At 47.9% G+C, this 72,089-nt stretch overlaps 2 protein-coding genes across 2 annotated transcripts; one reads left to right on the top strand and one right to left on the bottom strand.

Moving 5' to 3' along the window:
* Positions 1 to 19,116: 19,116 nt before the first annotated feature.
* Positions 19,117 to 41,663, bottom strand: LOC141095176 (uncharacterized). The gene is made up of 3 exons (XM_073581055.1): positions 40,464 to 41,663; positions 38,032 to 38,269; positions 19,117 to 19,312 (listed from the first exon to the last, which is right to left on the bottom strand). The coding sequence occupies exons 1-3, from the start codon at positions 41,569 to 41,571 to the stop codon at positions 19,117 to 19,119; spliced, it is 1,542 nt and encodes a 513-aa protein (XP_073437156.1). The 5' UTR covers positions 41,572 to 41,663.
* A 1,248-nt stretch (positions 41,664 to 42,911) lies between these two features.
* LOC141095159 (uncharacterized) lies at positions 42,912 to 47,860 on the top strand. Its single transcript, XM_073581035.1, has 2 exons — positions 42,912 to 44,986; positions 45,087 to 47,860. Exon 2 carries the CDS (start codon positions 45,213 to 45,215, stop codon positions 47,328 to 47,330), a length of 2,118 nt encoding a protein of 705 aa, XP_073437136.1. The 5' UTR covers positions 42,912 to 44,986; positions 45,087 to 45,212; the 3' UTR covers positions 47,331 to 47,860.
* The last annotated feature ends 24,229 nt before the right edge of the window (positions 47,861 to 72,089 follow it).

The raw sequence follows: 72,089 nt of genomic DNA, 5'->3' as shown, positions 1-72,089 counted from the left end.
GGCAGAGGTAGTTCCACCTCCAGCCACTATAGCCTCAGTGGCGCCGGCCTGATCTTCAGGCTCTCGGGGGTTAATCCTGCTGGAGACCAGGTTGGATGGTTAGTCACGCCCACGGTCTTTAAATAGTCATGCTGGCCTATGGGCGTCGCCGATTATAGCTTGTGTTTCATACCAAGTGGTTCCGGTCTGGAGTGGAGGTGTTCAAGAGAGAGAGATTCATATCTGGTGTCGTATGATCCGTCGTTATCCTTTCTCCTTCCCATATTTGTGTTTAGTTGTGCCCTGTTCACATTACTGTTTATTCCTGTGTGTGTGCGGCGCAGTGCAGTTTAAGTTCTCCCTGTCTGTCATTATTTGTGTGGGGGCTTTGGTGGTGACTTCTCACTGGGTGGAGGGTGGAGGGTTAAGTGCAGGGCTGAGCAGGAGATAAGGAAAGGTCGGAGGCTCAGGCATTTGCACCTTCAGCAAAAACCCTGGGTTGAGGGTCAGACAGGGTTTCCCCTAGTAAAGGGACACCACAGGGGCCCCGGGTATTTCAGCCTTAGTTGAACTAAGCCCCCGTGACAGGTAGGAAAGATTAGTAGCACTACTCCAAAACTGAATTTAAAAATAATGCTGTAGTGATGCTTTCAGATTTTCTATCACTAAAACTAAGGGACCTAGCCCATACCCTGCTAAAAACCCCACAGTATTAAAACTCTTCCACCAAATTTTACAACTGGCACAATGTAGTCAGGCAGGTAACGTTCTCCTCGTATTCCTCCAAACAAGACTTGTCCATTAGACTGTCCGATATACAACCTGTGATTCATTGCTCCACTGAACACATTTCCACTGCTCTAGAACCCAGTGGTGGCGGCTTTGCACCACTCCATCTGATACTTGGCATTGTGCTTGTGATGTAAGAATTGCATGCAGCAGCTCAGCCATGGAAACCTATGCCATGAAGCACCTGGCACTGTTTTTTTGCTTATATTAAATAAGCGGTCCATTAGGTCTACAACATCACGTGATTAAAAACTGACCAGCTAATCTTTCTAAGGTCTGTGTCAAACAAGGAAGTCAGGTTTCCGTGTATGACTCATAAGTCACTGCAGAAGTCCCTGGCGGGAGGGAGTAGGGAGCAGCTGGGTCAGGAGGTGAAGAGGGAATAATTTCTGCAGGGAATAGAGACTTCTTGTATCTACATAGAGCAGAGAAAAAAGAAGAATAAGCTGGATAGAAAGGCAAAATGTACAATTGTAAGTGCACAGTGCTGTATAATATGACAACTGCAATATAGTAAAAGTATAAAAACTTTGATGGGAGTGTTTCTGTAGTCAGATGAGGTTTTGAACTCTGCAATTATTGAGTCAGTGGAGTGTCGGTGAGTACGTATGAACCATCGCATCCTATCACAGTACTATTTTCAAATTCAGTGAGAAAGGACCATTCATAAGAGCACAGCCAGAAGGTCCAGCCACAGCATAAATAAAGCTTTGCAAGCCCATGACAGGCCAATGGCTGCATAAGGCCTCTTTCACACATCAGGTTTTCGCCATCAGGCGCGATCCGGCGCTTTTGACAAAAACCGGATCCGGCGAAATGCAATGCCGGATCCGGTTCCCCCCCCATTGACTTGCATTTGCGCCGGATGGCCTTGCGTTTCATCCGGTTTTCGCCGGATCCGGCAATGTGTCGCGATCCGGCGTCTGGAAAAAACGGCTACTGTAACGTTTTTTGTCTCCAGCGAAAAAGCCGGACACGCCGGATCCGGCGCGTCCGGCTTTTTTTCACACAATGAAAGCCTATGAGCGCCGCAATGCGCCTGATCCGGCGAAAGCCGGATCCGGTGGCCGGATGCGGTTTGTTTGGTCTGAGCATGCTCAGTAGCTCTGCCCACAAGACATATATAAAAGCAAGACAGTGGGACCCACAGCCACACCCAACATGCCACCCAAGAAAGCAACCAAGCGCAGGAGACCACTGCAGCACCATCAGCACCACCACCACCCCAAATGGAGCAGCAAATGGAACATGCTGAGGAGGGGAGGCCAGCAGCAGATGAGAAACGGTAATTATCAAATCCCCCATTCCTCCAAACTAGGGCCATGGAATATCAAGATATTGATTGGCCCTTTGTTTCTCTTTATTCAACAGCCGCCCAAGAGATGCAGCAGCAGCAGAAATGGCAGCACTGGCAGCAGCAGCAACAGCAGCAGCAATACCCACAGCCATGGAGTCTGGCCATAAACAGGACAGCACATCTTCTTCTGGGAGCCCTCCCACGCATCGTCAGCGTTTGATGGTAAGTTTTTATTTCCAAAATCCATCATCTCTGTAATATATGTCTATTCATTGCCTTTTATTTCAAAACAGGAATCACAAGATGAAGAGGAGCTCCCAGAAGAAGAAGGAAGGGGTGGACAGACACCTGGAGTGGGCTCACAATTGGTAAGTTTTTGGCATCAAACGCAGAAACACAACATCACACTACACACAACACATAGAAATCAATGCTCTGCAGACCACACACAGCAAACAAATGCCAACATCCAAAGACCTAACATTTTTTGTTTTCTTCTCTAGTCTTCCCAATCTGGTGCTCGGCCAAGAGGTCCTCGCAGTGCCTCTCAGGGTCGTCGGCTACAGCAACGCGGCAGTCACCAGCGTGTAAGTATAAATATTTTTGCTTTGTTTTTTTTGGCTTTTTTATTTCATTTCTTTTGTGGAGGCTAATTATGTTATTTTTGTCTTTTTCTTTAACAGCCTTCACAGCGTGCTCCCGACTCTGACGGTGAGGATGGAGGACTCGATGTGGACCACCTCATCGATCTCGTCAGAGAAAGGGAGCCGCTCTGGAATATGGCTGACCGCCGCCACGCTGACCTGATCGTTACCCGACGACTCTGGGAGGAAATCTGTTCGCTCCTTGTGGACCGCTGGGAGGACCTCGATGCTCGGGCCCAGATTAAAGGGCGTAAGTATATACAGTACCGGTTGCTTGATGTAAACCAGTGTTTCCCGAACTCCAGTCCTCGTGGTCCCCACGGATCATGTGTTCAGGATTTCTATTTACTATGGAAATCCTGAAAACATGACCCCTGGGGACCATGAGGACTGGAGTTTGGGAAACACTGATGTTGTATACTAACCACTCCTTTCTCGTTTCAGGGAACAGAATTGTGAAGCGGTGGCGGTCTGTGAGGGATCGTTTCAAGAAGGAGTTCAATAAAGAGATGTGGGCCCCGAGTGGATCTGGAGGACGCAGGAGCAAGTACAAGTACGCACGAGCCCTGTCGTTCCTCCGGGATACAATGGTCACCAGAAGGTAAATATTACTCACCACATGTGACAAAAAAATGTTTAGATGTAAATTTTTTTTTTCAGCCAGGGCCATACCATGTCACTATTTTAATTGTTTTTTTTTCTCTTTATTCCACAGCACGGTGAGCAGCACTCAGGAGCCTGCACGATTGAACCCTTCTGAGGCGATCCCTGAGGAGACCGGCACCGAGGGACACTTCGACCGCCCCGGTACATCTGCACCTTCCCAGCCTTCCCACACATTCGACCCATCTGTCCCATCCACCAGCACAGGAGCATCGTGGCCGCCTACATTACATGAAGCTGCTGGTGAGGAGATCGCTTTCCCTTTACCCCACCCTTCTGCCCCTGCCACCTCTAGTACACCTGCGGGTACTGGGCGGCAGCGGCAGAGGGGTCAGGAAAAGACTTATGCGCCAGAGTTCTTGCATCTGAATGCATCTTTCCAGAACTGTCTAAAAGTCTTGTCAGAGCAAATCTCCGCAGGCTATCAGCAGATCAACTCCAGCATTCTGGAGGTGAAGACACTTCTGCAAACCATGCATTCAGAAGCAAGATCTTCGCCAAACCACACCTTTTTCAGGTCTGTTGTGGAGCGCATGGAAACGCTCTCTCCTGCCCAGCAGATGCATGTAATGCATTCATGCCACGCTGCTCTCCAGCAAGTTACCTCCCAACCTCCTCCTCCCACCACAGTAGTTCCTCCACCTGCACCCCCTCCAGCCACTTTCCATCCTCCCCCTCCTATTACATCTACACCCCCTCCAGCCACTTTCCATCCTCCCCCTCCTATTACATCTACACCCCCTCCAGCCACTTTCCATCCTCCCCCTCCTATTACATCTACACCCCCTCCAGCCACTTTCCATCCTCCCCCTCCTATTACATACCATCCACCTCCCCAGCACCAGCAACCTCCCCAGCACCAGCAACCTCCCCAGCACCAGCAACCTCCCCAGCACCAGCAACCTCCCCAGCACCAGCAATCTCCCCAGCACCAGCAACCTCCCCAGCACCAGCAACCTCCCCAGTACCTGCAACCTCCCCAGCACCAGCAACCTCCCCAGTACCTGCAAACTCCCCACTTCCAGCAACCTGCCCCATACCAAACTCCTTCCCCATACAACTTGCCATCAACATCATCTGCTCCTACAGTCCCTGCCCAACCCTCCACTCCACCACCCACCACCTCTTCTGCCTCCCACATGTCCACCCATTCTGTAGTTTTTTCCACACCTTCACCTCTAACTGTTCTTTCCCCACCACGATCACAGTCCTCTCTCCACACTCCCAGTGTCGAAGTGTCCCGCAGCCCCTCCAGCAGTATTTCCACCCCACACTACACAGATTTATAATGTGTGTATTTAAATAAAAATGACCAGTTTTATGGTTTCAAAGCTTTATTAAAAAAGTTTATTAAAATTTAAAAAAAGTTTACTAAAAAAAAAACATTTTTCAATAAAAGTTAAATTATTTTACACTGGTTGTCTGTCATTTCTTTCTGCGGCGAAAAAGGTTAGATACAAGGTATTTAAAAGGTAAAATGGTATTCAAAACTAGGTATATAACTGTGTGTAAATTTTAGCTTTTTGCCACAGTTGTGTTCCTGGTTGTGTTTGAAGCAAAGTATTTCACCTAAAAAGTTGTGTTTATTGTTGGTGATTTCCTAACAATGTACACAACTTTTGTTAAAAGGTGAAATACTTTGCATAAAACACAACCAGGTACACACCTGTGGCCTAAAGCTAAAAATAGTAAGACCATGACAAGATAGCCAACTTTGGTTGGCAAAGGTATATACTGTTGGTACACAATTTTGGTTAAGGGCACAAATCTTTCACACTCTGTCATCCTGCCAGTGTACTCTGCCTTGAGGTGACATAAAGTATATTGCAAAATTGTCCCTCATTACTGAAACCGTCACAGAACTTCTAGTGGTAATGTCATGGTAATCTTGCAAGGTGGTTTCTTCAGAGGTGTCCTCAATGGAAATGGGTTCCTTGCAGATAACAAAATTGTGCAGGACCACGCAAGCTTTGATCACCTCGTCCACAGTTTCTGTCTTGAGGTTGATCGCAGTCAATAGGACCCGCCATTTGGCTGTCAGAATACCAAAGGTACATTCAACCATTCTTCTTGCTCTTGTGAGGCGGTAATTAAAAATGCGTTTTGTTCTTGACAATCCTCTGCTACCGTACGGTTTCAAAAGGTGTTCTGACAGCTGGAAGGCTTCATCCCCTACACAGACAAATGGCATAGGTGGACCAGATGTTTGCGGCAGCGGTCTAGGGGGTGGGAACTGGAAGGTGTTTCCATACAGTTTACGCCCCATGGCAGACAGTTTGAAAACTTGAGAGTCATTGGAGCGGCCATAGGCCCCAATATCCACAGCAATAAATTTGTATTCCGCGTCAGCGATGGCCATGAGGACAATTGAAAAATATTTCTTGTAATTGAAATATTCCTATCCCGATCCGGCTGGCTTTACAATGCGGATATGTTTCCCGTCCACAGCGCCCAAGCAGTTCGGAAACTGACATATCTGTAGAAACTTTTCTGAAATTTCAATCCACCTCTCTGTTGTGGGCTCTGGTAAAAACTCTTCAGCTAAGGAGTGCCACAGTGCACGGCATGTGTACTTCACTATTCCAGATATGGTGGAAATCCCAAGTCTGTACTGGAAATGCAGTGACGAAAGGGATTCTCCAGTTGCAAGAAATCTGTGGGGAATTAAAAAACAATAAATTAGTTTTAAATCACAGCATTACATACCAAAACTCAGCTATAACACTTGGAGATACAAACTACCACCAACAAGATTGCAGTGAAAGTGTGCTCTGATGCGAGCATATCCAATAAATGTGGCTTACCTTAAAGTCACCATCAGACGCTCTGCGGGTGAAACAGAGAAGCGGCAATAGGTGTCCGCTTTTCTTATGAGGTGTGCAATGCGCTCCACCAAGTAATCAAAATTCTCCATTTTCATCCTAACATATCCAAAAAATTTCTCCGGGTTTTGTCGAAGGTCCATGCAGAGTGTAGAATAGACCCCACGCGTCATTCTCTTGGCTGTGATGGGGTGGATCCACAAACGTCGTCTACGATGCCTGATGCGCTGCTGTCTCGCTCTCTCCTTCTCCAGAACAATCACCCTCAAACGATTCGCCTCCGCTGTAAAATCCGCCAAATTCTTCAAAATATTTCCAATGACAACATCCATCTTCGCCAGTAACTTGCTCTTCTCTCCAACCTGCACTTTCTCCTCTACAACCTGTCAAAGAAGGGCTGTAGGAACACGCTATATATAGTTTTCCAGTAGCCAATCCCGTTCGGAAGGCCACAAGGGGTGTTTTTAAAAACCGGATCCGGCGTAATCCGTCGAAAAACGGATGAACCGGATGAGACGGATCCGGTTTTGTCTGTCAAGAACAAGACGGATCCGGCAGAAAAACGGATCCGTCACATCCGGTTTTATGAAATATTTGCCGGATCCGGCACGACGCCGGATCGCGCCTGACGCCGAAAACCTGATGTGTGAAAGTAGCCTAATTGTGAAACAATCGTGAGGCAATTGGTCATAGCCCTGGGGGTATTTCATCCATGCAGCCAACCGCACCATCTGCCGCATCCTAAGGCAAACAGCTAGGTGCTTGGTTTTGTATACCCTTGGCAATTAGATTGAATGAAAAACCTGAATTAAGAGGTGAGCCCAATACTTTTGTACACATACAGTGAGAGTATGCAGTAAGAGACCTGTGTACTGACTGCTTGCACCCATCACAGCTACTGAATCATTTAACACTGGTTATGCACAAGGTACACTATGCTGGCGCTGTTTGTGTGAGAGGAAATTTGCTGACAGCATTGCATATGTGATGGGAGCTGCTGAAACTGCTTAAAGGGAATCTGTCAGTAGGATCACCCCTCCTAAGTCTTCTATATGGGCATGTACTGGAGGTAATCGGAAGCTGAATAAAATGATACATTGATATCTGTGATCCAATGTCTTAGCCCAGAGAAATCCATGTTTTTCTTACATGCAAATGAGCTGTTCAGGAATGTGAGTGGGACACTGATCTGCATGATACTCCGACTCCAGAGCGTATTATAAATGAAGGGGAGCTTTGCCAGTGTGAGACACGTAACGACTCAGTCTGCTCTTCTCATCTCCATTTATAATAATCTAAATAGGCAGAGTCCCATACAGATCAGTATCCTGACTCCTGAACAGCTCATTTATACATAAGAAAAACATGGATTTCTCTGGAATAAGACATCAGATCGCAGATATCAAAGTATCATTTAATCCAGCTTCCTATCACCTACATGCCCTGTAAGGTAGCGCCCAGTGTTCATGTTGAGGGACACTCACTCGGCAGTGGATTAAGCACGCCAGGCACGGGTTGTTCACATAAATCAGTCCATCTGGTTTATTGTGCAGCATAAACCATATAGCAGCAACAGTCTTACATCAGACCAAATGAAGATTCAATGTAGAGCTACGCTCTCTTAGCCCTGTGGTCACACAGGCTACGCTTTTTCCAGCAAACAGGCTCTACAGTCTCTCAGTTAATTCCCCCTGTCCAGGGTTACCTCTTAGCTGCTTCTCAGTCCTGACATCTGTCACGCTCACCGCCGGCTCCACACTCGCCGCCCCCGCCGCGTCCTCGGATCCTGCTGCCGCCTCTCCCCGTACTGGGTGCGCCCGCCGCCTCCGGCGTGCTCCCGTGGCGGGCACGCGCTCACCTGCACGCCTGTCCTCCACCCCGCGCTCTGTCCCGGCGTTCGGCCCGGGGCGCATGCGCACCCTGCGCTCCAGGTCCCACTACAGGCCAAGCCAGGCCTTCTCCCCGCCCTCCTGACCCTGCTGACCTGACCCGGTAACTCCTGCCTCTATAAGAGGCAGCCTCTTCCTCCAGCTCACCGCCTGATCGTCACTTCCTCTCTCTGTGACTCTGGCTCCAGCCCGCCTGCCTTTTTCCCTGCTGCTCTTACCCTTTCCTCGTGCTTCCTGTCTAACCGTTCCTTGTGTTCCTCCCAGTGCCCGCCATCTTGTCTCCGTGTTCAGCCTGTGCCCTGCGTCTGACCCGTGTCTTGCCGTTCCAGCCTTGCCTGCCTGTATCCTTCAGCCTCCGTTCCTGGCCTCCAGTCCTGCCGGTTCCAGTCCTGCTCATCCTTCCGCCTGCCCGCTGCACCCTCTACTGTGCACCTCCGTCCTCGGGTACCAGCTGCCGTGGTGAGTAGTTTCCCCTGGGCCTGTCCCAAACGCTCCCTGTATAGGGGGTGGTCCACCTGGTCCGCTCGCCCAGGGGAGGTTCGCTTGCCGCGGTCCAGTGGGTTCACCCTTGGGAATCCTTACAGAACGATCAGGCCATGGACCCCGCTGGTACTTCTACCCCGACCCAAAAGGAACTTCTGTTCCTGCGGGAAAATCAAGCGAGGATCATGTCGTTCCTCAAATCCATGGAGTCTCGTCTCTCGTCACTACAGGCCTCGGATCCAGGGAGTACCACCCAGATCGCCGGCCTCCAACAGGAGCTAGCCCAGCAGCGCGACACTCAGGCTCATATCCTGAATTACATGGCCTCGGTGGACAACCGCCTGCTGGCCCTCCAGACCGCGGCCGCAGCCCCGGCACAGCCTGCGGTTCCGCTCCCCTCCCCTCGGCTGGCTAAACCCCCGCGTTATAGTGGAGACCCCAAGATGTGTAGAGGGTTTTTAAATCAATGCCAGCTACATTTTGAGTTGCTGCCACATCAGTACCCCACTGACCGTGCCAAGGTGGCCTTCATCGTGTCCCACTTAGAAGGAGAGGCTCTAGCGTGGGTTAACCCCCTCTGGGAGAGAGACGATCCCGTGGTCACTCAACTTTCCTTTTTTCTAGACACCTTTCGTAAGGTGTTTGATGAACCCGGTCGCCTTGCCTCCGCTACCGAGGCACTGTTCAATCTGCATCAGGGCACGCTTTCAGTAGGTCAGTACGCCATTCGGTTTCGCACCCTGTCCTCAGAGTTGGGTTGGAACAATGAGGCCTTGGTGGGAGCCTTTTGGCGGGGCCTTTTGGGGCGGATCAAGGACGAGCTGGCGGGGCGGGATACCCCCACCTCCTTGGAGGATTTAATCTCTTTGGCCACCCGCATCGACCTCCGCTTTCAAGAACGTTCCCGAGAGCTCGCTAGGGACAGGAGACCTCTCCGCGCTCCTCCGGCCGCTCGGAGTCCACCTCGAGCCCGCTCGACTCCAGCCTCCACGCCCCCGCTACCGGAACCCATGCAAGTGGATCGCCTCAAACCGGTGGAGGAGCGTCGGAGAGAGAGGGTCGAACAGGGGCTCTGTTTCTACTGTGGGAGTGCGTCCCACTTTCTTCGTGCCTGCCCCACTCGTCCGGGAAACGCCTCCGCCTAGGACAGGTAAGAGAGGTCTTCCTAGGTAATTTTGACTCCTCTCTACCCTTGACTCTATCTGTCCTTTTGCACCTGGATTCTAAACGTTTTTCTGAATGGGCCTATATAGATTCTGGGGCGGCCGGTAACTTCATTCAACTTGAGGCGGTTAGGAGACTTGGAATTCCTGTCAGATCCCTGGAGACCCCTCGGCAGATTGCTTCGGTCGACGGTCAACCCCTGCGGGAGTCCGTTACTCAGGTTACCGAAGAGGTGGAGCTTCAGGTCGGAGCCTTACACCGGGAGAAGATAGTATTCTATGTGCTGCCTTCTTTGTCCCATGCCATCCTTCTGGGACTTCCCTGGCTAAGGACCCACGAGCCTATCCTGGATTGGCGCTCTGGTGACGTTCTGCGATGGGGTCGACTTTGTCAAGATAAGTGCTTACTCCCTGTACAGCCGCCGAAATTTCCACGTCCTACGTCGATGTCTACCGAATTACCCTCCGCCTACTGGGCCTTTTTGGATGTCTTCGACAAGAAGGAAGCAGAGGTCCTGCCCCCGCATCGTCCATATGACTGCCCCATCGATCTGCTCCCCGGTTCTACGCCGCCTCGTGGTCGCATCTACCCGCTGTCTCCCTCCGAGACCCAGGCCATGTCCGAATACGTTCAGGAAAACTTGGCCAAAGGCTTTATTCGTAAGTCTTCCTCTCCTGCAGGCGCTGGGTTCTTTTTTGTCAAGAAGAAGGACGGGTCCCTGCGTCCTTGTATTGATTATAGAGGGCTCAACGTTATCACCATCAAGAATAAATATCCTCTGCCCCTCATCCCGGAGTTATTTGACCGTCTACGGGGTGCACGGATCTTCACTAAATTGGATCTTCGAGGGGCCTACAATCTGGTCCGGATCCGCTCCGGTGACGAATGGAAGACCGCCTTCAACACTCGTGACGGCCATTATGAATACCTCGTTATGCCCTTCGGCCTATGCAATGCCCCCGCAGTGTTCCAAGAATTTGTCAATGACATTTTCCGAGATCTTCTTTACTCCTGCGTGGTGGTTTACTTGGACGACATTCTGGTGTTTTCTCCTGATTTGTCCACACATCGAAAAGACGTGCGTCAAGTTTTACTTCGGTTGAGAACACATCGTCTCTACGCCAAGCTGGAAAAATGCGCCTTCGAACAGTCGTCTCTGCCGTTCTTGGGTTATATAATTTCCGATTCTGGCTTGCGCATGGATCCGGGAAAAGTGTCTGCGGTACTCAACTGGCCGCGTCCTCAGGGAATTAAGGCTATCCAACGGTTCCTGGGTTTCGCCAACTATTACCGGCAGTTTATTCCGCACTTTTCCTCTCTGACTGCTCCCATCTCTGCTCTGATCCGAAAGGGAGCCGATCCTCACCACTGGCCTCCTGAGGCCGAGAACGCCTTCCGAACCTTGAGGCAAGCCTTTGCCACAGCCCCGGTGCTACATCGTCCAGAGGCGAACAAACCATTCACCCTAGAGGTAGACGCTTCTGCCACCGGAGCCGGTGCGGTTCTCTCCCAGAGATCTCCTTCCGGTCGCTTGGTGTCCTGCGGCTTCTTCTCCAAGACTTTCTCCCCTGCGGAGAGAAACTATACCATCGGGGACAGAGAGCTGCTTGCCATTAAGTTAGCCTTGGAAGAGTGGCGGCATCTTCTGGAAGGAGCGGTACACCCACTCCACATCTTCACTGACCACAAGAATCTAGCCTACATTCAATCAGCACAAAGGCTTAATCCCCGGCAGGCCCGATGGTCATTATTCTTTAACCGGTTCGATTTTGAGCTCCATTTCCGTCCGGGTGAAAAGAATCTCAAAGCGGATGCCCTGTCTCGATCCTTTCTGGTCACCGACAACGAGGAGGAGCTTTCACACATTGTGGAGCCAAGCAAGCTCATCGTAGTCGCGCCTGTTAACCTGACTTCCGTGCCCCCCGGCAAGACTTTTGTCCAAGATGATGACAGGAGGCGAGTTCTACATTGGGGTCATGCTGCCAAGTTAGCGGGTCATGCCGGCCTCAAGAAAACATTCTCCCTCATCTCTCGTTTTTATTGGTGGCCTTCTTTGTCTCAGGATGTCCGAAGTTTCATCCTCTCCTGCCCATCGTGTGCCAAGAACAAGGTCCCACGTCAGCCACCCTCCGGTTTTCTGCATCCACTTCCGGTTCCCTCGGCTCCGTGGCAGCATATCGCGATGGATTTTATTACGGATCTACCGCGTTCCTCAGGTCACACGGTCATCCTGGTGGTCGTGGACCGCTTCTCCAAGATGGCCCACTTCATCCCTCTGCCCGGTCTTCCTTCCGCTCCTGACCTGGCGAGAATTTTTATATCTCATGTCTTCCGGATTCATGGCTTCCCCAAGCACATTGTCTCGGACAGAGGGGTTCAGTTTACCTCGCGTTTCTGGAGGGCTCTATGCAAGCTGATGGAGGTAACATTGGACTTTTCCTCCGCTTATCACCCTCAGTCCAACGGTCAAGCGGAACGCACGAACCAGATCCTCGTAGCATACCTCCGACATTTTTCCAACGGCCATCAAGACAATTGGTCCAACTTGCTTCCTTGGGCCGAATTCGCTTTCAACAACCATACCAGCGAATCCTCCGCCAAGTCGCCTTTCTTTACGGTCTACGGTCAACATCCTGGTATGCCTCTGCCGGTACTCCCGACCTCGGGTGTGCCGGCGGCCGATCTTCTGACCGAGGAGTTCTCCAGGGTCTGGCAGGAGACCAAAACCGCACTTAAGCGAGCACGAGACGGGTTCAAGAAGCACGCCGATAAGAAACGCCTAGATTCTCCGCTGTACCACCCTGGGGATAAAGTTTGGCTATCCTCAAAATTTGTTCGTCTCAAAATTCCCTCCTACAAACTGGGTCCCCGCTACATCGGTCCCTTTGAGGTTCTAGCCCGTATCAATGACGTTGCCTACAAGCTGAAACTCCCCGCTTCACTGCGGATTCCTAATTCGTTTCACGTTTCCCTCTTAAAACCGGTCATACTCAACCAGTTTCATGCTTCTACTGGCAGCGCTCCCGCGCCCGTTTCCGCACAGGATGTCTTTGAGGTTAAGGAAATTCTTGCTATGAAACGATCTAGAGGTAAAACTTTCTTTTTAATTGACTGGAAAGGTTTTGGCCCTGAGGAGAGATCCTGGGAACCCCGGGAGAACATTCAAGCTCCCCAGATTTTAGCTAAGTTTCTTTCCGGCCGTGGGAAGAGGGGGCGTAAAAGGGGGGGTACTGTCACGCTCACCGCCGGCTCCACACTCGCCGCCCCCGCCGCGTCCTCGGCTCCTGCTGCCGCCTCTCCCCGCGCTGGGTGCGCCCGCCGCCTCCGGCGTGCTCCCGTGGCGGGCGCGCGCTCACCTGCACGCCTGTCCTCCACCCCGCGCTCTGTCCCGGTGTTCGGTCCGGGGCGCATGCGCACCCTGCGCTCCAGGTCCCACTACAGGCCAAGCCAGGCCTTCTCCCCGCCCTCCTGACCCTGCTGACCTGACCCGGTAACTCCTGCCTCTATAAGAGGCAGCCTCTTCCTCCAGCTCACCGCCTGATCGTCACTTCCTCTCTCTGTGACTCTGGCTCCAGCCCGCCTGCCTTTTTCCCTGCTGCTCTTACCCTTTCCTCGTGCTTCCTGTCTAACCGTTCCTTGTGTTCCTCCCAGTGCCCGCCATCTCGTCTCCGTGTTCAGCCTGTGCCCTGCATCTGACCCGTGTCTTGCTGTTCCAGCCTTGCCTGCCTGTATCCTTCAGCCTCCGTTCCTGGCCTCCAGTCCTGCCGGTTCCAGTCCTGCTCATCCTTCCGCCTGCCCGCTGCACCCTCTACTGTGCACCTCCGTCCTCGGGTACCAGCTGCCGTGGTGAGTAGTTTCCACTGGGCCTGTCCCAAACGCTCCCTGTATAGGGGGTGGTCCACCTGGTCCGCTCGCCCAGGGGAGGTTCGCTTGCCGCGGTCCAGTGGGTTCACCCTTGGGAATCCTTACAACATCCCTTCCCTCCTGGGCCTGTCCAGTACTCACAGGCTATTACACACAGGCCACACACGGTCATCGGTGTCCACATGGGTGCTTCAGGAAGGCAGCACTCATGTGACCTACCCTGGTCATCTTATATGGTCCGTAGCCACACCCACAGCATCACATGGCTATGACCTCATTGCAGGTCCTTTAGATTCACAACCACACACATAGACTTTACCTCAGACATACGCCCCTGGGTGGGTTTGTAGGTGACTGGTTCCACCCATCTCACTAAGCCGCCTGGAAGCTTTCCCTGATACGCTGTAACAAAAACCTCAGCAGTACCTCTGCAGATTAACACACGTTCAAGCTTCCATCCCAGGGCCACCCACCCTGGGATACATAACGGTCATTTACCATCCTGGCGTTCATCCTATCTCCATTACCACAATGGATATACTTGTGTGCATGACCCATACAGTCACCCCTAGCTGTCACAGCTGTCATTGCACCACAGCTCATATAGACAGCTGAGGAGGGGTGATCCTGCTGACAGATTCCCTTTAATCTTCCAAGTATCAATGATAAGTAAACAAGTGCTATGCCTGTATACCGATATTTATATATAAAGTGAAAACACTCATCTGTTTGAGCAGTAATACTAATTTTTCTTTCTCTCTCTCTCTCTTTCTTCCCTTTAGGTGCATTGCAGTTGTTTCTATTGTGCTCTGCCTCTTGTTTTTCCTCTATTACTGCTTTTAATCCGTATTCTGATGTGTTATCTCATCGCGAAACCTGACTGAACATTCCTTTTAGAAGAATGATGATGATCTTTGTAAGAGTTCTTCCAAATTTCACTAATTTACTAATGGTAGCAATAGTAGCTCATTTTTAAAAATTAAAAAAGGAAAAAAAGAACTTAATTGAGAACCATAACTTCAGCTCACGCAGTGTTTAAAATGTAAATATTCAAAAACATCATCACATAGACTTTGGTATTCCCAGCACCACTATTGTTTCTATTGCACCTTACATTTGGATATAACCAGGAAAGAAGCATCTTTTCAAGATCCAAAAATATTCTGCATCCTATGATAGATTTATTCTGTTCTAAAAGCTATAAGTGACGAGAAATTTGTGGACTCCGATGTATCTTTCTGTTTGTCCTTTGTATGGAATGGGGAGAAAAAAAGGTTGATGGACATTTGACTCGTTCTTGCAGCTAGTTTGTATAACAACGCCATAGTGTCCTTTATTTGGTTGGGTGATGAGCGAGGTTCTCTCACTAGCAATTTCAAGTAGACTTGTCGTGAGAAGTCTGTTTCCTCTTCCAACAATTAGGTAGTATAAGAAGAAATCAAGTATACCTGACAATAGTGTAGATTCTTTATTTAGATGGTAGCCACAGAAATCTACTACTATTGCCTAAAGTCTGTATCTGTGCCTGAATTAATCTAGATTATTTGGCCTTGAATGCCGGATGTGAAATTCCATTTTTAAGCAGTCCAAACCCACAGTTTATATTGTTGCATAGCATCTGCTTATGTAGTTATCGACAGATCATTTTACAGTATTCTCAAGACTTCTGACTACTGCTAAACAATCACCCAAGACATCTGCCTACTAATGTGTCCATAAGGATCCCTGTGGGCATCTGCACAAAAGGCAGAAACATTACAAGTATGATTGCCTCTCCACAGCTGCAGCTTGAAGCTCCTCACAGGGGTTATCTTGTATTTTCAAGATCTCTTTATTTTTCTAGTATCTGCACCATGTACAGAATGTGCGCTCTCTCTCACCGGCTAAGATCAGCAGTAAAGAGAGGGAAATAGAGCAGAGCCTTGTAAAATGAATACACAGCTTGCAGAGACTAGCACCGCCCTTGTAAATAACATCACTTGTGAGGGAGGCGCTAGTATTTGCAAGCCAGATATTTGTTTGACAGTGCGCTCTGTTGCTGGCTCATTACTGCTTAACTGAACTGAAAGCGCACACTGTCTTTGTGCACGTTACACAGGGACTAGCCCAGACCCTGAAACGAAGGTCATAGATGACACTTTGTCTTAGGGAGAAGGGTGCAGGGGCTGTGGCAGTGACCGCAGCTTTTGTCCCCTGATGACACTTTGTTTGAGAATCCCAGCATGTACTGGGATTCTGAAACACAGCGTAGTCAAAAATGAAGTAAAGAAAAAAGAAAAGCAGTTAGTGTAGTTAGGGAATTTTATTTCAAGTATATTAGATATTAGTTCAGATTATGGCACTAAATAGATAGGGATTTAGGAGGACCCATATGCCATAGGTCGTGAAGGGGTTAAGATCTACTACATGGTTATGAGACTAAGTTTGGGTCAGGATATCCAAAGTCAGTCTGTGCATTCCAGTCTGTATATAGACTGTGAAATGTGGCAATGAGAACCTTGTCTAATTATTAAATGTTGAAGAACAACACAGCAATTTTTGTTTTTGCATCTGATTGTGAGAAATGAGTAAAAAAGATTATATATTTAGGATTTGAAGCTGCTCTTTGCATGTGATTATCCCTTGTTTGTAAATAGAATGATCAGATTATTTGTGTTTTCTAATATGCTGAGGACTGATTACAGTATTTTACCTCTACCCCATAGTTATTGTGACGGACTCGGCTTCTGCTGAGCCCATTTTCCTTTTAGAGTGGACCCTCTGGGCCGTGGCACCCACCCACCTAGGGCGAGCTGACCTAGTGAGAAACCACCCCCTGTACAGGGAGTGTCAGGGGCAAGACCAAGGGGGTGAGCCACCACGACTGCTGGGACCAGACGGCTGGCTCAGGGGTCACTAGATGAGTGTCTGATGACAAGGACGAGCAGGAAGCAAGACAAGACAAAATGTAAGTGCAAGGTATCATCATTAAGATCTTCAGGATTACACTCAGTGCAAACGTGAAAACAAGCAAAACGTGCAAGGTGCGCGCGTGGGCACGCCAAGGTCCATAGCATAGTATGTGCCAGGAGGCACGCCTAGGTACAGGTAAAGGCACAATGGCATCGGACGCCGGACCACTGGCAATGATCGACATTATCAAGGCATCAGGCTGCGGACATCAGCTCCGGACATCAGGCCGCAGTCATCCAGCTTGCGATCTCTGGCAGCGATCGGCAGGTTCCAGGATCCGGCAGGCAAACCAGGGTTCAGGCAAGGAGGCACGACAGATATCCAGGCATGGACACGCCAAGGTCCAAGGCTAAGTGCGTGTGTAGGGGACATGCCAGGGTTCAAAGCAAGGTGCGTGTGTAGGGGACACGCCAGGGTTCAAAGCGAGGTGTGTGTGTAGGGGACACGCCAGGGTTCACAAAACGAGACAGGGTGCGTGTGTAGAGACACGCCAAAGCACAAGGTAAGACAGAGTGCGTGTGTAGAGACACGCCAAGGCAGAAGGTAACAAAGCAGAGTCCTGCGCGTGCAAAGAGGCATGCCAGGGTCAGGCGAGGCAGAGTCCTGCGCATGCAGAGAGGCACGCCAGGGTCAGGCGAGGCAGAGTCCTGCGCGTGCAGAGAGGCACGCCAGGGTCAGGGTTCCAGGACAGGGTTTGGGCCTGTGCGTGCAAGAGGGCACGACAGGGGACATGGCAAAGCCTGCGCGCACTTTTAAAGAAGCACGGGGAGGTATGCCATGGGCAGGCGAGGCCTGTGCGTGCTATAGAGAGCACGTAGAGCACAGTGCAGAAACAGCGTGAGGTGCAAGGGAGCACAGAGGGAACGGCTGGGGCACTGGCTAGCTGACCACGGGCTGCGGCACTGACAGACGGGCAAGACTCCAGCGAACCCGACTGAGGCATGGCAGGCGACACAGCTGTCACTGACCGACGAGCACGGCTGAGGCACAAGCAGGCGGGCACGGCTAGGGCGGGCATGGCTGAGGCACAAACAGGAGGCTAGGAAGGCCAGGCGCATGCAAAGGGCACACGAAGAAACAGAGCGAGGGAAGACAAGACGAGAAACAAGACAGAGCTTAGGCAGTGTACGGAACCAGGGACGGAAGCATAGGCAGAAACACGGAATCAGGTCAGAGCAAGAACAGAGCTAGCAGCGGAGCGTAGGCCGAAGCCCAGAGCCGGGCCAAAGGAGAACCTTGGGACTAGCCTAGAGACGTGCAAGAGAGCATAATAGGAAAGAGTCTAGCAGCGGAGCTTAGGCCGAAGCCCAGAGCCTTGGGACTAGACATGGAAAAGAGCACAAAAGGAAAAGGAAGGAGGGATGGTGCGTGTGCCAAGGAGCACTACAGAGCACCATAGGAGAGAGCGAGGCAGAGCAAGCAAAGACTGAGACCATAGGGAGGAACAAGGCAGAGCAAGGCACGAAACAAGGCATAGCGAAAACAGGCAAGGCAGAGAATAACAGAAGGACTACAAGTCCAAGCAGGACAAGGACGAACATGGCACAATGGTCAAACATAAGACAAGGCACAGGACAAGAGATGGAGTACGAGCACGGAGTGTGTGCAGAGACGCACGACAGAGCAAAGTGCAAGGGCACAGAATAGAGGGAGCAACCCCACAGACCAAACAGCCATACAGAGAAGCAACACAATACTCAGGCCCTGAGCATAGGAAGGGGCGGTCTGATATAGGGCATAGCACCTCCTCTTCCGGGTCAGGACCAGGGTAGAATTTCCTAGTTCAGATGCTCCAGGATCACAGGGCGCAGTCACATGATCAGGGTTTCAGACATGACGAGATGATCACCGAACCAGACAGTGCAGGATCCTAGGAAGGACACATGATCAGAGTTTCAGACATGATGAGATGATTGCAGAACCAGACAGTGCAGGATCTTAGGAAACGTCACATGATCAATGTTTTAGACATGACGGGATGATTGCAGAACCAGGCAGTGCAGGATCTTAGTAAACGTCACATGATCAAGGTTTCAGACATGACGAGAAGATCACAGAAGGCAAAGCAGAAACGCAGGCATCTTGCAGCACAGCAGATATGAGGTGAGTGCACACTGCTCTAGGGAACATGCAGGATAGCAGACAAGATATGCGCATGCACATCGCTCCAGGAGTTCTTGATACAAAACAGACATGGCAAACATGGCGGATATCACAGACATGGCGAGCATGACAGTTATTATATAGCTTCTTACATATCTGTTTACATTGTATAGTGTTTTTATTACAAATGTAATTTTCTGTGATTTGTACAAATAAGTTAATCTTTTTCTGTGATATTCTGGATTATTATATTTCAACAATATAGTGGTCAATCTATTAACCGTAAATGTTAGCGTTTACAGTACAGAACTCTTACCTGACTTGTTGGGATGCAGAAGAGAAGTTTTTAATGCCTTTCAGAAACTAAAGTAAAAATACGGTATTTATTTTATTTGACTTTATTAAATATGTAAAATGACCTGTATTGACCTCAGTATGTCGGGATCGTCCAATTCCACTAGCATGTCCTATCGAAGTGGTAAAGATCTTCTACAGTAATTAAGTGAAGAGCTTTGTGGTAATTGTGTTTGCTCCTTCTCAAAAAGAACACTAGAATTTGTAGATCGGTGTCCTACATGGAATATTTGGGCCAAGCTGTCGACTTTCTCAGCTTTGCTGCTGTCTGTGTTCCTGGCTTTCAGTAAATAACTAGATGTGTATTTCCTGAAGGAAGTACAGATAGTGCTTTGAAATGGTGCCTGGGCTGCCCCATTAAGATAGACTTGCCTGCTGCCCCTGCAAGACTTTCAACTCAGGATCCGTTTTAACTGTGGGTGCCTCTCAGGAGCCACTTTGGTCTCAGGGTCTGATTTGGTGGGTGGGGCCCCTCAGGATCCAATTCGGTGGCCTGTGCTTTTCAGGGCTTGAATTTGTGGCCGGGATCCCTCAGGGTCCGATTTTGAGGGTGTGGCCCCTCAGGGTCCAATTTTGTGGGTGTGGCCGCTCAGGGTCCAATTTTGTGGGTGTGGCCCCTCAGGGTCCGAGTTTGTGGGTGTGGCCCCTCAGGGTCCGATTTGGTGGGCGGGGCCCCTCAGGGTACAGTTTGGTGGGCGGGGCCACTCTAGGTCCGATTTGTAGGCTGGGGTCAATCAGCCTCCGATTTGGAGCCTGGGGTCACTCAGCTTTCGACTTGGCGCACCGGCCCTTTAAGACTCATTTTGGTGCGCTGACCATGTGGGGTCATGTAAAGTTCGTAGGCATTGGCATAGTAACTGGGTCTGCCCGCGCATATCAATGAGCTTAACTGCCATTTGCATCGCCTCACGACTGCCCAATGTATTCCTATTGCAAAATTTTCCCATTGAAATGCATTGAGGAAAATGTTTTTTCAAACGCAAATTGCGCAAAAACTACAAATCCGAATGGCACGAAAAATACTTAGCACACCACTCGTGGACGCTGGCTTTGAAACGAAGCATCGATGGAGTCTGTGCGTGTAGTGGTTTGGGCCGCATTAATTGCAGAAATCAACTGAATAATAATAATACTAGATTTGTATTTCCTGAAGGAAGTACAGATAGTGGTTTGAAATGGTGCCCGGGCTGCCCCTTTAAGAGAGACTTGCCTGCTGCCCCTGCAAGACTTTCAACTCAGGATCCGTTTTAACTGTGAGTGCCTCTCAGGGGCCACTTTGGCCTCAGGGTCTGATTTGGTGGGTGGGGCCCCTCAGGATCTGATTCCTTGGCCTGGGCTCCTCAGGGCTTGAACTGTTGGCCGGGATCCCTCAGGCTCCTATTTTATGGGTGTGGCCCCTCAGGGTCCAATTTTGTGGGTGTGGCCCCTCAGGGTCCGATTTTGTTGGTGGGGCCACTCAGGGTCCGATTTTGTGAGTGGGGCCCCTCAGGGTCCGATTATGTGGCCGGGACCCCTCAGGGTCTGATTTTGTGGCAGGATCCCCTCAGGGTCCGATTTTGTGGGCGGGGCCTCTCCTGGTCCGATTTGGAGGCCTGGGTGGCTCAGCCTCCGATTTGTAGGCCAGGGTCGATCAGCCTCTGATTTGAAGCCTGGGGTCACTCAGCTTTCGATTTGGCGTGCTGGCCCTTTAAGGCTCATTTTGGTGCGCCAGCCTTTTAAGAATCACTTAGGCGCGTTGGCCGTTTAAGAGCTAGCTTGGCGCACTGGGCTTCTAAATCCACTTTGGCATACATTCTCTCTCAGGGGCATGCGTCATGTGTTGAAGCTAGATTTTCATTTGTGCTGTGGGTTTCTCTTTAAGAGCTGATATTATCTGCCAAAATCTGTGTCCTGGGGTCGTCATGTAAAGTTCGTAGGCGTTGGCATAGTAACTGGGTCTGCCTGCGCATATCAATGAGCTTAACTGTCATTTGAATCGCCTCAGGGCATGTTTACTCTATGGCAAAATTTCCCCATTGAAAAGAATTGAGACAATACATTCCAATGACGGGAAAAAAAAAATTCTAACGCAAATTGCGCAAAAACTACAAATCCGATCGACATAAAAATTACTTAGCACACCTCTTGTGGACGCAAGCTTCGAAACGATACCTCAACGGAGTCTGTGCGTGTAGCGGTTCGGGCCGCATTAATTGCGGAAATCAGCTGAATAAAAAGAATAAGTTAGCAGCGCTCGGATTACAACATTAATACTAGATGTGTATTTCCTGAAGGAAGTACAGATAGTGGTTTGAAATACTGCCTGGGCTGCCCCTTTAAGAGAGACTTGGCTGCTGCCCCTGCAAGACTTTCAACTCAGGATCCGTTTTAAATGTGGGTGCCTCTCAGGGGCCACTTTGGCCTCAGGGTCCAATTTTGTGGGTGGGGCCCCTCAGGGTCTGATTTTGTGGGTGTGGCCTCTCAGGGTCCGATTTTGTGGGTGTGGCCCCTCAGGGTCCGATTTTGTGGGTGGGTCCCCTCAGGGTCTGATTTTATGGGTGGGGCCCCTCAGGGTCCGATTTTGTGGGTGGGGCCCCTCAGGGTCTGATTTTGTGGGTGGGGCCCCTCAGGGTACGATTTTGTGGGTGTGGACTCTGTGTCCGATTTTGTGGGTGTGGCCCCTCAGGGTCCAATTTTGTGGGTGGGGCCCCTCAGGGTCTGATTTTGTGGGTGTGGCCTCTCAGGGTCCGATTTTGTGGGTGTGGCCCCTCAGGGTCCGATTTTGTGGGTGGGTCCCCTCAGGGTCTGATTTTATGGGTGGGGCCCCTCAGGGTCCGATTTTGTGGGTGGGGCCCCTCAGGGTCTGATTTTGTGGGTGGGGCCCCTCAGGGTACGATTTTGTGGGTGTGGACTCTGTGTCCGATTTTGTGGGTGTGGCCCCTCAGGGTCCGATTTTATGGGTGGGTCCCCTCAGGGTCTGTTTTTGTGGGTGGGGCCCCTCAGGGTCTGTTTTTGTGGCCGGGGCCCCTCAGGGTCCGATTTTGTGGCCGGGGCCCCTCAGGGTCTGATTTTATGGCCGGGGCCCCTCAGGGTCTGATTTTGTGGGAGGGGCCCCTCAGGGTCCGATTTTGTGGCCTGGACCCCACAGGGTCCGATTTTGTGGCCGGGGCCCCTCAGGGTCCGATTTTGTGGCCGGGGCCCCTCAGGGTCCGATTTTGTGGGTGAGGCCCCTCAGGGTCCGATTTTGTGGCTGGGGCCCCTCAGGGTCCGATTTTGTTGGTTGGGCCCCTCAGGATCCGATTTTGAGGGTGGGGCCCCTCATGGTCCGATTTTGTGGCCGGGGCCCCACAGGGTCTGAATTTGTGGCCGGGTCTACTCAGGGTCCGATTTTGAGGGCGGGGACCCTCAGGGTCCAATTTTGTGGGCGGGGCCCCTCAGGGTCCGATTTTGTGGTTGGGGCCCCTCAGGGTCTGATTTTGTGGCTGGGGCCCCTCAGGGTCCGATTTTGTTGGTTGGGCCCCTCAGGATCCGATTTTGTGGGTGGGGCCCCACAGGGTCCGATTTTGTGGTTGGGGCCCCTCAGGGTCTGATTTTGTGGCCGGGTCTACTCAAGGTCCGATTTTGAGGGCGGGGACCCTCAGGGTCCAATTTTGTGGGCGGGGGCCCTCAGGGTCCGATTTGGTGGTTGGGGCCCCTCAGGGTCCGATTTTGTGGTTGGGGCCCCTCAGTGTCCGGTTTTGTGGTTGGGGGCCCTCAGGGTCCGATTTTGTGGCCGGGGCCCCTCAGGGTCTGATTTCGTGGTTGGGGCCCCTCAGGGTCCGATTTTGTGGCCAGCGCCCCTCAGTGTCCGATTTCATGGCCGGGGCCCCTCAGGGTCCGATTTCGTGGCCAGGGCCCCTCAGGGTCAGATTTTGTGGCTGGGGCCCCTCAGGGTCCGATTTTGTGGATGGGCCGCTCAGGGTCCGATTTTGTGGCCGGGGACCTTCAGGTTCCGATTTTGTGGCCAGGGCCCCTCAGGGTCTGATTTTGTGGGTAGGGCCCCTCAGGGTCCGATTTTGTGGCTGGGGCCCCTCAGGGTCCGATTTTGTTGGTTTGGCCCCTCAGGATCCGATTTTGAGGGTTGGGCCCCTCAGGATCCGATTTTGAGGGTTGGGCCCCTCAGGATCCGATTTTGAGGGTTGGGCCCCTCAGGATCCGATTTTGAGGGTGGGGCCCCTCAGGATCCGATTTTGTGGCCGGGGCCCCTCAGGGTCCGGTTTTGTGGTTGGGGCCCCTCAGGGTCTGATTTTGTGGCCGGGTCTACTCAGGGTCCGATTTTGAGGGCGGGGCCCCTCAGGGCCCGATTTTGTGGGCGGGGCCTCTCAGGGTCCGATTTGGTGGGCGGGGTCTCTCAGGGTCCAATTTTGTGGCTGGGGCCCCTCAGGGTCCGATTTTGAGGGCGGAGCCTCTCAGGGTTCGATTTTGTGGGCAGGGCCCCTCAGGGTCCAATTTTGTGGATGGGGCCCCTCTGGGTTCGATTTTATGGCCGGGGTCTCTCAGTGTCCGATTTTGTGGCCGGGGCCCCTTAGGGTCCGATTTTGTGGTTGGGGCCCCTCAGGGTCCGATTTTGTGGTTGGGGCCCCTCAGGGTCCAGTTTTGTGGTTGGGGGCCCTCAGGGTCCGATTTTGTGGCCGGGGCCCCTCAGGGTCTGATTTCGTGGTTGGGGCCCCTCAGGGTCCGATTTTGTGGCCAGCGCCCCTCAGTGTCCGATTTAGTGGCCGGGGCCCCTCAGGGTCCGATTTAGTGGCCGGGGCCCCTCAGGGTCCGATTTTGTGGCCGGGGCCCCTCAGGGTCCGATTTTGTGGCTGGGGCCCCTCAGGGTCCGATTTTGTGGCCGGGGCCCCTCAGGTTCCGATTTTGGGGCCGGGGCCCCTCAGGGTCCGATTTTGTGGGTGGGGCCCCTCAGGGTCCGATTTTGTGGTTGGGGCCCCTCAGGGTCTGATTTTGTGGCCGGGTCTACTCAGGGTCCATTTTGGTGGACGGGGCCACTCTATGTCCGATTTGGTGGGCGGGGGCCCTCAGGGTCTGATTTGGTGGGCGGGGCCCCTCGTGGTCTGATTTGGTGGGCGAGGCTCCTCAGGGTCCGATTTGGTAGGCGTGTCCTCTCTCGGTCCGATTTAGTGGGCGGGGCCCCTCAGGGTCCGATTTGGTGGGCGGGGCCCCTCAGGGTTCGATTTGGTGGGCGGGGTTCCTCTGCTTCCGATTTGGTGGGCGGGGCCCTTCATGGTCCGATTTGGTGGGCGGGGTCACTCTGGGTCCGATTTGGTTGACGTAGTTCCTCAGGGTCCGATTTGGTGGGCAGGGCCCCTCTGGGTCCGATTTGGTGGGCAGGGCCCCTCTGGGTCCGATTTGGTGGGCTGTGCCACTCTGGGTCCGTTTTTGGTGGGCGGGGCCACTCTGGGTCCGATTTGGAGGCCAGGGTGGCTCAGCCTCCGATTTGGAGCCTGGGGTCACTCAGCTTTCGATTTGGCGCGTCGGCCCTTTAAGACTCATTTCGGTGCGGTGGCCCTTTAAGAATCACTTTGGCGCTTCGGCCCTTTAAGAGCCAGTTTGGCTCACTGGGCTTCTAAATACACTTTGGCGCACATTCTCTCTCAGGGGCATGTGTCATGTGATGAAGCTAGATTTCAATTTGTGCTGTGGGTTTCGCTTTAAGAGCTGACATTATGTGGCAGAAGCTCTGTTCTGGAGTTGTCATGTGAGGTTCGTAGGCGTTGGCATAGTAACTGGTTCTGCCTGTGCATATCAATGAGCTCAACTGCCATTTCAATCGCCTCAGGGCATGTTTTAAGCTTCCCATTGAAAAGCATTGGAGATAGTGCATTCCAATGACGGGAAAAAAATTTTTCAAACGCAAATTGCGCAAAAACTACAAATCCGATCGACACGAAAAATACTTAGCACACCTCTCATGGATGCTGGCTTCGAAACGACACCTCAACGGAGTCTGTGCGTGTAGCGCTTCGGGCTGTATTAATTGCGGAAATCAACTGAACAATAATAATAATAAGAAGAATAAGTTAGCAGCGTTCGGATTACAATATAGTGGTTTTTTCAAACCACTATAACTAGATGTGTATTTCCTGAAGGAAGTACAGATAGTGGTTTGAAATGCTGCCCAGGCTGCCCCTTTAAGAGAGACTTGCCTGCTGCACCTGCAAGACTTTCAACTCAGGATCCGTTTTAACTGTGGGTGCCTCTCAAGGGCCACTTTGACCTCAGGGTCCGATTTTGTGGGTGGGGCCCTCAGGGCCCGATTTTGTGGGTGGGGCACCTCAGGGTCCGATTTGGTGGGTGGGGCCCCTCAGGGTCCGATTTGGTGGCCGGGGCCCCTCAGGGTCCGATTTGGTGGTTGGGGCCCCTCAGGGTCCAATCTTGTGGCCGGGGCCCCTCAGGGTCCGATTTTGTGGGTGGGGCCCCTCAGGGTCCGATTTTGTGGCCGGGGCCCCTCAGGGTCCGATTTTGTGGCCGGGGCCCCTCAGGGTCCGATTTGGTGGGTGGGGCCCCTCAGGGTCCGATTTGGTGAGCGGTGCCCCTCAGGGTCTGATTTGGTGGGCGGGATCTATCAGAGTCTGATTTGGTGGGCGGGGCCCCTCAGGGTCCAATTTGGTGAGCGGGGACCCTCGGGGTCCGATTTGGTGGGCGGGATCCCTCAGAGTTCAATTTGGTCAGCGTGGACCCTCAGGGTCCGATTTTGTGGTTAGGACCTTTCAGAATCCGATTTAGTGGGTGGGGCCCCTCAGAGTCCGATTTGGTTGGCGGGGCCCCTCAGGGTCCGATTTTGTGGCCGGGTCCCCTCAGGGTCTGGATTTGTGGGTGGGGCCCCTCAGGGTCCGATTTTGTGGCTGGGGCCCCTCAGGGTCTGATTTTGTGGCTGGATCCCCTCAGGGTCTGATTTTGAGGGTGGGGCCCTTCAGGGTCTAATTTGGTGGGCGGGGCCCCTCAGAGTCCGATTTTGTGGTTGGGGCCCCTCAGGGTCCGATTTTGCAGCCGGAGCCTCTCAGGGTCCGATTTTGTGGTTGGGGCCCCTCAGGATCTGATTTTGTGGCCGGGGTCCCTCAGGATCTGATTTTGTGGCCGGGGTCCCTCAGGGTCCGATTTTGTGGCCGGGGCCCCTGAGGGTCCAATTTTGTGGGTGGGGCCCCTCTGGATCCGATTTTGTAGTTGGGGCCCCTCAGGGTTCAATTTTGTAGGTGGGGTCCCTAAGGGTCCGATTTTGTGGCCGGGGCCCCTCAGGGTCCGATTTTGTGGCCGGGGCCCGTCAGGGTCCGACTTTGTGGCCGGGGCCCGTTAGGGTCCGATTTTGTGGTTGGGGCCCCTCAGGGTCCGATTTTGTGGGTAGGGCCCCTCAGGGTCCGATTTTGTGGGTAGGGCCCCTCAGGGTCCGATGTTGTGGCCGGATCCCCTCAGGGTCCGATTTTGTGGGTGGGGCCCCTCAGGGTCCAATTTTGTGGCCGGGGCCCCTCAGGGTCCAATTTTGTGGGTGGGGCCCCTCAGGGTATAATTTGGTGGGCGGGGCCCCTCAGGGTATAATTTGGTGGGCGGGGCCACTCTGGGTCCGATTTGGTGGGCGGGGCCACTCTGGGTCCGATTTGGTGGGCGGGGCCCCTCAGGGTCTGATTTGGTGAGCTGGGCCCCTCAGGGTCTGATTTGGTGGGCGGGGCCCCTCAGGGTCCAATTTGGTTGGCGGGGACCCTTGGGGTCCGATTTGGTGAGTGCGGCCACTCTAGGTCTGATTTGGTGGGAGGGCCACTCTGGGTCCGATTTGGTGGGCGGGGCCCCTCGGGGTCCGATTTGGTGGGCGGGGCCCCTCGGGGTCCGATTTGGTGAGTGCGGCCACTCTAGGTCTGATTTGGTGGGAGGGCCACTCTGGGTCCGATTTGGTGGGCGGGGACCCTCAGAGTTCAATTTGGTCAGCGGGGACCCTCAGGGTCCGATTTTGTGGGTGGGGCCCCTCAGGGTCGGATTTTGTGGTTGGGGCCTTTCAGAATCCGATTTAGTGGGCGGGGCCCCTCAGGGTCCGATTTGGTGGGCGGGGCCCCTCAGGGTCCGATTTGGTGGGCGGGGCCCCTCAGGGTCTGATTTGGTGAGCTGGGCCCCTCAGGGTCTGATTTGGTGGGTGGGATCTATCAGAGTCTGATTTGGTGGGTGGGGCCCCTCAGGGTCCAATTTGGTTGGCGGGGACCCTTGGGGTCCGATTTGGTGGGCGGGATCCCTCTTGGTCCGATTTGGTGGGCGGGGCCCCTCGGGGTCCGATTTGGTGGGCGGGGCCCCTCGGGGCCCGATTTGGTGAGCGGGGCCACTCTAGGTCTGATTTGGTGGGAGGGCCACTCTGGGTCCGATTTGGTGGGCGGGGACCCTCAGAGTTCAATTTGGTCAGCGGGGACCCTCAGGGTCCGATTTTGTGGGTGGGACCCCTCAGGGTCGGATTTTGTGGTTGGGGCCTTTCAGAATCCGATTTAGTGGGCGGGGCCCCTCAGGTTCCGATTTGGTGGGCGGGGCCCCTCAGGGTCCGATTTGGTGGGCGGGGCCCCTCAGGGTCCAATTTGGTGGGCGGGGTCAATCTGGGTCCGATTTGGTGGGCGGGGCTCCTCGGGGTACGATTTGCTGGGCGGGGTCAATCTGGGTCCGATTTGGTGGGCAGGGCTCCTCAGGGTCCGATTTGGTGGGCGGGGCCCCTCAGGGTCCGATTTGATGGGCGGGGCCACTCTGGGTCCGATTTGATGGGCGGGGCCACTCTGGGTCCGATTTGGTGGGCGGGGTCACTCTGGGTCCGATTTGGTGGGCGGGGCTTCTCATGGTCTGATTTGGTGGGCGGGGCTCCTCAGGGTCCGATTTGGTGGGCGGGGCCACTCGGAGTCTGATTTGGTGGGCGGGGCCCCTCAGGATCAGATTTGGTGGGCTGTGCTACTCTGGGTCTGATTTTTTGAGCGGGGCTACACTGGGTCCGATTTGGAGGCCAGGGTGGTTCAGCCTCCGATTTGGAGGCCGGGGTGGTTCAGCCTCCGATTTGGAGGCCGGGGTGGTTCAGCCTCCGATTTGGAGGCCGGGGTGGTTCAGCCTCCGATTTGGAGGCCGAGGTGGTTCAGCCTCCGATTTGGAGGCCGAGGTGGTTCAGCCTCCGATTTGGAGGCCGAGGTGGTTCAGCCTCCGATTTGGAGGCCGAGGTGGTTCAGCCTCCGATTTGGAGGCCGAGGTGGTTCAGCCTCCGATTTGGAGGCCGAGGTGGTTCAGCCTCCGATTTGGAGGCCGAGGTGGCTCAGCCTCCGATTTGGAGGCCGGGGTGGCTCAGCCTCCGATTTGGAGGCCGAGGTGGTTCAGCCTCCGATTTGGAGGCCGGGGTGGCTCAGCCTCCGATTTGGAGGCCGGGGTCACTCAGCTTTCGATTTGGCGCGCCGGCCCTTTAAGACTTATTTCGGTGCGCTGGCCCTTTAAGAATCACTGTGGCACGTCGGCCCTTTAAGAGCCAGGGTGGCTCACTGGGCTTCTAAATCCACTTTGTCGCACATTCTCTCTCAGGGGCATGTGTCATGTGATGAAGCTAGATTTGCATTTGTGCTGTGGGTTTCACTTTAAGAGCTGATATTATGTGGCAGAAGCTCTGTCCTTGGGATGTCATGTGACGTTCGTAGGCGTTGGCATAGTAACTGGGTCTGCCTGCGCATATCAATGAGCTCAACTGCCATTTCAATCGCCTCAGGGCACGTTTTGCCATTACCCATTGAAAAGCATTGGAGACAGTGCATTCCAATGACGGGAAAAAAAATTTTCAAACGCAAATTGCGCAAAAACTACAAATCTGATCGACACAAAAAATACTTAGCACACCTCTCATGGACACTGGCTTCGAAACGACACCTCAACGGAGTCTGTGCGTGTAGCGGTTAGGGCCGCATTAATTGCGAGAAGAAGAAGAAGAAGAAGAAGATCAAGAAGAAGAAGATCATCGGATTACAATAGAGTGGTTTTTTCAAACCACTATAATTAGTCCTGGTCGCTCCAATGTGATCAGACTTCCCCTTGTGTTTTATCTGGCGCATACTGTGCTGACCCCACGTATACTGGTCAATATGGGAACAATAACAGCTACCTGTTTACTAGGTCGTGTTACGTGGAAGACTAATAACTCCTCTACCATTATGTCCCATCTGTCATGAGTTGCAATATTTGTACACTATGTTGTGTTTATTCCCCAAAGTGGAAGGGATGATAGTGACTGAATAACCAATTAAAATCTAGCATAGAGTATAGTGTTTATTGTTGGTTGTCTCTATACTATGTGTAATATGTATGGACAAAATGAGTCTGATAAAGACAAGGCGTTGATGGTCAAGATTGCTTAAAGTGGTGTTTTCATATGGAATTCAGTTAGGGAGGATTTATCAGCTCTACTGATACGTCCAGTTTTAGCTAATATCTTCATTTCCCCATACATAATTCCGAATCATCTTTTTTTAAAACTTTATTTTGTCCCATTACTATGTTATTCCTCCTGGAAATTGATAAATAGGTATTAACATTGTTCATCAGTAGGATGCGTTGCGTAACAGTGTGCAGCACTGCAGGCAGTGATTGGACAGTGTCAGAGTGCCTAATTTCACTTGCAATTTGCAAACGGGATAGGAACAGCCAGTTGACCCTTTATTTTTACATTTCTAAGACAGAAAAAGCCACAATGCAATCTTGAAGAAAACAGGCATATCAGAAGAGATGAAAGGTCTACCTTAAGTGCTCACAAGAAAACTGCATTGAGAAGGTTGTCAACTTGTCAGATTTAAACTGCTGCTGGTTCAACACTCCCTAGCTTCAAAATGCCTTCTAAAATCCTATTTCCTTGGGGCAATGCTGGAAGAGTGCCAGAGATCCTAGATAGCAAAGGGTTCCCTCAGTGGCTCCCTGTTACAGCTGACAAGGGTATCCCAGGGAACCTTCCTTATTACCCCTATATGCCTTAACAAGGTATCAGAAGATTCAGTATAATCTGTTTTAGGGCTCATGTCCAATTGTGATGAAATCTGATGAATTCAATCCGATAAAAAAAATCAGATTGAATTCGGACCAGTGTTAATCTACGATTGTGTGTTCATCTGCGTTTTTTTTTCCAGCTCGGATCGGATCACGATCGGGCTGGAAAAAAAAATTGCAGCATGCTGTGATTGTAATAAGAAAATGGAGCACACCCCACAATAGAAGTCAATGGGTGCGCAAAAAAAAAAATCACAGCACCATGCAAGTGCTGTCCGATTTTTATGCACCGGTGTCCTTTGAAAAGCCGGTGATTCATATGCGTGCTATGAATGAGTCACCGTAGGAGGCAAAAGCAGAAATACAAGCTAAGTCCAGAAAACCAGAGAAGTTGGCAACTATCAGATTGCAAACCCCTGAACCTATCAACACAACTAGCAGTAGCCGTGGGGGGTTCCTACGATGCCCTAGACCCCTCGATCACAGCCAGAGAATTACATAGGCCTAAAGAATGAAAGGGAAAATCTAAACTGCCCCAGAGCAGACCCCAAAGCAATAGGCAGCCCCCAACATATAATGACGGTGAAGCAAGATGAAAATACTAACACAGACAGAAAGATAGACTGAGCAAAGACGGGGCCCAAAACTACCTAGATAGGAAAGGACAGGAAGGCTGCTGTCTGCAATCTGCCAAAACCCTATCAAAGACATAAGCCAACAAGCTGATATGAAAAAGGCCCTGAAGCAGCTAGGCTTCAAAAACTAAATCAGCACTCAGGTATTTTCAGAAGACAGAGCTAAATGAATTCAGCACACCCCAGCAGGGAATGGCAGAAATCCAGAAAAACAAAGCAAAACAAAGTCAAAGCACCAAAGCAAAAGGCCAAGCAGCAAACTTAGCTTTAGAGGAGCAGGAATTCAGACTGGTCTCCAAGGATCCCACAGAGAAATCACCCGCAGGGCAGAAGGGCGTTGGCAGCCTTATATCCAGTCAGTAACTCCACTCAGCCAGTCATCATCATCAGCCTCAGGTGTTTGATAATCAGGCTCACTACCTTTCTTTACCAGAAGAGGGAGTTCCTCGGGCCTCAGTAAAGAAGGGGAAAATGAACTCACAACAGTACCTCCCCCTTGAGGAGGGGTCACCGAACCCTCAACTACGCCACCAGGGCGATCAGGGTGAGCCCGATGAAAGGCACGCACCAATCTTTTGGCATGAATATCAGAGGCAGAGACCCAGGAATTATCCTCCTGACCATAACCCTTCCACTTAACCAAATACTGGAGTCTCCGTCTAGCCAGACGGGAATCCAGTACTTTCTCTACCTCATATTCCATGTTACCTTCAACCAATACAGGGTCTGGAGGTGCCACCCCCAGAACAACAGGTTCAACAAACCTCTTCAACAAAGATTTATGGAACACATTATGGATTTTAAATGTGACAGGAAGAGCCAAACGAAAAGAGACCAGATTAATAATCTCCAAAATCTTGTAAGGTCCAATAAATCTAGGCTTAAACTTAGGAGAAGCCACCTTCATAGCAATATTTTTTGATGATAACCACACCATATCACCAACCTTAAACTGGGGACCAATGGTCCTATGTCGGTTGGAAAACCGCTGGGCCTTTTCCTGGGAGAGAGATAACTTATCCACCACTTGGTCCCAGATCTGGTGCATTCTCTCCACCACAGTGTCAACACCTGGGCAGGCAGAGGGCTCCACCTGCCCTGAAGAAAATCGAGGATGAAACCCAAAGTTACAAAAAAAAGGTGACATCAAAGTGGCACAAATAGCTCTATTATTTAAAGCAAATTCGGCCAAGGGCAAAAATGAAACCCCATCATCCTGATCAGCAGAAACAAAACATCTCAAATATGACTCCAAGGTCTGGTTTGTTCTCTGTCTGTCCATTGGTCTGAGGGTGAAAAGCAGAGGAAAAGGACAACTGAATTCCCAGCCTGGAACAGAAAGTTCTCCAAAATCTAGACACAAACTGGACTCCTCTGTCAGATACAATGTTCTCAGGAATCCCGTGCAAACGAACCACCTGTTGTAAAAACAGGGGCACCAACTCAGAGGAAGACGGCAACTTAGGGAGTGGTACAAGATGAACCATCTTAGAGAACCTATCACAAATCACCCAAATAACAGTCATCCTCTGAGAGACAGGCATATCAGAGATAAAATCCATTGAAATATGGGTCCATGGCCTCTTGGGGACAGGCAAAGGCATCAAGAACCCACTAGAGCGAGAACACGATTTAGACCGGGAGCACGTCCCACAGGACTGCACAAAATTCCTGACATCACGAGACAAGGAGGGCCACCAAAAAAACCGACTCACCAGATCTCTAGTACCAAAAATACCTGGATGACCAGCCAAAGCAGAGCAATGAACTTCAGACATCACTCTCTTCTTCCACTGGTCAGGAACATACAACTTTCCACTGGGACAACGCTCAGGTTTGTCCTCCTGGAACTCTTCCAGAGCACGTCTCAAATCAGGCGAGATGGCTGAAAGAACTACCCCTTCGCCTAAGATGGTAGCAGGCTTGGTCACCACAGGAGAATCAGCAAAGAAGCTCCTAGAGAGGGCGTCTGCCTTGACATTCTTTGTTCCAGGAAGAAAAGAAACCACAAAATCAAAACGTGTAAAAAACAAGGCCCACCTAGCCTGTCTAGGGTTCAAGCGCTTAGCCGACTCTAGGTAAATCAAATTCTTGTGGTCAGTGAGGACCACGACTTGATGCTTAGCTCCCTCCAACCAATGTCTCCACTCCTCAAATGCCCATTTCATGGCCAACAGTTCCCTATTCCCCACATCATAGTTACGTTCAGATGGAGAGAACTTTCGGGAAAAGAAAGCACAGGGATTCATTTTAGATGTTACAGGATCCTTTTGGGACAAAACAGCTCCTGCACCAATCTCAGAAGCATCCACCTCTACCTGGAATGGAAGTGAGACATCAGGTTGCCGCAAAACCGGGGCGGAGGTGAATCTTCCCTTCAGCTCCTGTAAGGAAGAAACAGCCTCCGGAGACCAATTTAACACATCAGCACCCTTCTTAGTCAAATCAGTCAATGGCTTGGCAATACTAGAAAATTTTGCTATAAATTTCCGATAAAAATTAGCAAAACCCAAAAACTTCTGGAGAGCCTTCAAAGAAGTGGGCTGAACCCAATCGTGAATGGCCTGTACCTTGGCCGGGTCCATTTCAATAGTTGACGGGGACAAAATAAATCCCAAAAAAGAAATCCTCTGTACTCCAAAAAGGCATTTAGATCCTTTGACATACAGGGAATTCTCCCTCAAGATCCGGAACACAGTCCGAATATGTTCCACATGAGAATCCCAATCCTTGGAGAAGATCAAAATATCATCCAGATAAATAATCAAAAATTTATCGACAAAATCTCGGAAAATATCGTTCATGAAGCACTGGAAGACAGAAGGGGCATTAGTGAGCCCAAAAGGCATCACCAGGTACTCAAAATGTCCCTCCGGAGTATTAAACGCCGTCTTCCATTCATCCCCATGCTTAATGCGAATAAGATTATACGCCCCCCTGAGGTCAAGCTTGGTAAACCAGCAAGCACCTTTAACTCTGGAGAATAGATCAGAAATCAGGGGTAACGGATACTGATAATTAACAGTAATTTTGTTGAGGGCACGATAATCAATACAAGGTCTTAATGATCCATCCTTTTTGGCTACAAAAAAAACCCCGGCACCTAAGGGTGATGAGGATGGTCTAATATGACCCTTCTCCAACGCCTCCTTAATATAGGATCGCATAGCCTCGTGCTCGGGTACAGATAAATTGAAGAGCCGACCCTTGGGAAATTTACACCCCGGGCTCAGTTCAATTCCACAGTCATAACTCCTATGAGGAGGCAGAGACTCAGACTCATTCTCACTAAATACATCATAAAAGTCCGCCAAATAATCAGGAACATCATGCGACTGAGGAGAGGTGGAAAACACCGGAGCCTCACTAAAGGCACACCGACAACCCCAACTCACCACAGACACAGATTTCCAATCCAAAACTGGATTATGAATCTGTAACCAGGGAAACCCCAGAACAATAGTATCATGCAGATTATGCAACACCAAAAATCTGCAATTTTCTTGATGGTCTGGGGCGACCCGCATTACCACTTGGGTCCAAAACTGGGGTTTATTTTTAGCCAAAGGAGTAGCATCAATCCCCCTCAAAGGGATAGGCATCTGCAGAGGTGTCATCGGAAATCCACAACGTTTAGCAAAATCCAAGTCCATTAGGTTTAGGGCTGCTCCCGAATCCACAAAAACCTTGGCGGAAAATGTGGACAGGGAGCAGATCAGAGTAATAGCCAGAAGAAACTTAGGTTGAACACCCCCAACAGAAAACATGTGTGCAAAGCGTTTCTCTCGTTTAGGACAGACAGAAATAATATGCGAGGCATCTCCACAGAAAAAACACAACTTATTACGCCTTCTGAACTCCTGACGCTGCTCTCTGGAAAAAACTTGCATAGGTTCAGACATTTGTTCAACAGGTGGCAACACCTCTCGTGCAGCTTTGCGTTCGCGCAAACGCCGATCAACCTGAATGGCTAATGACATAGAATCGTCAAGACCAGAGGGAACAGGAAATCCCACCATAGTATCTTTTACGGCTTCTGACAACCCCTTCCGAAAGAGAGCAGCCAAGGCATTATCATTCCAGGTAGTAAGTACTGCCCACTTTCAGAATTTGACAGTACAATTCTGCAGAATCACGACCCTGGCTCAATGCCAGCAGGGTCTTTTCAGCCTGATCAATGGCATTAGGTTCGTCATACAACAACCCCAAAGCTTGAAAGAATGCGTTCACATTAGTCAGAATAGGATCATCTGGTTTCAAAGAAAACGCCCAATCCTGGGGATCGCCACGCAGCAAAGAGATGACAATTTTAACCTGCTGCGCGGAGCTCCCTGACGAGTTAGGCTTCAAGGCAAAAAATAATTTACAATTATCTTTGAAATTAAAAAATTTAGACCGATCCCCAAAAAATACATCAGGTGTAGGAATCTTTGGTTCAGCAGCATGTGAATGAGCAAGGTAGGTGGAAATTCCCCGCACTTCCGCAGCGAGCTGCTCCACACGATCAGACAATTGCTTTATCTCCATTGAGAGAAAAAAAAAAAGAATTCCCCCTACGGCCTCAGAGATATAGAGGAAAAAATATACACACTTTTTTTTTTTTACAATTCTTTCCTGCTATTGAGTACCCTAGGATCTGCGGTATGGCGGTTGATTCTGTTATGAATGAGTCACCGTAGGAGGCAAAAGCAGAAATACAAGCTAAGTCCAGAAAACCAGAGAAGTTGGCAACTATCAGATTGCAGACCCCTGAACCTATCAACACAACTAGCAGTAGCCGTGGGGGGTTCCTACGATGCCCTAGACCCCTCGATCACAGCCGGAGAATTACATAGGCCTAAAGAAAGAAAGGGGAAATCTAAACTGCCCCAGAGCAGCCCCCAAAGCAATAGGCAGCCCCCAACATATAATGACGGTGAAGCAAGATGAAAATACTAACACAGACAGAAAGATAGACTGAGCAAAGACGGGGCCCAAAACTACCTAGATAGGAAAGGACAGGAAGGCTGCTGTCTGCAATCTGCCAAAACCCTATCAAAGACATAAGCCAACAAGCTGATATGAAAAAGGCCCTGAAGCAGCTAGGCTTCAAAAACTAAATCAGCACTCAGGTATTTTCAGAAGACAGAGCTAAATGAATTCAGCACACCCCAGCAGGGAATGGCAGAAATCCAGAAAAACAAAGCAAAACAAAGTCAAAGCACCAAAGCAAAAGGCCGAGCAGCAAACTTAGCTTTAGAGGAGCAGGAATTCAGACTGGTCTCCAAGGATCCCACAGAGAAATCACCCGCAGGGCAGAAGGGCGTTGGCAGCCTTATATCCAGTCAGTAACTCCACTCAGCCAGTCATCATCATCAGCCTCAGGTGTTTGATAATCAGGCTCACTACCTTTCTTTACCAGAAGAGGGAGTTCATCGGGCCTCAGTAATGAAGGGGAAAATGAACTCACAACATATGCGGCTACTGTAAAATCACACTGACAGATTAGAATAGAAAAGACAGAATACATACAGTATATACGCATTTTATATATATATATATATATATATATATATATATATATATATATATATATAAAAATCAATGTGCGTGTGTGTATCACCAACCAATCGCGAAGCATCTTTCATTTCACCAGAGCTGTTCAAAAGAAGCTAAGCTGTGATTGGTTGTTATGACCAACAGTTTTCCTTGCAACCAACCACTAAGCATCTCTCATTTCACCAGAGCTGGTTAAAAGTAGCTGAACTGTGATTGGTTGCTATGCGCAAGTTTTCCCACTTGACAACACCTCAGCAGACGCTGACATGGTGGGTGAAATCTAGCATCCCCAGTAACATAAGATCCAGCCATCATCTGTCCCCCAGAAAGGAGCAGTGAGTACATGACAGAAATGAATCCCCCCTCCCGTGTGGTATCATTAAGTGACACACATGAATGTAGTAAAGTGCACATATTAAATGTCATGTGGATTTAATATTTTCTCACAGACACTTTTATGCATTATTGATGTGTTACTGTGCTCTGATGCTGTGAGTTTTTTTTAAAGTGCTACTTTCCCCATATTTCACCTGAATATTATAACACGTAATGCTTTTCCCATAACAACCCATTAAATATGATACTATACTGCATACAGATGCTGTACATCCTTGAGCAACTCAGCCGGACAAATTACAAGTTGCATATATGATAATGCCCAGTATCAGAGAACGAGACAAGGCGGTGACCATGGTCCAAAAACGCCTTGTGCATGGATTACCACTCCATATGCTAATCTTAAAAAGGAGAAAACGGAGTAAAGGATCCAAAATATATGCAAAAGTACACATTTTATTAGTACTCACATCAAGTGCTGACAAGTATACAAGTTGTCTAAAATAGGGGGGATAAGCCCCAATGATACAACAATCAGGACAGACAAGGACAGGGTAAATAAAATGATACCAGTGCTCGAAATCTACATGGCACAACGTTCAGTCAGCCCATGGGCATTGCACATAACAGACATATGTCTAATGGTAAAAGATAGTCAAATATGGCATACTCAATTAAATGTGTATTGTACATGTCTAGAGCGCCAAAAAAACAACCATCCAGAGGGGTCAATGTGCAAGTCCAATGGACACTGAACATAAATGAATCAATGACATGTGAAAGGATTCTTAAATAGTTAATAACATATGTATCAGCATATCAAAACTGCGCAATTGTGCCAGAGAGAACCCGGGAGACGACCCGCCCAGCGGTCTAAATGACCGAAGTGTGGAAACAAGTAAAGGCAGGCTGCTTACCGGGGAGCAGAGGAGGTGAAGGCCCATGCAACGGACGTACGTTTCGCGCCCGCCACAGGCGCTTTATCAAGGGAGTGTTGACTGAGGTGAACCACCATGTTTTTATGCAGAAAGACCTCCCACTTGAAAGCGGTCACATGGGGCAGGTCTACCAACCAAAGGCAGCGGACAGAGCATGCGCAGTGCAGCTCACTCAAACCAGGAAGTGATCAATAGTATGGTCACAAAAAAAAAAAAAAAAAAAAGGCGGGACAAAACCGCACTCATATGAAAAACTAGATAGCATCGTTACCCTAGACGCCTGCGCAGTGTATTGCGTTGACAAAAATATATATATATATATATATATATATATATATATATATATATATATATATATATATATATATATATAAAAAAAAATAAATAAAAAATAAAAAAAATGTAAAAAAATAAAATAAATAAAAAATAAATAATAAACCAAGGTCACGAAGACAGACCATGGAGGAAATACAGTAAAGATAGTGACATCAATCATAATTGGGGCAAACAATATAAACACATTATATGATAGTGTGTGCTACCAAAAATCCAGAGCACCAGTAAGGATTGTAAAGGCACACAATAAGATTGATGCAACAGTCCAGAGAAACTTTTTTTTTTATATATAGTAATAGATGAGTGACCCGAACACGATGGAGTGTCCGCATTCTCCATAATATCAATATGCCGTGAAACGATGATGAAGGTAGATATTCTTTCCAGATCCAACAGATAATAAACGCAGGCGTGGGTACGGACATCCAGAATAGAGGGGTCCACACCACACAATGGTACCAGTGAGTCCACATGTAGCCAACACAGAAAACACAGGGAAACTAAAAAAAATATAAAAAGACAAAAAGTTAAAATCATACAAACCGAACGTTGATAGGGCCTAAAAAATAAAACAGTGGTGAGTGCAGCGGAGACAGCAGAAGCTACAAAAATGAGGAGAAACTCAGAGATTCGTTAAGTCCTTTGGGGGTCATGGTATCCAGAGCAACGATCCACTTAGCCTCTCTCTGGGCCAACGCCTTTTTGTAATTTCCAGCTCGGATTCCCAAGTGTACACATTCAATACCTCTTACCATGAAGGACCCCGGGTCACAATCATGGGAGGATCTGAAGTGACGTGGGATGGTCTTAAGGGTAGTAGGATCGACCACTGTCTTAGCCGCCCGAATGTCCCTAACATACTCACGAACTCTCACACGTAATTCTCTTGATGTGAGGCCCACATATATCAGTGGGCACCCACATGTCGCGTCGTATATGACATTAGTACTACTGCAGGAAATGTGTTGTTTGATGTGAAAATCTTTTTCACCATCGGAGGACTGAAAGGAGGAGCAGCGAAGGACATTCGGGCAGGCAACACAGTGGCCGCAGGGAAAACACCCCCGAGTTGGACCAGTAGATCCAAAGGGGTTCGTTGTCGTCGCGATGTAATGGCTCTTGACCAAAAAATCCCTCAAGTTTCTACATCTTCTTGAAGTCATCAGAGGACGATCACCGATAACCTGGCCCAAAGATGGCTCCGAGCCAAGAATTGCCCAGTGTTTGGCCAAAATGCTCCTCATGTGTTCCCATTCATGATTGAAGGTAGAGATGAAACGTATTGGGGCAGATCCACCTGACTTAGCAGATCTCCCAGTATTATCACGCCTCGGATAAAGCAAGTCCCTACGGGCAGTAGCCCTGGCTCTACTGTAACCCTTTCGTATACTCCTGTTACTATATCCCCAGTTGCGAAAACGAGTCTGTAGGTCCCTAGCTTGCCTTTCAAAACCATCCTCGGTGGAGCAGATCCGCCTCATCCTGAGGAACTGACCGACAGGAACGGCCCTGATGGTAGAGGTGTTATGTGCGGACTCGGCATGGAGTAAAGAGTTGACAGAAGTGGGCTTCCTGTACACGTCAGTCTGGATCCGGCGTGTATCGTCGATCTCCAGTGTGACGTCCAGGAAGTCAATAGTTTTAAGATCATATTTAAATGTCAATCTAATGTTAAAAGTATTAACATTGAGCCATGCCATGAAGTCCCCGAGCTGCTGCAGCGTCCCGTCCCAAAAAAATAAAACATCATCGATATAGCAGTGCCAGCACAGCACATGGGAAGCGGCCGGCGCGCCCTCGTCGCCAAAGATGGATCTCTCCCAGGCACCCAAGAAGAGATTAGCATACGAGGGCGCACAGGCCGCGCCCATCGCCGTGCCGCACCGCTGAAGATAGAATTGATCTTTGAATACAAAAAAATTGTGGGTAAGGACAAACTGCAGCAGCTCAAGGAGTAGTCCACACATCGGGCCGTCCAGGTCGGACATCCCCAGGAAGAGGCGGACCGCATCCAAACCGAGGGTATGGTCAATACATGTATAAAGGGACTCTACGTCCGCGGTCACCAAAAAGGTATGACCGTCCACAAGGACGCCGTCAACCCGCGTGAGGACGTCCGTTGTGTCTTTAATGTAAGATGGTAATAATTCAACCAGTGGTTTGAGGTAGAAGTCAAGAAATTTACATACTGGGTCACAGAGCCCTTCAATACCAGACACAATCGGACGGCCAGGCGGCTCGACGGCGTCCTTGTGGATCTTAGGCAAGAGATAGAAGGTGGGTGTCTTTGGGGCTCGGACCATCAGCCCCTCAAAGACCGTTTTGGTTATAATACCCCCCTCCAAAGCTCGAACAAGAATACGCTGAAGGGAGAGCGAGGAGGCAGTCGGGTTATATTATAACCTTTCGTAAGTATTACGGTTTCTCAATTGCCTATATGCCTCACGTTCATACATATGTGTAGGCCATACCACGACATTCCCCCCCTTGTCAGCAGGTTTGAAAACCACCCCCGAAAGTGATTGTAATTCGGAGATAGCCTTCCGCTGTCTCCATGTGAGGTTGTCAAATTTACGTCTAGATGGTAATTTTCTGAAATCCTCTGCGACTAGTTTTGTGAAAATGTCGATGGCGGGACTGAGAGACAGGGGGGGAATCTCGTGGATTTCGGCAAAACGTGTGGAGGAAACTTACTCCTACTTGGTGGTGTCTGCTCATCGAGAAGATCCTCCAAAACTCGAAGTGCCTCCATCTCACTCTCCGTCAACGACTCCTGAGAGATATTCTTATGGTGTAGCTTGCGTAATAGTAGCTTTCTGGAGAACAGGTGAAGATCCTTCAGTGCTACAAAAAAGTTAAAAGGATTAGTGGGGGAGAAAGTCAGTCCACGACTCAAAACCTCCAACTGGGGTTGTGTAAGAGCATGTGTTGAGAGGTTAACTACCTGAAGGCCACCAGCTGAGTAATCAGTAAAATTACGTCCGGTGTATGTCTTCTTTCTGGCAGATTGCCGTGTAACCACACGTTTAGTTACGGGGTCAGAGCTGGAGCTGAGGGTACCACCTGGATGAGACAGCTGCACCGATGCCTCGTCGTCAACAGAAACAGTGGATTTAATAGATGTAGATCTAGAACGTGACATACTCCTATGTAACTGTCTGGATCTATCAGGAGGATGGCGCCATCTGTACACATGGGCCGTTAATTTATCCTGTATATCTCGTTTGAGTTTCTTCGTCTTGGTTGCTTGTGTTTCTTGGGCCCATTTTTGGAGGTCAACATCAAGTTCATCGTTAAACTTTTTGAGTGATTCCCCAGTTAAGCCTTTTTGTAAATCCAATTGAATAATTTCGATCTCACTCTCAAGAAGAGTAAGCGTTTTTTTATTTTGTGTTTTCAATAGGTCCAAAAAACCCATAGAACATACATTGGCCAACTCCTCCCACTTGGCTTTGAAATCATCATCCTGAATGGGGAAAGAGGGGAAGACCTGGATACGCAGACCCCTAGGGATAAGATTATTCTGAATATATTTGTCAAGAAATTCATGGTTCCACCATATGCGTGTGCGTTTCCTGAGCAGATCTCTGAATTTCAACATAGCTGCTTGCATATCACCGCTGCAACCACCAGTGTCCCCGCCACTACTGTCCTGGAAAGCATCATTAAGCTGCGCACCCCACATCGTGTCGCGTGCACGAAAATCCATATTTGGGCAGGAAAATTCTGTGAAAAACACAGATACAATCAATACATATATGATAATGCCCAGTATCAGAGAACGAGACAAGGCGGTGACCATGGTCCAAAAACGCCTTGTGCATGGATTACCACTCCATATGCTAATCTTAAAAAGGAGAAAACGGAGTAACGGATCCAAAATATATGCAAAAGTATAAATTTTATTAGTACTCACATCAAGTGCTGACAAGTATACAAGTTGACTAAAATAGGGGGGATAAGCCCCAATGATACAACAATCAGGACAGACAAGGACAGGGTAAATAAAATGATACCAGTGCTCGAAATCTACATGGCACAACGTTCAGTCAGCCCATGGGCATTGCACATAACAGACATATGTCTAATGGTAAAAGATAGTCAAATATGGCATACTCAATTAAATGTGTATTGTACATAGTTGTACATGTGAAAACAAAAAGCAAGAAACACAAATATCCTGAACTAAAAGTAAAAAATATACTGCAAATAATGCATAAAGGTAATAATAATAATAATAATAAGGGTATTTGGTAAACATAATTTTGATCAAAATAATGTACAAGCCATCCCGCCACGTCACGGCAACCCTTGTGGGACAGTCCCTACTCTAGTATTTAAAACCTTTTCACTTGCCAAGTGGCGTGAATGTGAATAAGGGTCGAGCGGCTGAACCACTTGTAACAGCTTAGGCCAGACTGGATGGCTTTCCCAGCTCAGAAAGAGGGCGGTCACACCCATATATGCACTGAATGCACAATGAAATGAATAAAAAACAAATCTGAACTGAGAAAAGTAAGTTAATGTGTATGCACAATGTAAGTGCATATTAACACATGACCATTAACCAGATTAACCGCCCTCTTTCTGAGCTGGGAAAGCCATCCAGTCTGGCCTAAGCTGTTACAAGTGGTTCAGCCGCTCGACCCTTATTCACATTCACGCCACTTGGCAAGTGAAAAGGTTTTAAATACTAGAGTAGGGACTGTCCCACAAGGGTTGCCGTGACGTGGCGGGATGGCTTGTACATTATTTTGATCAAAATTATGTTTACCAAATACCCTTATTATTATTATTATTATTATTATTATTATTACCTTTATGCATTATTTGCAGTATATTTTTTACTTTTAGTTCAGGATATTTGTGTTTTTTGCTTTTTGTTTTCTCTGGTTAATGGTCATGTGTTAATATGCACTTACATTGTGCATACACATTAACTTACTTTTCTCAGTTCAGATTTGTTTTTTTATTCATTTCATTGTGCATTCAGTGCATATATGGGTGTGACCGCCCTCTTTCTGAGCTGGGAAAGCCATCCAGTCTGGCCTAAGCTGTTACAAGTGGTTCAGCCGCTCGACCCTTATTCACATTCACGCCACTTGGCAAGTGAAAAGGTTTTAAATACTAGAGTAGGGACTGTCCCACAAGGGTTGCCGTGACGTGGCGGGATGGCTTGTACATTATTTTGATCAAAATTATGTTTACCAAATACCCTTATTATTATTATTATTATTATTATTATTATTATTATTATTATTACCTTTATGCATTATTTGCAGTATATTTTTTACTTTTAGTTCAGGATATTTGTGTTTTTTGCTTTTTGTTTTCTCTGGTTAATGGTCATGTGTTAATATGCACTTACATTGTGCATACACATTAACTTACTTTTCTCAGTTCAGATTTGTTTTTTATAGTTGTACATGTCTAGAGCGCCAAAAAAAAAAAAAAAAAAACCATCCAGAGGGGTCAGTGTGCAAGTCCAATGGACACTGAACATAAATGAATCAATGACATGTGAAAGGATTCTTAAATAGTTAATAACATATGTATCAGCATATCAAAACTGCGCAATTGTGCCAGAGAGAACCCGGGAGACGACCCGCCCAGCGGTCCAAATGACCGAAGTGTGGAAACAAGTAAAGGCAGGCTGCTTACCGGGGAGCAGAGGAGGTGAAGGCCCATGCAACGGACGTACATTTCGCGCCCGCCACAGGCGCTTTATCAAGGGAGTGTTGACTGAGGTGAACCACCATGTTTTTATGCAGAAAGACCTCCCACTTGAAAGCGGTCACATGGGGCAGGTCTACCAACCAAAGGCAGCGGACAGAGCATGCACAGTGCAGCTCACTCAAACCAGGAAGTGATCAATAGTATGGTCACAAAAAAAAAAAAAAAAAAGGCGGGACAAAACCGCACTCATATGAAAAACTAGATAGCATCGTTACCCTAGATGCCTGCGCAGTGTATTGCGTTGACAAAAAGTGTCAGAGCTCAATGAATGATAAAGATGTAATCAGACCATAATAGCGGCGCATACTCAGTGCAACACCTCAGTCCTCCAGGAAATGGGGCAGGCGTCACGCGTCAGGGAAAACACAGAGGGAAATTAACCCCGTGTATAACCTGAGGCGGGCAGACGCCCAAACCCATATCGGAGCAACGGGTGAGTGCAGGTATGCGCACTAAGGTCACAGCATAAAGAATCAGGAGAAGAAAATTAAAAAAAAAAAAAATATATATATATAAAAAAAAATAAATAAAAAAAATAAAAAAAATTTAAAAAAATAAAAAAAATAAAAAATAAATAATAAACCAAGGTCACGAAGACAGACCATGGAGGAAATACAGTAAAGATGGTGACATCAATCATAATTGGGGCAAACAATATAAACACATTATATGATAGTGTGTGCTACCAAAAATCCAGAGCACCAGTAAGGATTGTAAAGGCACACAATAAGATTGATGCAACAGTCCAGAGAAAATTTTTTTTTTTTTTATATAGTAATAGATGAGTGACCCGAACACGATGGAGTGTCCGCATTCTCCATAATATCAATATGCCGTGAAACGATGATGAAGGTAGATATTCTTTCCAGATCCAACAGATAATAAACGCAGGCGTGGGTACGGACATCCCTAGGGGTCTGCGTATCCAGGTCTTCCCCTCTTTCCCCATTCAGGATGATGATTTCAAAGCCAAGTAGGAGGAGTTGGCCAATGTATGTTCTATGGGTTTTTTGGACCTATTGAAAACACAAAATAAAAAAACGCTTACTCTTCTTGAGAGTGAGATCGAAATTATTCAATTGGATTTACAAAAAGGCTTAACTGGGGAATCACTCAAAAAGTTTAACGATGAACTTGATGTTGACCTCCAAAAATGGGCCCAAGAAACACAAGCAACCAAGACGAAGAAACTCAAACGAGATATACAGGATAAATTAACGGCCCATGTGTACAGATGGCGCCATCCTCCTGATAGATCCAGACAGTTACATAGGAGTATGTCACGTTCTCGATCTAGATCTACATCTATTAAATCCACTGTTTCTGTTGACGACGAGGCATCGGTGCAGCTGTCTCATCCAGGTGGTACCCTCAGCTCCAGCTCTGACCCCGTAACTAAACGTGTGGTTACACGGCAATCTGCCAGAAAGAAGACATACACCGGACGCAATTTTACTGATTACTCAGCTGGTGGCCTTCAGGTAGTTAACCTCTCAACACATGCTCTTACACAACCCCAGTTGGAGGTTTTGAGTCGTGGACTGACTTTCTCCCCCACTAATCCTTTTAACTTTTTTGTAGCACTGAAGGATCTTCACCTGTTCTCCAGAAAGCTACTATTACGCAAGCTACACCATAAGAATATCTCTCAGGAGTCGTTGACGGAGAGTGAGATGGAGGCACTTCGAGTTTTGGAGGATCTTCTCGATGAGCAGACACCACCAAGTAGGAGTAAGTTTCCTCCACACGTTTTGCCGAAATCCACGAGATTCCCCCCTGTCTCTCAGTCCCGCCATCGACATTTTCACAAAACTAGTCGCAGAGGATTTCAGAAAATTACCATCTAGACGTAAATTTGACAACCTCACATGGAGACAGCGGAAGGCTATCTCTGAATTACAATCACTTTCGGGGGTGGTTTTCAAACCTGCTGACAAGGGGGGGAATGTCGTGGTATGGCCTACACATATGTATGAACGTGAGGCACATAGGCAATTGAGAAACCGTAATACTTACGAAAAGTTATCCTATAACCCGACTGCCTCCTTCTCGCTCTCCCTTCAGCGTAATCTTGTTCGAGCTTTGGAGGGGGTTATTATAACCAAAACGGTCTTTGAGGGGCTGATGGTCCGAGCCCCAAAGACACCCACCTTCTATCTCTTGCCTAAGATCCACAAGGACGCCGTCGAGCCGCCTGGCCGTCCGATTGTGTCTGGTATTGAAGGGCTCTGTGACCCAGTATGTAAATTTCTTGACTTCTACCTCAAACCACTGGTTGAATTATTACCATCTTACATTAAAGACACAACGGACGTCCTCACGCGGGTTGACGGCGTCCTTGTGGACGGTCATACCTTTTTGGTGACCGTGGACGTAGAGTCCCTTTATACATGTATTGACCATACCCTCGGTTTGGATGCGGTCCGCCTCTTCCTGGGGATGTCCGACCTGGACGGCCCGATGTGTGGACTACTCCTTGAGCTGCTGCAGTTTGTCCTTACCCACAATTTTTTTGTATTCAAAGATCAATTCTATCTTCAGCGGTGCGGCACGGCGATGGGCGCGGCCTGTGCGCCCTCGTACGCTAATCTCTTCTTGGGTGCCTGGGAGAGATCCATCTTTGGCGACGAGGGCGCGCCGGCCGCTTTCCATGTGCTGTGCTGGCACCGCTATATCGATGATGTTTTATTTTTTTGGGACGGGACGCTGCAGCAGCTCGGGGACTTCATGGCATGGCTCAATGTTAATACTTTTAACATTAGATTGACATTTAAATATGATCTTAAAACTATTGACTTCCTGGACGTCACACTGGAGATCGACGATACACGCCGGATCCAGACTGACGTGTACAGGAAGCCCACTTCTGTCAACTCTTTACTCCATGCCGAGTCCGCACATAACACCTCTACCATCAGGGCCGTTCCTGTCGGTCAGTTCCTCAGGATGAGGCGGATCTGCTCCACCGAGGATGGTTTTGAAAGGCAAGCTAGGGACCTACAGACTCGTTTTCGCAATCGGGGATATAGTAACAGGAGTATACGAAAGGGTTACAGTAGAGCCAGGGCTACTGCCCGTAGGGACTTGCTTTATCCGAGGCGTGATAATACTGGGAGATCTGCTAAGTCAGGTGAATCTGCCCCAATACGTTTCATCTCTACCTTCAATCATGAATGGGAACACATGAGGAGCATTTTGGCCAAACACTGGGCAATTCTTGGCTCGGAGCCATCTTTGGGCCAGGTTATCGGTGATCGTCCTCTGATGACTTCAAGAAGATGTAGAAACTTGAGGGATTTTTTGGTCAAGAGCCATTACATCGTGACGACAACGAACCCCTTTGGATCTACTGGTCCAACTCGGGGGTGTTTTCCCTGCGGCCACTGTGTTGCCTGCCCGAATGTCCTTCGCTGCTCCTCCTTTCAGTCCTCCGATGGTGAAAAAGATTTTCACATCAAACAACACATTTCCTGCAGTAGTACTAATGTCATATACTACGCGACATGTGGGTGCCCACTGATATATGTGGGCCTCACATCAAGAGAAGTACGTGTGAGAGTTCGTGAGCATGTTAGGGACATTCGGGCGGCCAAGACAGTGGTCGATCCTACTACCCTTAAGACCATCCCACGTCACTTCAGATCCTCCCATGATTGTGACCCGGGGTCCTTCATGGTAAGAGGTATTGAATGTGTACACTTGGGAATCCGAGCTGGAAATTACAAAAAGGCGTTGGCCCAGAGAGAGGCTAAGTGGATCGTCGCTCTGGATACCATGACCCCCAAAGGACTTAACGAATCTCTGAGTTTCTCCTCATTTTTGTAGCTTCTGCTGACTCCGCTGCACTCACCACTGTTTTATTTTTTAGGCCCTATCAACGTTCGGTTTGTATGATTTTAACTTTTTGTCTTTTTATATTTTTTTTAGTTTCCCTGTGTTTTCTGTGTTGGCTACATTTGGACTCACTGGTACCATTGTGTGGTGTGGACCCCTCTATTCTGGATGTCCGTACCCACGCCTGCGTTTATTATCTGTTGGATCTGGAAAGAATATCTACCTTCATCATCGTTTCACGGCATATTGATATTATGGAGAATGCGGACACTCCATCGTGTTCGGGTCACTCATCTATTACTATATAAAAAAAAAAAAAAAAGTTTCTCTGGACTGTTGCATCAATCTTATTGTGTGCCTTTACAATCCTTACTGGTGCTCTGGATTTTTGGTAGCACACACTATCATATAATGTGTTTATATTGTTTGCCCCAATTATGATTGATGTCACTATCTTTACTGTATTTCCTCCATGGTCTGTCTTCGTGACCTTGGTTTATTATTTATTTTTTATTTATTTTATTTTTTTTTTTTTTTTTATATATTTTTTTATTTATTTTTTAATTTTCTTCTCCTGATTCTTTATGCTGTGACCTTAGTGCGCATACCTGCGCTCACCCGTTGCTCCGATATGGGTTTGGGCATCTGCCCGCCTCAGGTTATACACGGGGTTAATTTCCCTCTGTGTTTTCCCTGACGCGTGACGCCTGCCCCATTTCCTGGAGGACTGAGGTGTTGCACTGAGTATGCGCCGCTATTATGGTCTGATTACATCTTTATCATTCATTGAGCTCTGACACTTTTTGTCAACGCAATACACTGCGCAGGCGTCTAGGGTAACGATGCTATCTAGTTTTTCATATGAGTGCGGTTTTGTCCCGCCTTTTTTTTTTTTTTTTTTTGTGACCATACTATTGATCACTTCCTGGTTTGAGTGAGCTGCACTGCGCATGCTCTGTCCGCTGCCTTTGGTTGGTAGACCTGCCCCATGTGACCGCTTTCAAGTGGGAGGTCTTTCTGCATAAAAACATGGTGGTTCACCTCAGTCAACACTCCCTTGATAAAGCGCCTGTGGCGGGCGCGAAACGTACGTCCGTTGCATGGGCCTTCACCTCCTCTGCTCCCCGGTAAGCAGCCTGCCTTTACTTGTTTCCACACTTCGGTCATTTGGACCGCTGGGCGGGTCGTCTCCCGGGTTCTCTCTGGCACAATTGCGCAGTTTTGATATGCTGATACATATGTTATTAACTATTTAAGAATCCTTTCACATGTCATTGATTCATTTATGTTCAGTGTCCATTGGACTTGCACATTGACCCCTCTGGATGTTTTTTTTTTTTTTTTGGCGCTCTAGACATGTACAACTATGTACAATACACATTTAATTGAGTATGCCATATTTGACTATCTTTTACCATTAGACATATGTCTGTTATGTGCAATGCCCATGGGGTGACTGAACGTTGTGCCATGTAGATTTCGAGCACTGGTATCATTTTATTTACCCTGTCCTTGTCTGTCCTGATTGTTGTATCATTGGGGCTTATCCCCTCTATTTTAGTCAACTTGTATACTTGTCAGCACTTGATGTGAGTACTAATAAAATTTGTACTTTTGCATATATTTTGGATCCGTTACTCCGTTTTCTCCTTTTTAAAATTACAAGTTGACCTGGGACCTTAGGGATCCATGTTTCTGTGCAATTTCACTATTCTACCTATACTGGCTTTGACGGGATGATGTGGGATATTAGGGATAGTAGTCCAGTAGCTTTGACTGACGGGATAATGTGGGATATTATAGTGAATGTGGCTAAGCGGAGTGGGCACTCAGCTTTATATATATAACGATGTGGGATATTAGGGGTAGTAGTCCGGTGGCTCTGGCTGAGGGGATGATGTGGGATATTAGGGGTAGTAGTCCAGCGGCTGTGACGAGATGATGTGGGATATTAGGGGTAGTTGTATTAGGGGTAGTAGTCCGGTGGCTATGGCTGACGGGATGATGTGGGATATTATTAGTCCAGTGGCTCTGGCTGACAGGACGGTATGGGATATTAGGGGTAGTAGTCCGGTAGCTCTGGCTGACTGGATGATGTGAGATATAATAGTGAATGTGGCTATGCGGCGTGGGCGGGGCTATACACTCAGCTTTGCACACTAACTAACTGTAACCGTAACCGTAGTTAGTTACTATGCTCGGGCAGCGCCGGGCTCTTCAGCTCATATATATATATATATATATATATATATATATATATTTCATAGAGAAATAGAAGATTAGCCAGTAATTCATTTGTCGGCTTCTGTAAAATCAATGCAGGAGCCAGTAGGACAGAAGACATGGATAACATACACTAAATAGATGCAGAATAGTTAGATATATAGATGGCAGTGACCAACACAATTAGTAGTGTGTGTGTGTGCAAATTAGGGGACATGTATGTAATCAATAAAAGATTCTTTTGGGGGGGAAAAATGGTGCAGGCACCCGCCCAATTTTTAAAACCAGAAAAGGGAAAGCCAGCGACTGGGGGCAGATGTTAATAGCCTAGGAAGGGACCATGGTTATTGCCCCCCCGGCTAAAAACATCTGCCCCCAGCCACCCCAGAAATGGCGCATCTCTAAGATGCGCCAATTCTGGCACTTAGCCTATCTCCTCCCACTTGCCCTGTAGCGGTGGCAAGTGGGGTAATAGTTGTGGGGTTGATGTCACCTTTGTATTGTAAGGTGACATCAAGCCCACGGCTTAGTAATGGAGATGTGCCAATTAGACACCTATCCATTACTAATCCAATAGTTGTTAAGGGGTTAAATAAAGACAGAGCCAGAATAAAGTTTTAAATTTTAATGAAATCTGACACAGTTTCCCATCTTTATTGTACTCCTAATTCCTGTGCGCCCTCTATCTCCTGTAATAAACATAAAATAATAAACCAACAATATACCATACCTGTCCGTCGATGTGTCCCACACCGTAATCCATATCTGGGGAATATACAGTTTGCAACCAAATTAAATACCAGTTCATTTTCCCACGTTCAAGACTTCAGCGCGGGTCAGGCTGTGAGGGAGCACAGCATCAGTGACATCACCGCTATTCACTGAAGCAGTTCTCGCAGCCAGGTTGAACTTCTGTGAACTCAGGACCATGGGAAAATGCCAGTGATGAGATCACGGCATTTCAGTTGAAAAATGTATATCCTCCAGATATGGATTACGGCATAGGGCACATCAACGGACAGGTATGGTATATTGTTGCTTTTTTTATTTTATATTTATTACAGGAGAACGAGGTCTTCGCATGGATTAGCTGTGTTTGTAACTATGGTTTAATTAAGAATAATAAAGGAGTCTGTCGTTATTTCAATTAAAGGATTTTTTAATGTGTGTCTGTTTTCTTTACGATTTGACTATATGGGATTAGTAATAGGGGCGTTTTATTGATGCCTCTCCATTACTAACCTCGGGGCTTGATGTCACCTGAAAGTTGACATCAACCCCCAACTATTACTCCATATGCCACCGCTACAGGGCACTGGGATGAGCAAGGCTATGTGCCAAAATTGGTGCATCTTTCTGGGGCGGCTAAGAGCTGATGTTTTTAGCCTGGGGATCCATTATCCATGGTTCCTTCTTTGGCTATTAATGTCAGCCCTCAGCTGTCTGCATAACCATTGCTGACTATTAATTATAGGGGGACCCCACGCCATTTTTATATATATAAATATGTGTGTGTGTTTTGAAGAATATTTCATTTTAAAACGATGTGTAAAGGACAGAGAACTGCTGTATGTAAAAGCTCATGTTAAAACCACATTGCAGTCTGATAGCAATCGCACTGCATTCGTATGTAAATCGGATGCTAGGTGTGAAAAATCGTATTGTACTCACATAATCGCATGACACTCGCATGACACTTGCATTACACTCGTCTGATTTTTCTGCATCAAAATCAGACCGATTTTAAAATTGCTAGTGTGTCTTCAGCCTTATTCACTTAAACCTTTGGTTTTTCAGGGACATACGGTCCAATCGACGGATCTATCATTGATTGACAGGTATACAAGTTTGCACAATTATACAACAAAAGCTGTCAATCACTGATAGGACCACCCACTAGACAAAAAAATCCCAGAAAAAGCAAAAGTTTATGTGGATAAAACATAGATTATACTGAATCTGTTCTCACAAACTATATATCAATGTGAATGGTTAGTACAAGAAACCCACAGCACCGAATGGTTAGTATATTTTCTATTTAAACTTTTATGATAATAGTAAGAAATAGGAAAACAATCGCTCTATGAATTATGAGGGCTCTCCACGCTTTTACCCTGCGTTGCCGGCAGACAATGCACTATTTATAGCACAGATCGTTTTGTAGCTAGAAAAGGGCTTATCATTATCACATTTGCGCTCATAATTTTTTACAGCTATATTTTATAGATAGAACATGAATTGCCCTAGATGTTACAGTGGGCACCTGTATATTCAGGAAGAAAAATGTTTACAAGTTTGTTTTAAAAGGTTTTAAATACCTAAAGATTTGAAATATAGAATATTTGATATTAATGGATTGATTAAGACATTTTTTTTATAATTCTCAAAAAATTAAAAAAATGCGATTTTGCAGATTTATCAATTTGATAATTGATTTGAATGTCTTCCTGGAAAATGTAAGGTAATGAGGATTAATAGTATGTTATATGCTCTGATAGAAAGACAGGATATACTGTATCTACATATACATATAAAGATTACTTTTGGTGAATAGGTCTTGTAATTTGTGGTGCTTTTTCTAGAAATAAATATACTTACTTTGCAAGCAATTTTATGAGTTTGTTTTTATTGTGCTTTGTAACACATTTGTTTACTATTAGTGCTGAGCGAGCACTAAAATGCTCGGTTACTCATTACTTGAGTTGAGCAAATTGTAATGCTCGGATGCTCAACCCTAGTAACGAGTATAATGGAAGACACTGGGAAACTCAAGCTCTTTTACGCTGGCCCCACCCTGGAGGGTGTCTAAAAAATTGCTGAAAACGATGGAAACGACACTCAAATGGCATGGGAACAGCATGGGGAAGACCCCTTGAAGTATCTCTGAATCCCAGGTCGCTGATGGGAACTATGTTGCCGGATATTACGCCACTTTTATGGACTGACAATAAAACATACAAAACCGCAATTAAAAATGAATGTGACTGGAAAAAATGTTAAGAAACATTACTTACAGGATAACTTGTATAAAAGCCAAAATAAATAAGAGAAAAAAAAATGCTCCTCCACACTTTGGGCTATGTTCACACATAGTGTTTTTGCACGTTTGCATTGCTTTCAATAGTGAAAAAAAATTCTGCAGAAAATATAATTTTAGCATTTTACTACCTTATCTGGCCATGTAGTGTGCGAAACATGATCAGACACATCCTGTTTAATTTATGAAGGAGGGACTATGAAAGTCACATTTTTTTTTCCAGAGCCATTTGGCGGAAATCACTATTTATAGAGGGCCATCAGGTGGCTCTCTCTAATCAACAGATGGCTATTCTTTGCAGAGCCGTATATTGCTACTGCAATATAATTTATCCATCTGAGGTGGGCAAATTATCTTTTTCGTATTAATACTGTAAAGTTTGAAACTTGGCAGACCTCATAATTTACAGAGGGCCAGCAGGCAGCCCCCACTATTTTTAGAGGGCCAGCAGGCATTTTGTGGACAGATGAGACCAAGATAGAGCTTTTTGGTAAAGCACATCATTCTATTGTTTACTGCAAATCAAATGAGGCCTACTGTCACGCTGCAGCACTGCAAGTAAATGCAAACTCCACTAGATGGCAGCAGAGTGGAGAGAGCTGAAATCCTGAGAGAAGACCAACAGAACTGCAGCGAGGCTACCACCAGGTGGCAGAAGAATAGTCAGACAAGCCGGGTCGATACCAGAGAGTAGCGTAGTACCTAGGGGAATTCCAAACACACAGTCAGAGGAGCGCCAAAAGATCAGTACCGGTCCATAGCAGAAGTACCAGAAGGAAGAGACAGAATCAGGTCAGAGCCAAAGCAGAGTTGAATACTGGGGAATCCAAACACACAGGGACGCACAGAGTCGGGGCGGGTAAGAAAGGAATGAACAGACACGGGCTAAGACAGCTAAATGCAGCAGGACATATCAGGGTTTCACTAGAGCCAGCTACACATGCCGTAGGTAGGAAATATAACTGGCACTGGATGCAGGATGCAGGGCAGAGAAATAGCAGACCCGACACCGGAACGAGGCAGTGAAATTTAACCCCTGACATGACCAGACTGGGAAAGGAGAGACAAGACCCCAAACCTAGTCTGGATCATGACACCTACAAATATAATAACACAGTAATTACAATGAAATATGGTGGAGCTTCTAAGAAATGTAGCGGTAATTTGCTGCCTCTGGGTGCTAGGCGTCGGATTCCTGCCTCTGCACAGGAGGAATCTCGAGCCTTGCCTTCTGCGGTCTCCCATTCAGTCCCAGCTCCAGAGGAGACTGCTCAGCAAAGCCATCATTCCCATCATTAGTGGCGTCCGCTAGAGCTGCGCTGTACGTACTTCGTGCGGTATTCATGTATCAGCTGCATCCTGTGACTGTTAACAGGGCACAGCGCTCAGTAAGGGTGTCTCCCTGGTGTTGCAGTTGTGGTGCCAAACGCTAGTGGGTCTAGAGGGACTTTAACCCCGTGTCCTTGGGGCAGGGTCCTGTGACCAAAACACTAGCGTCCACTTTGCGGTTTGGCGGCCCTGTGAAGCAGCAGGGTCCGCCTCCTATTCACCGGGTGACGTTAACCCGTGTGTGTTTATTATACCACCAGTTCCTGTCTGCCATTACCGAGCAACAGTCTTTCATCTCTGCATGGTGGACCCTGGGCTGCAAACGCACCTCATTACCATCTTTTATTATTTGGTGCGTTCCGCCAGCCCTAACATTGGGTGCCTTGACTGTGTGCAAGGTATCATGAAATGTGAAGATTCCCAAAGAATTTTGGGTTGCAATGTAGTGCCCTGGGTCTTAAAGCTGGGTTTGCATAGTAGTAGGTCATGGCTCTTCCAGCAGGACAATAATCCCAAACATACTTAAAGAAGCACCCAGAAAGAGATAGAAACAAAACACTGGAGAGTTCAGAAGTGGTAATTCCAGCTTCAGTAGTGTAAAAAGTGTCCCACCATTACCACTTACATACAGATCTTAGAGATAAATTGTGAATGGACACATTCGATTAGTTAATTTTGCTTGGTTTGATGAATTTTTGAGTACAGAACACCATAAAAAACGTGAAATCGGTCATTGAGTCCATGGAAAAAAGCAGCAGAAAGGCTAGAATTTATAGCCTGTCCTACTGCCATACCTCACCCTACACAAATTGCAAATAAGAGATTTATTATTATTACAGAATAGAATCTATTTGAATTAGTTTAAATTAGAAGCATCAAGGACTGTTATTTCATCAACTCTGCTGGGGAATATATTGGAGTGTTTACAATCTAATCAGCCTGACATGGAGGATACCAGGATCTTCTTACTTATTGTACAAACTCTCCTGTCCCGGCTGTGAAATCCTGTATGCAGTGTGAGAACTCCCTATGTGACTGCCTGAAAGTCCACAATAATGAGAAAAATTTCCTTCTAGTTGAGGGAACAGCCTGAAAAAAAAGCATTTTTTCCCATTACTAAGGAGTGGGTCTACTACACTGGTAAAGTGTGTGTACTATGTACAAGGGATGCCAAAAATTAGGAGGCACTCCAATACACCATTGAAGAGACGTAGTGGGGGTCCTCAAAACATTTTTTCCCATTATAAGGGAGTGGCTAAAAAAGATTTACACCTGGGGAGTATACATATATACAGGGTCGGACTGGGGTGTCTGGGGCCCACCAGGGGAATGGAGTCTAGGGGCCCACCCTACAGCTATATGCAAATATCCGTCAGTCATTATCCTCATTATAGTGGAGCTTCGGCTGTAAAACACAGGCGGCTCCTGCATATCTACTGTGCGCCCCCATAACTGGGATGTATAATTATGGTAGTTTACATTAATGGGGTTCTTTGGTTGAAACAAGTTATCACCAATCCATGGGCTCCACAGGATAGGTGATCGCTTAGGTTCGACCATCAGAAACTGCACCGATTGGAAGAATGGTGAAGTTTTATGATTGAAAGAAAACACTTATCCCCATTTTAAAAAGGTGCGGCAGGTGGGATGTCTGACCACATCTCCATTCAATCTCTTTGGGGCTTCTAGAAAAAAACAAGTGCAGCCACGGAGGGAATGAATGGATCATTGGTCAAGTCAGACATGCTACTCCAGTCTAATGGGGATAAAAAGTTCCACATTTTGCTGAATCGGTCCCAGCAGTCAGACCCCCACCAATCAATACGTTATAACTTATCCTGTGGAGAGGTGATTACTTTTTTCCACAGGAAACCCCTGTAAGTGCATCTCTGCAGCTGTGTACAAAGTATTTAATCTCTAATGGAAATAAAGAATCTTCTCCTAATTAGTAGAACAAATGACCGCCATACACAACACAATCCCCTATACCAAGACTAATACTTCCACATACAGGGGAGAAATCACACCATGACCAGACCACATAGTGACCGAATAATACCACACACAAGGGACAAATGCCGCCACACCATGACCAGACCACATAGTGACCGAATAATACTACTTACAAGGAAAAATACTGCCACAACATCACCAGACCACATATTACCACCACGTAGTGACCGAATAATATGACATATTACCAGCATATAAGGACCAAATAATACCACATACAAGGAGAAATACTGCCACACCGTGACCTGACCACAAATTACCAGCACATACTGACCCAATACCACAATACTGATTATGAATAAAAAACCACAATACTAACAACACTGTTATTACCACCAGTCACATTATACACAGGATCTCTGTATATAGTGTAAATGCACAGGTAATACAGTGATCCCCAGTGACATTATACACAGGATCTCTGTATATAGTGTCAGTGTACAGTTAATACAGTGATCACCAGTGACATTATACACAGGAGCTCTGTATATAACATCAGTGTACAGGTAATACAGTGATCACCAGTGACATTATACACAGGATCTCTGTACACAGTGTACAGTTTGTGTGTACATATAATATATGTGCAAAGAAAATTGTTTCAGCTCACCCCCATCTGTTTTCCATGAGATGTATTCAATCCGAGCACGGACCCGTCTCCACCAGCGTCAGAAATATCCAAGAAACTCAGGTAGTTTAAGAACACTAGATGTTCAAAACGCGTCCAGGTGCTTTGCAGATCACTTCTACTTTTCATGTACATGTAATACACTGACTCACCAGTGACATCTGTAGTTAAAGTCCTTCATCCTCGATTTTCTTCTTCAACCAGCACAGACCGCCATCACTTCTTCCAGCCAGGATTCGTCTCTGCAAAAAATAACACAGTCATCAATACCTGATCGCTTCCAGAGCACGTTTCCCACTTTTCCCCTGACTTCTACACTACGTCAGATGAAGAAGAAAAGTGACATAGTACCGCCCTGCACAGTAACAGGACCTCCCTTTTGTTCCCTACAAGGAAAACAGTTTCCTAAAAAGTAAATAATATTACAGTAGTAATAATGTCCCTAATTGGTGTAACAACCCTGCTGGCATCACTGCATGGCCTCCCATCCCCGCACACCAACTTACTCATTGCTCCAGGTCATTTGGTGATTTCTATCTGCTGCCAGCTCCATGCGCTATGGCTCTTGTTTTCCTGCTTGCTCTCCATGTTTCCTGACTGTGTGTATAGTGGGCGGCACCTGAACTCTCTGCTTCTTATGCAGTCAGGGTGCAGCATGTCTATTCTGTCCCCAACCAATCACCTGGAGCCCTTCACTATATAGGGTCGCCACACCCACTAACCTTTGCCTGTGCAATGTCTCTACTCAGTTAGCTCCTTGCTACTGAGGAAGCCAGCCCTGTCCTTTGTCTTGCCCTCCTTGAGAGGCTTTACTCCTAGCGTTTCTAGTTCACTCTGAGTGCCCGCCAGGAGGCTTATATCCTGGTCCCTGTCTTGTCCTAGCCTTGTCTGAGTGCTTGCCTGGTATTTCTTTGCTCGCCCTCCAGGAAGTAGAATATCCTGGTCCCTGTATCCTTCGGTCCCTGTACCTTGTCTTGTACTGTGTCTCTGTCTGAACTCTGTCTTACCTCTGTCTGTCTGTCAGTCTCCTTGTCTGTGGTTCCTTTCCCTGCTGTGTCTTTCCCTGTGTCCTCTGTTATGAATGGGTCACCGAGGAGGAACAACAAAAAGCTAAGTCCCAGAAAACCAGAGAGGTTGGTAACTATGCAGATTACAGATCCCTGATATGAACCACACAACTAACAGTAGCAGTGGAGCGTTCCTACGTTGTTCCTAGACACCACGTCACCTCCGGAGGACTACATAAACCTAAAGCAAGAAAAGGGAAAACTAACTGCCCCAGAGCAGACCCCAAAGGAAAAGAGCCCCCACACGTGTATTGACGGTGAAGGAAGATGAAAACACAAACACAGGCAGGAAAATTGGCTGAGCAAACGATGGGGCCCAAACTAACTAGAAAGGACAGGAAAGCCACTGTCTGCAATCTGCCAAAAAATCCTACCAAAATAATGTCCAACACGTCTGATAGCAAAATTAACCCTGAAGTCACTAGACTTCTCCCACTATATCAGCACCCTGAAAGATTCTGAAACAGAGCAAAAAGAGGCCAATCTAATAAGGGACAAAAAGGCAAATTGGCAAATACAGATAAATAGGAGTGGACGTTCAGCATGGCCCCAGCAGGGGCAAGCTGACTACACAAGAAACTGAATTGACCAACAAGCGCAAGTGTGAACATTAGCAAAAAACAGACTTAACTTGAGAAGACTGGAAGAGAGCTGAAGTCCAAGAACTGAGAAGCAGAATGAATCACCAGCTCCAGGATAGGGCGTCGGCTGTCTTATATCCAGTCTGATACTCCAGAGATCCAATCATTATCCTTCTCATCAGGTGGCAGATCACTACCACTTAAACCAACCTCACTACCTCCTGTCACCACCAGAGGGAGAACGGAAGGAGAACTCTCAACTGGTGGAGCAGAAAATGAGCTAATAACAGTACCCCCCCTTGAGGAGGGGTCACCGAACCCTCATCCCTGCCACCAGGCCGATCAGGATGGGCCCGGTGAAAAGCACGAACCAATTTATTGGCATGAATATCAGAGGCAGAGACCCAAGAATTATCCTCCTGGCCATAACCCTTCCATTTGACCAAATACTGGAGTCTCCGCCTAACCAAACGAGAATCCAATATTTTCTCTACCTCATATTCCACATTACCTTTAACCAATACAGGGTCAGGAGGTGCCGCCGCAGGAACTACTGGCTCAACAAACCTCTTCAACAGTGACTTGTGAAATATGTTATGGATCTTGAACGTAACTGGAAGAGCCGATAGAAAAGAAACAGGATTAAGAATCTCCAAAATCTTATAAGGTCCAATAAATCTGGGCTTAAATTTTGGAGATGCAACCTTTATAGGAATATTCTTAGATGACAACCAAACCATATCACCCACTTTAAACCGGGGACCAATGGTCCTATGCCGGTTGGAAAAACGATGGGCCTTTTCCTGAGAGAGTGACAACTTATCCACCACTTGGTCCCATATCTGCTGCATTCTCACAACCACAGTGTCCACACCTGGCCAGGACGAAGATTCCACTTGCCCTGAAGAGAATCGAGGATGAAACCCAAAATTACAGAAAAAGGGTGACATTAAAGTGGCAGAACTAGCTCTATTGTTCAGCGCAAATTCGGCCAAGGGCAAAAATGAGACCCAATCATCTTGATCAGCAGATATAAAACATCTTAAATAAGATTCAAGGGTCTGGTTTGTTCTCTCAGTCTGACCATTGGTCTGGGGATGAAACGCGGAGGAGAAGGATAACTGAATTCCCAGATTGGAACAAAAGGCTTTCCAGAATCTGGAAACAAACTGGACCCCTCTATCGGACACAATGTTTTCAGGAATCCCGTGTAACCGAACCACCTGTTGTAAAAACAAGGGTACCTACTCAGCGGAAGATGGCAACTTTGGGAGTGGTACAAGATGGACCATCTTCGAAAATCTATCACAAATCACCCAGTTAATAGTCATTCTCTGAGAGACAGGAAGATCAGAAATAAAATCCATTGAGATATGGGTCCATGGCCTCTTGGGCACCGGCAGGGGCATCAGCAACCCACTAGAACGAGAACAGGGTTTAGACCGAGAACAAGTCCCACAGGACTGTACAAAATTCCTGACATCACGAGATAAGGCAGGCCACCAAAACGACAGACTCACCAAATCTCTGGTACCAAAAATACCCGGATGACCAGCCAATGCGGAGCAATGGACTTCAGACATCACTCTCTTTCTTCACTGGTCAGGAACATACAATCTTCTCATAGGGCAACGCTCAGGTTTATCCTCCTGAAATTCCTCCAGGGTGCGTCTCAAATCAGGCAAAATGGCAGAAAGAACTACCCCCTCACCTAGGATAGCAGTAGGCTCGGTCACAGAGAATCAGCAAAGAAACTCCTAGAAAGGGCGTCTGCCTTAACATTTTTAGTGCCAGGAAGAAAAGAGACCACAAAATTAAAACGCGTAAAAAAAAAAAAGGCCCATCTAGTCTGTCTAAGATTCAAGCGTTTGGCCGACTCCAGGTAAATCAGATTCTTGTGATCGGTGAGGACCACAAATTGATGTCTAGCTCCCTCCAACTAATGTCTCCACTCCTCAAATGCCCATTTCATGGCAAACAATTCCCGATTCCCCATGTCATAGTTGCGTTCAGATGGGGAAAACTTTCGAGAAAAGAAGGCACAGGGATTCATCTTAGAAGTCACAGGGTCTTTTTGGGACAAAACAGCTCCTGCATGTCACGTCACCGTCAGATTCAGGGCCTGCTGTCCCGACCTCGGCCACTAGGAGGCGCCGGACTGTCCCATCACCGTCTGACTCAGGGCCTGCCATTCCGACCTCAGCCACTAGGAGGTGCCGTGGCTCGCGCCCGAGTGATGGCGGCGGCAGTGGAGGGGCTTCTGCGCAGGTGTCTAGTGGACGCAGACTCCGCTCCGCTATCAGTCGTGAAGGGGTTGGTGCGTCATCATCAGGTCTGGTCCTAGGGGCGGTCCTGATGACATCATCAGCCCGGGAGCCTGTGAGGGAGGACCTGATCCCTCAAATACCTTGGGACTGGGCTTGCAAGCCACCAGATATATTCTTGGTTCCCCAGCGTGTTACTGTGTGAATTGCTATAGTTGACTGACTCTGACCTTTGGCCTGGACTTCTGACTCTGCTTCTGCCTAACGATTCTGTACCTCTGCTGCCCTCCTGGTTTCTGACTCTGACCTTGGCCTGGACTTCTGACTCTGCTTCTGCCTAACGATTCTGTACCTCAGCTGCCCTCCTGGTTTATGACTCTGACCTTGGCCTGAATCTGACTCTGCTACTGTCTACTGTTTTTGTACCTTGCTGCCCAACTGGTTTAGACCCGGATACCACTACGTTTTTGTCCTGTATTGGAACACCTTTCTGGCGACCGTCCTGCTCTGGCCACTGCTCCTATTCAGACAGTGCCTCCTGGGCTCTGCTATAAATCCAGATCCCTGTATAGGGGTAAAGGGTTTCAGTGTTTCTCGGGGTGTTGTCTGGCTGCAGCCCAGACCGCAGACGGACGTCACATTATATCCGGCCATAAAAAACTGCTTTTTGTGTATATGTCCATCATATATAAAAGCAGTCTCCTGAATTTTTTTTTCTTTCTTCTTCTGACTGAGCTGATTTCCTGGCCTAACACCTGCTCCAGAGCACAGCCTGAAGGAGCATTCCCATCTTCCTATACCAGCATGCTGCAGCCTGGAGACTTCAAGGGAAATGCTGAGCGTCAGAAATCCACATTCCTGGGACGTCGGCCTTTGGGCAGCTCTGGCCGTGCTGGCCCAGAGGCTCAGGTATTGCCCGCAAATGCGGCTAAACTTTTGTTACCCGTCTCTCGATTTCTAATAAATCTCTGTGTGTGAAGGCTTATGTGGATTGTGGTTCCGCAGGCAACTTCATGGATTTTTTGCTTGCAAAGAATCTTGGTGTACCTCTGTTAAGACTTAATGCCCCTATTCAGACAACTGCGATTAATGGTACATCCATTATCCAGGGTGGAGTAGAATTTGTTACTACAGACATTGCTATGTCAGTGGGGGCATTACACAACGAACAGATGTCATTTTTTGTTATACATAATTTATCAAATCCAGTTGTGTTAGGCATGCCATGGTTGCACCAGCATAATCCGGTTATTGACTGGCGCATAGGTGATATTGTGCGCTGGAGTCCATGGTGTCAGAGTAACTGTATGTCACTGTCAGTAAACCAAATTAAAATTAAAAACCCCTCTATTCCATATGCGTTCAGAGATTATGAAGATGTCTTCTCCATTGTGGAGTCTGAGAAACTACCTCCTCATAGAGAGTACGACTGTCCTATAGACTTGGTCCCAGGTGCCCGTCTCCCTAAGGGGAGAATATTCAACCTCTCTGGTCCGGAGCGTGTAGCCATGAATGACTACATAGCAGACAGTCTACGAAAAGGCTTTATTAGACCTTCCACCTCACCTGTAGGAGCTGGGTTTTTCTTTGTAGAAAAAAAAGATGGTGGACTCAGACCATGCATTGATTATCGTGAGCTGAATGCTATTACTGTAAAACATCAGTATCCGCTTCCACTCATTCCTGATCTGTTTAATCAGCTACTGGGAGCCCGCTGGTTTACTAAACTTGACCTCCGGTGGGCATATAATCTTGTCCGCATAAGAAACGGTGACGAATGGAAAACGGCCTTTAATACACCTCTTGGTCACTTTGAGTACCTTGTAATGCCGGTCGGACTCAGTAACGCACCTGCAGTATTTCAACACTTTGTCAATGATATTTTCAGAGACATTTGTGGGGTGTATGTCGTCGTGTACCTTGATGACATTTTGATTTACTCTGCGGACCCTGTGACACATGCTCAACATGTCCGTTCGGTACTGCAGAGAATGCGAGAAAATTCTTTGTTTGCGAAACTAGAAAAATGTGGGGTTTTTTTGCCGAAGAGGTACAGTTTTTAGGATACATGGTCTCAGGCAAGGGGTTTCGCATGGATCCTGCCAAGATTCAACCTATTAAGGCTTGGGTGCAACCCAAATCGCTGAAAGCGCTGCAGCGATTTTTGGGATTTGCGACTTACTACCGCAAGTTTATCAGGGGTTTCTCTGAGATTGCCAAGCCACTCACGGACCTTACCCGAAAAGGGGCGGACATGACTAATTGGAATCCTGTGGCTATTCAGGCATTTTCCACACTAAAAGAGTGCTTCGTGGCCAACCCGGTTTTGATTCAACCGGACTTAGACCACCCGTTTATTGTAGAAGTGGATGCCTCCGAAGTCGGAGTGGGAGCAGTGCTATCGCAAGGCACTGCATCCCTCACTCAGCTTCGCCCTTGTGCCTTTTTCTCCCGCAAATTCTCTGCCACAGAGAGAAACTATGACATCAGTAAACAGGAATTATTGGCAATCAAATGGGCCTTCGAGGAATGGCGCCACTTCCTCGAAGGTGCCAAACACAAGGTCACTGTTATTACAGACAACAAAAACCTAACCTACCTAGAGTTAGCTAAAAGACTAAATCCCAGGCAGGCCAGGTGGGCCTTATTTTTCTCCAGGTTTGATTTTTTAATCACCTTTCGTCCCGGTACTAAAAATGTGAGGGCAGATGCCCTCTCTCGCAGTTTTTGCCCCACACAGACCGAGGACTGTGAACCAGTCCCGATATTGGCTAATGGAATCGTCGTGTCGGCAGTGTCTTTGGACATTCTGGAGGAGATCCGTAGGTCTTCAGAGCAAGTTCCTGACACTACGCCCCCCAAAAAATTGTTTGTTCCGGCTAACCTTCGTCTGCAGGTTCTAAAAGAATCACACGACTCTGTCCTGGCAGGCCATCCTGGTCTCAATAATACCACCAGGCTGGTAACCAGGAACCTTTGGTGGCCGACGGTGGTCAAGGACTGTAAGGACTATGTTTCAGCGTGTGAAGTCTGTGCCCGTGCCAAGTCCCTCCATAATCGCCCTGCCGGCTGGCTTCAATCCTTGCCCACCTCTGAGAGTCCATGGACCCACATCTCCATGGACTTCATTACAGACCTGCCGCCCTCAGATGGGAAAACTTGTATCTGGGTGGTGGTAGACAGGTTCAGCAAGCAGTGTCATTTTATTCCCCTGTCTGGGTTGCCTAACTCTGAAACTTTAAGTAAGTTGTTCGTTCTGCACATTGTACGTCTGCACGGCGTTCTGGAAAATATTGTGTCCGACAGGGGTACCCAGTTTGTCTCGAAGTTCTGAAGGGCGTTCTGTAGACGCATTGGTGTGGAGTTGTCCTTCTCCTCGGCATACCATTCCGAAACCAATGGTCAAACTGAGCGTACTAACCAAGCTCTGGAACAATACCTCCGCTGTTATGTGTCAGGACATCAGTCCGATTGGGTGGAACATCTGCCATTGGCTGAGTTCGCCCTCAATAATTGATATCAAGACTCCATTAAAACTACCCCCTTTTTCTGTAACCTTGGACTACATCCGCGCTTTGGGTAATTTTCGGCCAGGATGTCGGAGCTCCCTGGAGTTGAGCAAAATATACATCGGCTGAAAACTATTTGGTCTGAGGTTAATTCAAATTTGAAAGGGGCTCAGGTTAGACAGGCTTCGGCTGCAAATAGACGACGATCTAAGGGGCCGCACCTGGGAATTGGCGACAGGGTTTGGCTCTCTACAAAAAACATCAAGCTTAAGGTACCGTCTGCCAAACTAGGTCCCAGGTTTATCGGCCCGTACGAAATTATCGAGGTGGTTAACCCAGTAGCCTTCCGCTTAAAACTTCCACAGTCATTCAAATTGTCTAACGTATTCCACAGGTCTCTCCTCAAACCTTATCATTCTCCCATTCACCCTGTCCAGTCCCCTCCTCCTGTTTCGGTCGGGGGAGCTTTGGAGTATGAAGTCCAGGGTGTCCTTGACTCCCGCCTTGTAAGGGGCTCAGTACAGTATCTGGTACACTGGAAGGGCTACGGCCCAGAGGAAAGGTCCTGGGTTCCTGCGGGAAATGTCCATGCCAAGGCATTGATTAGGAGATTTCATCTCCTCCACCCTGACAAACCAGGTTTTGAGGGTCCGTAGGTCCCTCTTGGAAGGGGGGGTACTGTCACGTCGCCATCAGATTCAGAGCCTGCTGTCCCGACCTTGGCCACTAGGAGGCGCCGGACTGTCCCATCACAGTCTGACTCAGGGCCTGCCATTCCGACCTCAGCCACTAGGAGGCGCCGTGGCTCGCGCCCGAGTGATGGCAGCGGCAGTGGAGGGGCTTCTGCACAGGTGACTAGTGGACGCAGACTCAGCTCCGCTGTCATTCGTGAAGGGGTTGGTGCATCATCATCAGGTCTGGTCCTAGGGGCGGTCCTGATGACATCATCAGCCCGGGAGCCTGTGAGGGAGGACCTGATCCCTCAAATACCTTGGGACTGGGCTTGCAAGCCGCCGGATATATTCTTGGTTCCCCAGCGTGTTACTGTGTGAATTGCTATAGTTGACTGACTCTGACCTTGGCCTGGACTTCTGACTCTGCTTCTGCCTAACGATTCTGTACCTCAGCTGCCCTCCTGGTTTATGACTCTGACCTTGGCCTGAATCTGACTCTGCTACTGTCTACTATTTTTGTACCTTGCTGCCCGACTGGTTTAGACCCGGATACCACTACGTTTTTGTCCTGTATTGGAACACCTTTCTGGCGACCGTCCTGCTCTGGCCACTGCTCCTATTCAGACAGCGCCTCCTGGGCTCTGCTATAAATCCAGATCCCTGTATAGGGGTAAAGGGTTTCAGTGTTTCTCGGGGTGTTGTCTGGCTGCAGCCCAGACCGCAGACGGACGTCACACTGCACCAATCTCAGAAGCGTCTACCTCCACTTGAAATGGAAGTGAGACATCAGGTTGCCGTAAAAATGGAGCTGAAGTAAATCTCCGCTTAAGCTCCTGAAATGCTGAGACAGCCTCAGGAGACCAATTTAGCACATCAGCTCCCTTCTTGGTCAGATCAGTCAATGGTTTGACAATACTAGAAAAATTACCTATAAATTTACGATAGAAATTAGAAAAACCCAAAAACTTCTGGAGAGCCTTCAAAGAAGTAGGCTGAACCCAATCATAAATGGCTGGTACCTTGGCCGGGTCCATTTCAATAGTCGATGGAGACAAGATAAATCCCAAAAATGAAATCCTCTGTACATCAAAGAGGCACTTCGATCCCTTAACAAACAGGGAATTCTCCCTCAAAATCTGGAACACAGTCCGGACATGTTCCACATGGGAATCCCAATCACTAGAAAAGATCAAAATATCATCCAGATAGATGATCAAAAACTTATCCACAAAGTCTCGGAAAATATCATTCATAAAGGACTGGAAGACAGAAGGGGCATTAGAGAGCCCAAAAGGCATCACCGGGTACTCAAAATTTCACCCCGGAGTATTAAAGTCAAAATAGGATTTTCAGGTGTCAGAGAAAAAGCCCAATCCTGGGGATCGCCGCACAGCAAGGAGATGATAATTTTAACCTGCTGCACAGAGCTCCCCGATGAATTAGGCTTCAAGGCAAGAAATAATTTACAATTATTCTTAAAATTCAGAACTTTAGACCGATCCCCAGAAAACACATCAGGAGTATAGAATCATAGAATCATAGAATCGTAGAGTTGGAAGGAACCTCCTGGGCCATCTGGTCCAACCCCCTGCTCAAAGCAGGATTCGCTAAATCATCCCAGTCAGATGTCTGTCCAGCCTCTGTTTGAAGACTTCCATTGAAGGAGAACTCACCACTTCTCGTGGCAGCCTGTTCCACTCATTGATCACTCTAACTGTCAAAAAGTTTTTTCTAATATCTAATCTGTGTCTCCTCCCATTCAGTTTCATCCCATTGCTTCTAGTCTTTCCTTGTGCAAATGAGAATAAAGTTGATCCTTCTACAATGTGACAGCCCTTTAGATATTTGTAGACAGTTATTAAGTCTCCTCTCAGTCTTCTCTTTTGCAAATTAAACATTCCCAAATCCTGCAACCTTTCCTCATAAGACAGGTTTTGCAGACCAGTCACCATTCTGGTCGCTCTTTTCTGAACTTGCTCCAGTTTGTTGATGTCTTTTTTAAAATGTGGTGCCCAAAACTGGACACAATATTCCAGATGAGGTCTGACCAAAGAGGAGTAGAGGGAAATAATGACTTCACGTGATCTAGACTGTATGCTTCTGTTAATACATCCTAGAATTGCATTTGCCTTTTTTGCTGCTGCATCACACTGTTGACTCATATTCAGTCTGTGATCTATTAGTATACCCAAGTCTTTTTCACATGTGCTGTCACTTAGCCCTATTCCTCCCATTCTGTATATGCTTTTTCATTTTTATTGCCCAGATGTAGTACTTTGCATTTCTCCTGTTAAAAAACATTCTGTTAGTTGCTGCCCACTTCTCCAGTTTATTGAAATCTTTTTGAATCCTCTCTCTCTCTTCTCTAGTATTAGCTATCCCTCCTAGCTTTGTGTCATCAGCAAATTTAATCAGTTTACCCTCAATTCCTTCATCTAAATCGTTGATAAAGATGTTGAACAATACAGGGCCCAGGACAGAGCCCTGTGGTACCCCACTTGAGACATTCTTCCAACTGGATGTGTAGCCATTTACGACGACTCTTTGGGTCCGATCACTAAGCCAGTTATGAATCCACCTAACAGTTGCCTTGTCCATTCCATACTTAGTCATTTTTTCAATAAGGATTGTATGAGAGACTTTGTCAAATGCTTTGCTGAAGTCAAGATATACTATATCTACAGCATTTCCTTGATCCACCCAATCAGTGATACCGTCATAGAAGGAAATTAAGTTAGTCTGACATGACTTATTAGTTACAAACCCATGCTGACTCTGTTTAATCACTTCATTCTTATCCAGGTATTGACATACATGTTGTTAAATAATTTGTTCAAAGATCTTTCCTGGTATAGAAGTCAGACTCACCGGCCTATAGTTGCCTGGGTCCACCTTCTTCCCCTTTTTGAAGATAGGAACAACATTTGCTCTTCAGTCTTCTGGCACTTCTCCTGTTCTCCAAGAATTTTCAAAGATTATGGAGAGGGGTTCAAAAATTTCTTCTGCTATCTCCTTCAGTACTCTGGGGTGCAATTTATCTGGACCTGGAGACTTGAATTAATTTAGGTTAGCTAAGTGTTTCCTCACTATCTTTCTGTTTATAGATATCCTGGATTCTTCTATTCCCTTAATAGGACAGTGAAGAACAGTTGATGTTGCATTTCCTTTCTGAGAGAAAACAGATGCAAAATAGGAATTTAAAAGTTCAGCCTTCTCAACATCCTGTCTTACCATGTCATCATTTTCATCCTGTAAAAATCCTATAGCATCTTTGACTTTTCTTTTACTTTTGACATATCCCCAAAATCCTTTATTATTGCTTTTGACATGTCTTGCAAGCCCCAATTCATTTTCAGCATTAGATAATCTGATTTGTGCCCTGCAGGTTCTGCAGACAGCATTATATTCTTCTTTAGATATGCCTCACTCTTTCCATTTTATAAACATTTTTTTCTTCCTTTTTAGCATGTGCTTAAGTTCTGTGTTCATCCATCCTGGTTTCCTTAAATGCTTCCTATTCTTCCCTCTTTTCGGAAATGCTAACAACTGTGCTTTGAGAATTTCATTTTTCAAGATTTCCCATCCTTCCTTGACATTTTTGTCTTTAAGGATATCCAACCATTGGATCCCTCCAATTCTCTTTCTGTATCCCTTAAAATCTGCCTTTCTGAAATCTAACCTTGACGTCTGAGTCTTCACAGGTCTTCCGCCTCTAGTTATCCAAAATTCTAAAATAGCATGGTCGCTACCTCCTAGGGTCCCAGCCACTTTTACCTCCTCAACCATTTCCTCCCTGTTTATAAGGATTAGATCCAAGGTAGCAGTTCCCCTTGTTTTCTCCCCTACCTTCTGGAAGATAAAGTTGTCAGCAAGAGAGGATAAGAATTTCCTTGACCTGTTAGTTTTGCCTGAGAGAGATTCCCAACAAATGTCTGGATAGTTGAAATCTCCCATGACAACTATGTCATATTTTTTGGAGAACTTGGCCATTTGATGCATAAAGAGTTCATCCATATCTTCAGCTTGCACAGGCGGCCTGTAGTAAATGCCTACAATGGTGTCCTTTCCATTGTTCTGTCCTTGTATTCTTACTGTGAGAATCATGTGGGAATAGTGGATGAGGGCAGGTATATCTCGCCCAGATTCCTTTCCTATGTGGCCTAGTCTGGTCAGTATCGCACCTGCTTGCTAATGAATAATGGGAGGTGGATATAAAAGGATGCAAGGTGGTTGTGTGAGTGTCTCAGCCTGGGAACACAGAGAGCCTGTCTGTGTGAGAGACACACGTGAGTGGAAGCAGTGCCCACTGCAACTGTGGTTTGGCTGGACGGGAGAAGCCCGCCAGTTGGTAGTTAGGTTGTTCATTGTTTAGTTAGTGCCGGACAGGCAAGGATTTGTTTTATGTTTTATTTCCTTTTGCATTGCTTTCACCGTTAATAAACCTGACCCAGGGTCAGTTATATACGATTTCCAGCTCTGCGCCTGAGTTTCATGCTGAATGCACGTGACCTTTGACCCCAGCAAAGGCGATCCCGGAGTGTTTTATCACATTGTGGTGGAGAATGCGGGCATCACGTTGCAAGCATGAGCATGGAGGACGTGGTGAAAGCGCTGGTACAGTCCACCGCCGTCCAGCAAGAAGCTAATCGGGTGATGATGGCCCAGCTGAAGGAGTTGGTGGACATGACAGTTACCGATCGTTCGCTTCTCCAGCAGGTGGCGCAGCGCTTGGCAAGCTTACCTGAGCTTAACCTGGAAGCCGAGTCGAGAGTGATTCACGTGAGTCGGTACTGGCAGAAAATGACGACCGAAGATGACGTCGAGGCATACCTGACCACGTTTGAACGGACGGCGGTGAGAGAAAAATGGCCGAAGGCACGATGGGCTGGCCTGATTGCCCCGTTTCTTTCCGTTGAGGCCGAAAAGGCTTATTATGACTTAGAGCCTGAAGCCGCGCAGGACTTTGACAAACTGAAAGCCGAGATCTTGGCCCGGCTGGGAGTGACGACCGCTGTCCGTGCACAGAGAGTGCATCAATGGACTTATCAGCCGGATAAACCACCGCGGTCCCAGATGTTCGACCTGATCCACGTGACGAAGAAGTGGCTACAACCCGAGGTGTTGACAGCGCCAGAGATAATCCAGAGAGTCGTCATGGACAAGTACCTGAGAGCTCTACCGCCAGCCCTGAGGAAGTGGGTAAGCCATGGAAATCCTACGACGGCAGATCAACTGGTGGATCTGGTTGAACGTTACTCCGTGGCGGAAGGACTCCGAGACGACGCTACCCCACCTCGTTCTTCATCATCTCCACGTGGAACCGGTAAGACTGTTCCAGGGAGTAGGGGAGATGGAAAAATCCCTAAGACAGTGGGGGAGGAAAACGGGACTGCCCGCACTGCGAGGCCGAGAGTAACGAACTATGGTCTAAGCAAGGGGCCCGTTAGGTGTTTCCGCTGCCAAGAGATAGGACATATTGCTGCGAACTGTCCGGTCACTACTGAACCCATGCAGTGCGACGTCACAGACTCTAAAAACCGCATGTCTATGGTTGCACGGGTAGTGAGTGTGAATGCCGGTCAAAAGGATGTGGAAAAACACTTGTGTGATTTAACTGTTGATGGCAAAAATGTGGTGGCATTGTTAGACTCGGGAAGTGTGGTGACTCCTGGTGAAGGCCAGTCTGCTGTCAGCCCCGACTGGACCATCAGACAAATTTTCTGTAACGTGTGTGCATGGAGACACCTGTTCGTACCTCACCACGGTCATATGCATTACTACTTCCTATGGGTCTGTGCAACATAAAGTGGGACTCGTCCCGGCGTTATTGCATGATGTTATCCTGGGCCGGGATTTTCCCCACTTCTGGCAATTGTGGGAGAATCAGTTGATGCCCTCGGGTAATAGTGTACATGATTCTTCTCCCAGGGAGCGTGTGGGTCCCGAACCCCTGGAAGAGGTCTCCCCGGAAGACTCGGGGGAAAAGTCTGCGGGAAATGACCTGCAGTTTTCAGTCATGGCGGGTGATAATGAGGAGACCGGGGAAGAGGAGGAGGCTGACAGCCGTCCACCTCCCCGTTTGCCGGATTTAGAAGTTCAGAAAGATGACTTCCAAAGCGAGCAAATAAAGGATCCTACCCTTTCTCAGGCTAGGACAAATGTAAAAGTGATAAATGGGGTACCCGTAGAACCTGGCTCTAGGCTGGCATATCCTTACATGGTTCTGGAGAATGATTTACTCTATCAGATAGAGAAAAAGGGGGAAGATACGGTGCAACTATTGGTCGTGCCAAAACCCTACCGGCGGCAGGTGCTGGACCTGGCCCACGGACATGTGATGGGAGGTCACCTGGGAGTCCAGAAAACCACCGAAAGGATATTACACTGTTTTGTTTGGCCAGGCATGCATCACGATATTCGTGTATATTGCGAGTCTTGTCCTGACTGCCAAGCCTCTGCACCTAAGCCCCGGTTCTGTAGCCCTTTGGTACCCCTACCTATTATTGAAGTCCCGTTTGAGAGGATTAGGATGGATTTAGTTGGGCCCCTTCCACGGTCTGCACGTGGACACCGACATATCCTGGTCATCTTGGATTATGCCACTCGTTACCCGGAGGCCATCCCTTTGCGTAACACGGCCACCAAGACGATTGCCAAGGAGCTGGTGCATGTGTTTAGTTGGGTCGGTATACCAAAACAGATACTCACCGACCAGGGGACCCCCTTTATGTCCAGGATAATGAAGGAGCTCTGCCGATTGTTACAAATCGAACCGTTACGCACATCCGTGTATCACCCTCAAACAGACGGGTTGGTTGAACGGTTCAATAAAACTCTGAAGCAGATGCTGAGAAAGGTGATAGACAAGGATGGGAAGAACTGGGACTATTTACTTCCGTATTTGCTTTTTGCCATCAGGGAAGTACCCCAGTCTTCCACGGGATTCTCGCCTTTCGAGTTATTGTACGCCCGACGTCCTCGCGGACTGTTAGACGTTGCAAAAGAAACCTGGGAGGGTCAGGTCACTCCATTTAAAACAGTGATAGATCACGTCACACAAATGCAGGACCGTATTGTGGCTGTTATGCCTATCGTCAAAGAACACATGATACAGGCTCAAGGAGCCCAAAAAAGAATCTATGATAGGGGCGCCAAGATCCGTACGTTTGCACCCGGAGATAGGGTGTTGATCCTGGTCCCCACGGTGGACAGTAAGTTCCTGGCAAAGTGGCAGGGCCCCTTTGAGATCAAGGAAAGAGTTGGTGAAGTAAAGTACAAAGTATACCAGGCAGGTAAACGGAAACCTGAACAGATTTATCATGTAAATCTGATAAAGCCCTGGAAGGATCGGTCTGCCTTGTCAGCGGAGCTGGCTCGTCCTGTCTGCTCGCATACCGTACCGGAGGTACGGGTTGCAGAGACTCT

The sequence above is a fragment of the Dendrobates tinctorius genome, unplaced genomic scaffold (genome assembly GCF_039654945.1).
Source record: "Dendrobates tinctorius isolate UK_male_01 unplaced genomic scaffold, ASM3965494v1 ptg000068l, whole genome shotgun sequence".
In the NCBI taxonomy this organism is placed as follows: domain Eukaryota; kingdom Metazoa; phylum Chordata; class Amphibia; order Anura; family Dendrobatidae; genus Dendrobates; species Dendrobates tinctorius.
The sequence above is the reverse complement of the archived record's forward strand: the minus strand, read 5'-3'. Positions and strand labels throughout refer to the sequence as shown.

Coding starts and splice junctions, on each gene's coding strand:
- LOC141095176 (XM_073581055.1), bottom strand. CDS start 41,571: ATGGTCACCGCCTTGTCTCGTTCTCTGATACTGGGCATTATCATATAT. Junction 38,270..40,463: donor GCAGACACCACCAAGTAGGA/GTAAGTTTCCTC, acceptor TATTTTTTTTAG/TTTCCCTGTGTTTTCTGTGT. Junction 19,313..38,031: donor AAAAAAAGTTTCTCTGGACT/GTTGCATCAATC, acceptor TACTTCCTTCAG/GAAATACACATCTAGTTATT.
- LOC141095159 (XM_073581035.1), top strand. CDS start 45,213: ATGAGCAGACACCACCAAGTAGGAGTAAGTTTCCTCCACACGTTTTGC.